Below are 65339 nucleotides of genomic sequence, written 5' to 3'. Positions count from 1 at the left end.
TTTTGCGTGGGTTTACGTGAAATAAAAAATGAGTTTTCTCAGCAACAGTTACCTGAAAAAATTAAACGTCTTAGTCGTCAAAAAAACCAAAAGCAATTAAAAATAAATATGCACGGTACCCTCTGATTATTTTAGTTGTATTACTTTATTTTATTAAGATATTTATCAAAATTTATTTTTATTGATGACATGGCCATATTAAATAGCTCAATACTAAGGGAGTCTTCGGCTCATTTCTACAGAATATCTTTTAACGATTTTAATAAGTAATCGATACGGTAAAATCCTACGGCAAAACCTATCGCCTTACCTTACCTTAGTCAGTGCGGAATGAGACCTTGTACCGAACGAACCTCTTTTTTTTCAATATAAGGCATGGGTGGAGGATTCCCCGTTGCGTATTTATTGGTAACAGAGCAAGGTCAACGACATATATCCAATTTGCTATACATACATACAGCAGCATTATTTAAAAAGAACGTTGTATCTAACACGTGAAATATATATAAAATGATACTCTATATTAACGCATACTTCGTCTCCGCCTTGAGACATAACGTGTGTTACGAATTGCACATGTCACATCCCTTACAAATAATGATATATGGATGGATATTGATAATATATACGAAATAGTTTGGGTTAAATAACCTAAACTATTTCGTCTAAATTATATTATTATATTTCCGGAATTAAAGAACGACTTTTTTCTATTCTATTCTATTCAATTGAACTATAATAACATTATGCAGTTACAACCGAACTATTTTAATAAATCCGGCGAAACTGTATGAGGTGATAGCCGCATAAATTAACGTAGTCTTCAATCTTGCAAAACTATTATTACCAATTCTGACATGGTTGACACAAAAGGATAAAAATACTTAATAAAAATTAAAAACACCTCCTCCAAAACATATCAATAAGTTAATAAGTTGAAGACATCGCTATTATGTTACATATAAAACAAAATTTTATTTTTAATATTTTTTATGCCCAGCCTTTGTCAGCAGCCCTGAGTTTGAGCACTGAGCAACTGAGCTGAACTGAGCAACTGCAAGAGATGATCGTTTAAAGGATAAGTATTTAATACAACAGTGTTATTTAAAATAAGCACTTAAGTACGTTAGTTTTTTTTTTAAGTAGGTACTTATCGTTATTTGCTTAAAATTACACAATTCGATTAAATACAGTAGACGTCATAGCAGCACAATAAATCGATAAAAAGCTACTATTAGTTCAGTTCTAAGACATGCCCTAAATACATTTAAGCAAATAAGCAGTTTTTAAAGTTACTAATTAAAAAAGAAAGAAATTAAAATTAATTTATAATTTTTAAGCAGTTAAGCCCAACTTTAGAGGCGGCACTTGTCCGCACATGCCTCTTGTCCAGAGCTAGTGTCCTTGGTGAACATTTACGTCATAGCCTTTGAATTTTTATTTTATTTATATAATTGAAAATTATCAAATATTTATTTGATTAGCCTAATATTACCGAGTCGTAATATTACTCGACGTCATACTGTACATTGCTCTTCTACTTGAAAGATGACACCAGTTCGATTCTTTATTTTTTTGAAATCTCTAATGATATATCTGTCGCGACTGTCTAAAGTTTTAAAATAAATTACTATATCCGGTTTCTGATAAATTCGCCACTGATTTGATCGAAATTAAGGTTCCGATGAGTCTGACATAATCGTCAAATATTAAGCGAACACAAACCTCTTTCGTGTGCGAATAAAAATAAATTTACAACTTAATAGAACTTGATACATAAACAGGTGTTGATTTTTATTTTAGTGACCGAAGTCCATTACTTTAAAGTCAACTTGAGCCTCCATATCATTAAATATATAATACACTTCCTTAGTTTTTTATTTTAACTATGAAAAATAAATATATTATTTTACATATGTAAAGGAGGTATCCTTACACACATGATGTAATTATCAAAGTGAAATTGGGTGTAAAGTCTGTTAATATCTTACTGTGAGAATAGAGCCTTGAAAACATTCAGAGCTAGTTCTTGGTATTCCAACGAACCCGTACTAACTATCGTACTCTACAAATTAGGCTAAAGCGAAAATAGATATGTATATCAAGCATAGCAAAATCGAATACTATCACTTTTACATGTAATATAATATTCTATATACCAGAGGTGGGGAGAAATCGGAGATAAGACCTACGGCTTTATGTTGCTGTAACACGTGCTAAAATTTTAACTCCAAAATGCTCTACGGCTGGAAATTTATTTGACAGAAAACGCATTATGGGTCCACCTGAGATTCAATTTCGGTACGGATTCAGCTAACCGTGATACGATAGCCACTAGACAAATTAAACATTATATTTGCATTGTATCAATTTAAAGTATATAAGAAATCATGTCAAAATGTAGATTCGGTATTGATAACATTATCATTAATTAATTTAAATTTACTAAAAACTCTATCTCCTAAAATCTGTACGTGGCGATAGGTCTGATACTGATTGTAATAAGTTTATAAGCACAATCTAATGTTCACGTTTGGTCGTGCGTGCCGTATCTTCAGTTTATTTCTTATTTTATCATATGATAACATAAGAAATTAATCATATATACCCACAAACCTTTTAAAATATTTAAAAAAATAAAACTAATTGTTCATTTACACGAAGGAAAATATCTTTGAGCCTATATTAATGGTTTGATTATAATACGCTTACCTAATTAAAGATGCATAAAATATATGCATAAACATACAATATGCATGGTATTTTTCTTTCGTGTTGAATTTGTATATTTGTATATTTCCCATAATTTCTTTTATGTGTTTAATTTGTATATTGAAATTTACTAAAATTATCTTTTAGTGGAGTGAGGATAAATAAAGGTCGTATTTTTTATATAAATTTGTAATATAATTTAAATTGCGTATTCTAGTGTATTTAGTACTATTTAAAAAGTTAGAGTAACTATTAAATATCTTTTGATATAATTATCTATTAAAAATCATAAAGTTTGACATTAAAACGAACGTGTTATTGCTTCCGTTTTATTAAATATACACTATAAAATTCAATTACATATAGTTTATAATAGAATAACCTTTTAATTTATAAAATAAATACCTAATTAAGTGTTTAATTACTACGTGTTCTCAATTTACGCTAACATTACATAAATATGGCTATAAATTATGACTTTTTTTTAATTTCATTGATGATAATAATGTTAAATGTTTAATTATAAAACAATACTTTTAAGTCGGTGTCAACTTTTTTGTTGGTAGGTACAGTCGTATCTCGAAAGTAATTTGAATTTCCTTTTTTTTTAATTTGCTTCCCGCGCTTTTCATTCATGGTTAATTATTATATCTCATACTCATATTTATATATATATTTATTTATTATTTTATTTATTTGAACACTTACTTGTTTAATAATGGATATTTGACCCGTTATTAAAGAAGTAAGCTTAATTATATTTATAAAATAAAAAAATAATCATTTGTCTCTGAGACTCATTTGCACTCATTTACACACTTACTTATTTACGTTCAGCTAGATGACACAATCTGAAAATTGTCTTCGATGCAATTCAACTGATCTTGTTGATTGATTCCTTGATTCCTAATTTGTTGTTTTTATGTTAAGTGGCCATTGTTAATTATTAGGCTCCGACGAAGAAAACACAACAGATTTTCATTTGTTTTTCGAATTCATTTAAATATGAATTAAATCTTTAACAATAAATATAATTATATTTTAATTCTATAAATTTATCGCAAAACAAAAAATCTGTTGTCGTAATGGATTGAGGACATATAGTCTAGCAATAAATAAAAATAAAATCTTTTTTAAAATAAACTTGCTACACTCAACAAATTAAATTGCTACTACGTAGTTATAGGTATTCTTTAGTCAGCAGGACTGAATAAGTGTTAAGGTTTTGGATCAATCTATTAAGTAGTTTAAATTATTCTTTACAAATCGAAATGTGTGTAATCAATTTCATTTTATTTATCTTTATTAATACACATGTATTATAAATATATTATAGTTATATAACATTGAAAGAAACCACAATGGTTTGACCTCAATGCACAGAGGTTTGAACTCAGTCTAATAATAAATTAAATGTGCTTATAAAGGCGTAGGTGTAGGTAGCAACAAACTAGGGTTATAATCATTTTTTTCTTTGAAGGGTGTTCAAACTTTAAATAAACGAGGTGAATTTAATTAAAGGTCTGCCCGAGGTACCTATGTTTATCGCCTATTTAAATAATACGAAACTTAAATAAAACTTCGTAAAATAAATAATGACATTAATAAACAAATTACGTAAAGAAAAATAAACATGGCTATTCTTCATAATATTGTTTTTCCATTTTCAGGTTACACTTAACTGGTATTGGTAATTACGTGTGATTACTTGTTTTTATTGGTATATAAGTAATCAATTAATTTGCGTCTTATTTTAACACGTTCTGTATAAACTAGCTCTTGTGTCTGGCTGTTTTTTAATAAATTTCGCAATCGGTGTACAACTAACAATCATGTGTTTTAGCGACATTTTACAAAATTTTATTCACAATAACAAAATATGCACTAATTTATATAATCTATTCCATTCCTTCCGCATGAAGGCGTTATAAAAAATTCTATATGTCTAAAAGTTCGTAAAGACAAACCTTCATAAAATGCTAGGATATATTAAATAAAAACATTTCGTTTCACACAAACCTTCATCTCCAAGAAATGGAATAAATACAAAGTAAAACAATAACTTAACGTCGTTGGCAATATATAACTTTAATAAATAAAATAAAAAACTTATTTAAGACTTTTAATATCAATCGAATTCATATTTTTTTGCCGTCCGGCATGAACAAACTAAAAAGTTAGTATGGTGTATTTCAAAAAGCAAAGCTTAATTAAAATATGTGAGATAAAATAACTTTATGGATGAAAATTATCTTTTAATTTGTATTTTGAGTTGTGCTAATCATTTTAATTATTATAAAAAACGTAGTTACTGGCAATTATGTATGTATGTTCTTGGAAAAATACTAAATTACTTCAAATTTCAAATAAAATAACATATTCCTAAATACATAGTTCAAAACAAAAGTAAACTTAAAAAAGAAAATAAAGTGAAATTAAAATATCATTCTTTTATTAAAAAGCACTGAATCGTTTAATTCCATCGAAAAGAAATTTACAAAAAAATGGCTTATACAAGAGTACATAGTATTTTTTTTTCTTGGACAGTCAGTGACATCTATACTTGAATAGGCATCATTAAAACATTTGCAAATAATTTAACTATTTGATAACAGATGGCGCAAAGTAAAGTTATAGTATTAAAATTAACTGATAGATGGCGATAGGTACACAACACGTGTGTCTAAAATTCCACTTGCAAAGAACTACTTCATTTTTCTTTAATAAAATCTCGATAACTATAATATGAATTAATTTATTCGTAATTTTATTGATTGTTATTAAAAATATTTTAAATATTACACACATACACCTGACTGTATTGTATGTAAAAGAGGGTAATATAAAATAACAGTTTAGTAATACCATTATAAAGACTAATTGTCAGTATTTTGTGGATTTTTTTTTTAATTTCATATTTTGGTTTTCTTCAGACAAGCCCACTCCAACATTAATTACATCGACACAGCGATCAGATATGATTGAACTCAAGTTTAAAGCTATATTAGATATATAGCTCCTTAAAGTCTTGAGTTTAGTCATGTACTTGATTTACAGACAAGGGGCTGCTTGCCGCTTGCTTGTAATATTGCGAAACCAACAAAGAAACAAACAAGATCAGTCTTATCATCTTCAATCAAGAAGTTCGATCTGCGACAAAAGTTAAGAGCTTATAACATGAAAATATTATATTCAGACAGGAAGGTTTTATTTTCATTGAATTATTTATGTCAGAATTATACAAAGTTATACTCAGTGATCTAGTAAAGTGAGTAAATGAAGTATGGATACAAATAGGTGTTTTGTTATAAAAAAAAACTTATCTCACTGTTATTACGTATTCAGCTTCCTGAATTAAATGCAGCTTACCTTAACCAGCTTCACTACGAGATTTTGGACGTCTGTCTACCTACTTTTTTCTTTTTGTCTTATACAAGTGCAATGGGGGGGACAGCCGATGGCTAAGTTAAGGTCTCTGCGGTCGTAATAAGAACGATACAATAATCCATGATTGAAGCTCCAGGAGTGCTAGACAATAAATAAACAATGCCAATATAAATTTATTAGAAAAATATAATTTAAAAGATAGAATTCCTTGATAATAAAAATATCGAAGGTCCCTTTTTTGATTAACTTAAATAAAACTTAACAAAATACGGATTTTTTTAAACTTATTAACCAATGAAAACGTTGAAAGTTTTCATTAACAGGTTTGGCTAAATGGTTGTTCGATGACGTTGTTTCCTAATTAAAATAATGGGAGGTATTGATCTAAAATTCTTTTCCATGCCGACTTTCGTCGCAAAAATAGTAACATTCATAATAATTTTATCAAACACCTTTTTGGGGTTAACACTCTTAGGCGATTGAAAAATGCGTTTTATATGTTATGAGGTCTTGATTACGTCAAAAGTAATGGATTGGACTTTGAATATATTAACAACAAGTTTCATCAAAGCCAAGTATGGGGCGATAAAAATACGGCCAAGAAAAAAAATTTAAGCAGCGCCATGAAATTGTGGAGCCTTTATTTTGAATATCGCTATTTCTTTAAACGATAAGATTTCTAAGGATTTGTTTAATCTCCCGCTGCTTGCCTTATCATGGAATCGTAAAGCATCGTGTCATTGCAGTCGTGGTCAAAATGAGAATGGAAAGTTTTTCGTACATTCTTTCTCTCTTTTCTCTCTTCGTGAGCCGTTAGGATTTACTAAGTTGAGAGTAAGGATGTTCCTTTGACAGCTGACGAACATATAATTGCAGTATTAGACTGTAAGACCGACCACTTCGAGTCACGAATGTTGAAAAGATAAGTCTCCCATTAGCGTGTGATTGTGTTTCAGATGCTACGTATATTTTTCATGTGTTCATGAAATACGTTACTTGGTGTGATGTTCTTTAACCTCGAAAAAAAAATCTGTGCGTTTTGTTTTTTTATATGACTTATTAATACTTTCAAGATATTCATTTAAATAATTGACATTTAAATTTATTTTTACCTACTCTTGGACTTATAAAAATATGCTTAAAAAATAATGTAATTGCTTACATAAGTAAACGATTTCTCGCATTTTTAAATAAAAAAATCCCTTTTTAATTCTCTTATAACTGCGGAAATGTTATTTACGAAAAGAAAGGAAGAAAATAACTACCTATTTAAAAATTAATATATGCATACCCTAATGACACGAATAACCATTATGCACTTGATTGCATTTATATTGCTTATTTAAAATAAATTACCTTTCATTATTATTGTAATGTAAAATATAAAGATTAAGCAAGCGTAATTACTTCGTATTAATATTAGAATTTGTCTGTGGCTACTGGCTACCCCTACTTAACTGGTGGTTGGTGTTGGTAGATGGCAATACTGAGTGGAAGTGGAGTGGTTGAGTTGGTGTATAGAAATGCATTTTTCGGAACCTTTAAAATTATATTTTAAGTAATTTTAGTGAAAAAATATTGTTATGTATAATAATGTTGTTAGAGATTTTCAAAATATTACGTATAAATAATAGATATTAAGTCATTGACGGCTATTTTTATAACCTAAATTAGTCATCTAGTAAAGATAAATGAAGAGGTGACAAACGTTGTCAGGAATTGCATTAGTATAAATATAATTTTCCATCAATAATGATACAACTAAGCATCTACTTTATTATTCTGTGATGATTAACGGCAGTGATATTATCAGAGATTTTTTTGGTAAGTGAAATTGAATCGGTATCCACTTGTTATAAGCTACAAAATTGTAGGTAACTAGAACACGCCCACAGTCATACATACACGAAGAAATATTCGATTTTCTAATGAATGTTTCAACTGTAATTATAATAAAAATAATATACTAAATAATTATAAACTAATTTCACAGCATAAGTGTAAAAAGAAAAAAAAGGTAGTAAAAAACGTCAATAGATTTAAATAATCTGCACAAAAACAGTAATTAACGTGGCTTAAAAAATTCTGATTTTAACATGAATCGAATATCCTTTCCAATAACAGGAAATCTTAGCTTATTGAATAAATCAATTTTTAAAGTGAATGAGAGAATGCTTAAGACAGCCTGGCCTATAGTTTTTATTTTAAATGAAATTGCCCATTTTATTGGAAGTCATAGGAAACCATATTTAATATTAGTGTTTAGCTATAACCAAATTTTAAAAGTAGCTTTTAGTTTAACTCTTAAATTAAATTACAATACTATTTTAACTATCTTGTAATCAGTAAATAAGTATTTCAAAACAACACTTATGCAATATTATTACATATTAAGTTGATATCAATAAATTAGGACACCAAATAAAAACAAATTTCCTTAAATCTGTAATCTCTTTGATAGATACTAACTTTAATAGTCTTTTTAATTAAATATAACCAATCTTTATCAGTGTTAAAGAGTTTTTAATAACTATACAAATTAGTTACTAATATAAATCATTTAAATAGTTACAATATTTAGCCGATTGTTCAAGATAAAATTAATTTATTTAAAGTAGTTTTTATTTTATTATTTCCAGTAACATTAAATATAAAATATTTTTTTCTGTTAATAATTTCATCTAGAACATTCACACTTGATGATTACTGCATTACTATCAGAAGAACTACTAATAGAAAATAAAAAATTGGTACAAATAATAAAACTCAAGTTATTGTGTCACTAATATAAGTAATAAAAGTCAAGATTACAATATAGGTAGATTTAGAAAATATTTAAATTATGATATCCATTATGTCATTATTAGTTATATCAACAAATTAAGTTCTAGAACCGATTTAGAAATTGATAATTTAAAGTGATGTAAATAAATTAATTGACTTATTATTAATTACTAGCGACCTGCCCCGGCCTCACACGGATTCTTTATATGTATTGTTATATTATGACTAAGTTTCATAAAGTCATTATAAATTGTAGCCTATGTGTTATTCTGATGTATATCCTATATTACTGTAAAATTTCACCAAAATCCGTCGAGCAGTTTTTTAATGAACAAGTAACAAAAATACATACTTCCATCCTCACAAACTTTTCCATTTAGATTATTAGTAGGATATTAGTAGGATAGAATTTGATTATATTCATGTTTAACTATGGTTTTATTATAGACCTATAGATAGAGTATCGCTTTACTACATTTTATTTAGCTCTTTTATAATTAAATTGTAGTAGAACTCTTTGAATATTTATGATTGTTTTAAGAATTTTATTGCATATAAGTTTTTAAAAATATCCAGCAAGCATTTCTTGCATCATTAATTGAGTAACTTAAAATATAGAAACATTGCAAGAAAAACTTATTTTTATTTTTAAATATAATTATTTTTATCAGTTCAGATTTTTTTACTAAATATACAATTGCTTATAACCCTGTATTATAATATTCAGAATAACAAAAAACCAAACAATTCGACAATATTTAAAAGTTACTTAAATATTTTTATTTTCATATTGTCTATATATATTTTTATATATAGTTTTTGGTTGAAATACCAAAACCAATTAGATCATAATTAAAAATAAAAATGAATAAGATATGATGTATGTAATCATAGCATGAGTCCTGAGAACATCTCAGTTGTATGTGCTGAATAATTAATGAATCGTTTTCTACTTTCATGAGCATACTTGTTACTGACTGTTGTCGATTGACTTTTCTTTCCTAAGAATTAGGTTTAATGTATTTTTTATTTGTTATCTATAATATAATTTTAAAAATATTTGTCATATACTATTTTAGGAATTAATTGTAATTTGACAAACTCCGTGGTCGAGTGCTGTGTAGATTACCATTAGTTTTCTATGTTGTCTTGGGTCTGGGTGTTTGTGGTACCGTCGTTACTTCTGATTGCCATAACACAAGTGCTTCAGCTACTTACATTGGGATCAGAGTAATGTATGTGATGTTGTAAAAAAAAAATGAATTAATATTACCATTTTCATTGCAGATATCCTACCAAAATTGTTCCAAACAACTGTTGCTGCTGTAATACCAAAACAGCTGGTAAGTTTGTTATAGTATACAGTAGTTCATTGCAGACATAAAAAGCATATGAGAAATAGCACATGATATATTTTATGCCATGCAAATATGTTACTTAACATTTAAATCTAAAACATGAATAATAAATTAAAAAAATCTTATTATTCACAATTAGAGTGGACTCATAACAGCACTTTTGAAACATAATTTTAAAGTGTTGAATTAAATGTAAATCTACCTCTGGTTGGGAAAGTATATTCTACCGAGCGAACCGGCATGACTCAATACTCCTTTACACTATTTTAATAATGGGGTATGTCACCAAAGTACAATTAAATTTATAGCTTAAAAATCAACAAATGTTAAGCCAGATATAATAAAATTATTAGTTCAATAATATTTCAACTAAAAATAGAGTAACAAGATGAAAGTAAAATAAAATAAAATTAAAAATTTTAAATGAACTTCAAAAATGTTGGAAGAGAGTAATTACTGAGTTCCTTTGCCTGTTCTTCTCGGTTCTTCGGTAGAATCTTCTTTCCCAGTGGTAGATTAATTTAATAAAATTATGTGAAATGAGAAATAATTAACACAATATTTTATCCTAGTTCAATATTATATTGTGTGTCTCAAAGCTGTGAAATGAACCACTAATTAATAATTTGTTACACTTATACACTAGGGACTCTGTATAATAAATATAAAATTACATCAGTAAAGTCCTCACAATTTCATTAAAAAGCAATTTTGTTTAATTACTACTTATTATTATACTATGCCCATGATCACCCATGAGATTACTTTATTTGCACTTAAATATATTATATTATTCTTTAAAGTCCTCTATACCAGGGTATATGTCATTAGTCTATATAGCAAATACTACATTAGTACAAGTGTTGGGCTGTAGTTGGTTTAGACTTAACTGGGAAAGTCAGTAAATCATTAACCAAATTGTAATAGTCAATACGATTTTTTTAACAATTTGTATTGACTTAACATTTATAATGTAATGTGTAGGGTAGTTTTTTATAATATCAACATAAGGATACAAAGATTCTTTTTTTGAAAAAAAAATCTGTGTTTTCATTGTTAACTCTTAGATGACTGCGATTTATTTATACTTTGATCGATCTATATTATTAGATTTTAAGTATTATATGATACCGGTTCCATTATTCATGGAAAAATACTCAAACAATCGGTTTTTTTTCTGCTTATGTACAATATGCGATAGTAAACATAATTACACTCACAAAAAACTATTCTTATATTAGCATGTGTTTATATTGATACACATTATAATGGCCTTCAATTCCATTTTATTATTTGTTTTTATTCAAATAGATTCTTTTCAGATTCTATTTTAAATCGTCATATAAGATATGTAACATAAAATATTATGATGAGATCTTAATGATTAGACAAATGACTAATGAAAATAATAGTAAAACTTAGTTATAAATTATTTGTATTAGAATTGATAAAAATAAAATCTCTGAAAGTAAGTAAGTGCATCGATATATGTACATATAAACTACGTTATGTGTTATAATAGCTGGTTGGGTTAAGAAAAATACACCAATAAGGGCTAAAAATAATAGAATATTTAAATAATTTCGGCTAAATAAATTGATTGGCTTTGGAGCCATGGAAGACATAAATGTTGTAGTTCTCAACGCAAACATTAGATCAATAATTAATTAGATGTCAGCGAAGTTAACCCTTTATTTACACGAAATTCGACCATTAGTCATATAAAAACAATTATGTAACAGTATAAGTCGAAATAATTTTATGCTCCCATTCTTGTAAAATGTTAAAATAATACAGAGGAATTTTAAATTTCGTATTTATATATATTATTAAGGACTCAACAAAATATAACAACGATTATATTTTAATTTCAAACATAAATAACATAACAATTTTTTGTTACACGGAAATATGACGTAGGAAGCCAGATACGTTAAAAACTTAAAATATATTCGTTCCCTTTCACTAAAATATATGAAAAAGTAAAAAAATATTATTGAAATTATGTACAAAATGTCTACGTATTACGTAGGAATGAAAAGGAACGTTTTTAGTTCCACGATCAAACTTACTAGATTTGGTCTGTGAAGTTTTACGATATCAATGTTTTTATTTAAATGTCGTAATGATTTGTGAGAAAATGTTTATTTTTATCTACTACATGGCATATATCTACGTACACATGTATGGATGTATGGTCGTATATTTGACAATAAATATTAGTAGTCGGCTGAAAACCGTTAGAAAAATTTATGAACGTAAACGTTATTTTACTGACATACTATATAAAATAACCAGGAATAAGATTATTAAATACAAATTCACATTATTGAGCATCAATTTCTTTCTTAAACAATTCAAATAATAAACAAACTCAATGAAATCTTTTAAGAAACATTAAAGAATCTTAATAAAATACTTAATTATTAGTATGGCGCCTCAAATCACAATAAAGGTTAGATGGTAATTTTCGTGTTTGGACGAATTTAATATTTCCATCCCTTTTTTGTATTGTCTTTTCCAGAATTTTAGCAGCGTACTTTCTCATATGAAGATTTGCTTCAAACTAAGAAGCAACTCACACGTTAGTTAAAATATTTATTTATTTATTTATAAGGACAACTTACAAAACATACACCATTTTTAAGTTTTAAAATAAAGGTAATTACATTTTTAGCTAAGTGTTGTTTCAATTAAAAGTTATCACGGCATGGAAAAGGACAATATTTTCTATTAACCTAATACAACTTTTTTTTTTCTACTTCTATTATACAAACAAAAAATACTACCAATAATGATACAATATAAAATGTAAATTACAAAAGACAATAACAAATTACCAACTTATTACTAAACAATTGAAAATTAAAAATAAATAAAATGAAACTTTTTTTTTTTTTTAGACAACAAAATATATTTTATAGCAAACATAACAAACAAACAACTGTAATACAGAATGTAAACGACACAATATAAACGTGATCGATGTTGAAGGACTGGAATGTGATCTTTATTTTATTATTTTCAACTTACAATTATTAATTTATTCTGGGCGATTTAAAACTAGCTATAACTTTGCTTTTAAATTTTGGCAGACTGTCTGAAAAAACGTCAATATCAATTTCTTGATTTTTTATGAGTAGGTTATACTGTCTAGGTAGCCTACTCATGATAGAATTCTGTCCTAAATTCGTTTTTGAGCGTGGAATCGAAAAAGGAATTTACTCGCACGAGGAAACCTTGACGGCGCATAAAAATTAATTTTTGTTACGAGGTTAGGACAGTCTAAATTTCCATTAACGATTTTGTGAAGCAAAATCTGGTCCAATAAATGTCTCCGATTGAGCAAGCTATTTAGTTTAAAGTATTTTAACCGACTATGATATGTCGGTAACTGTTTCACCTTATTACATTGATATGCAATGTGCCATAGGAAACGCTTTTGAACCCTTTCGATGCGTTTGATGTGGACTTCATAGTGTGGAGACCAGACCTGAGTACAATATTCTAGACCAGGAAGTAAGGAAGAATCCGATCCGAAACCGAACTAAGGAAGAATAAAGGCAAATCTTGGTCTGTGACTTCTTAAAATCTTTACTATTTCTTTATTTATTTAAAATGTTGTCCTTATTTTGAAATATTTAAATATATATTTTATTGATTAAATAATAAAGTACTTTTAAATCATTAGAATTCGAAATCAGATTCTTGGATGTTCTTTATCATGTTATTCAATACTATAATGTTTATACAATAATTGATATCATAAGAATAATAATCGATCGCTTTTAGGTTAGAAGATTTTTCTATAATAGATTTTAGCACGATTTTTGGTAATATTTCATTTCATTAAAAAGTTTGGTTGCGCAAGAAAACGTTCGAAAAACGATGTCTAGTGTTGATTTCGTTAGATATCTGTAGTGTAGCAGGAGTCACAGGATAGCTTAATAAATGTTTGTTACTTATAAGCACGTCGATATAACAATTGTTTGTCTGCTTGTCTTTTGAATGAAATTCGTTATGAAACATGACTCGTATTACCTCTAGGCAACGGACATTAAAATAGTATTGTTTGATTATACAAACTATGCCGTCTGAAATGTAATTAATTAGTATAGTAATTTAAGGCCAATGACTGTATTTCAAATAGTAAACAAAAATACAAAATAATATAATAGTATTAATTAAGTATTCACTACTAAAGAAAACGAATGTACTCTTAAACTTTGCATTAGACGTTTCAGCAACGAAACCTGTTAAAATAATCAAATATGCCAAATTCCAATAAGTCTGTCATGTCAATTGATTGACAAAATAGTGTCTGCAGTATTCTTGATAAAGAAAGAAATCTTAACTGGTGTAAATACGTCTTGTTTAATTATAGTTATTTCCACAGTATATAATACGTTATAGTCTGTATTCTGCAATCATGCAATTGATATCTATAATATATTTTCTTAACTCTTCTGCAAGTGCACACAAATTTAAGCTAGACTTAATATTCATTAATTATATCCATATTATTTGTTTCTCCTATATATTTGATTGGATGAAAATAGGCCTATACTTGTAAATTATGCTACCCTATTGTATTTGAGTAGTAACTCTTTTAGTAAAATATACATGTATTATAAAAATAATACATACCTTTTAACAGCACTACCTCATAAAACGTTCGAAAATTTTCAAATAATAAAATAATATTTAACGATGGGTTTGGTTTACAAAAAAACTCTTTTGAAATGAAACGATCGCGTTCAGTCCATTTCAAATGAAGACGTTGACATTGCTAATTTACAATATTAATTACACAATTTTAAATTATAATAATTGAATAATTTTCATATGTATTATACATTTCATATAATTATTAATAAAAAAAAACTTTTTTTACTGTACATAACTTAAAATATACACGTTATTAAATAGCAGTCCGAATAATAAGTGTATATGTATATGTTAGTATCATAAATCATGAAATCAATATCGAGGACAACCTAAACTTAAGCCATTCCAACTACACTAGAAAAATAGATCTTATCTAATACATAACATATATTAATAAATATGCAATAAATATATATTTTTAGTACACACGGTACATTATCAATGTCGGCGATTAATGAGGCATGTGTCTTGTCCTAGTTCAGTCTGTTCAATGTGTTACCTTATCAATTACCTATTGATTATACACTATTTTGCAGTACCCTTGAACTTAACAACTTGTATCAATGCAAACTGGACATTATTTAGACCAATTTACGTTGGTTCACATATAAAATAATTATTACAATGGTTTTACATATTAATGTGCACATTACAGGGTCAAAATATTTTGGAATAAGTGTTATCAAAATTATTCCAGAACACAAATTAATGATATAAACAAATGGATTTTGGATGAATAGTCATTATCGAAATCGAGATTCGAGACTAGTCTACTAGTCTATTTTTTTATTTTTTTTTAAATGGTAACGATAAATTCGATCAAGCCAAACAATGTCACGCATCTTAAAACAAACGAAATAAAAAAGAAAAATAATCAACCTTACAATTTATACCATGTTATTTACGTTCGGTTTTCCGTGTTTTAAATTAAAAAAAAAGACGTGAATTCAACTAAAACCCTTATATTAAGGAATGCGACAGCTACTAGAGTCGTTCAGTCGGCGTTCTTTATTTTGGTCAAGCAAAGTTACGCTGTGACGTCTATTAAGTGAAGCAAACGAGTGACTGGTGGCTGTGACTTGTTCGACGTAAACTAAGCGCGTCAGTTTAAGAGCTCGCTTCAGTCATTGCTGTTCGCACCGCCGCACTAGCGGCCACCACTCGCGTTTGCCCGCCGTCGAGCGTAACACGATACGCGAAAGTTGACACGCGTATTTTATTTTGTATTCTATCGTACACACGACCGTTTTGAAAGGACCCAATATCCTTTCGTACTGATTTATGTAAGTATTACTGACTGTACTTTAATATTTTAATACGATCATTATTTCCCCTGTATATTTATTGATTTAACACATACATACAAGAGTTAAATATTAAGAGCTGTCTAATCTGTTGCTAAATAACAAATGTATGCAATCAATCGCAATATATCTTTTTTTTTATTGATTCGATTTATTTTTTATTATCGATTCTGTTTTGTTTTTGATCTGTGCTGTATAATTATGTAAATATTTGTAAGGTTTAATAACTTTTAACGTATACATCATTAAATAATTAAAATGTTAAATAATAAATACATAGGGAATATAAGTATTGGATTTTATTAATAAATTTAAAGCTGTAATAATTAACGTTATAAAATGATTATTATACGAAATATCCAAAAAAATGATAACATTTAAAATTTAACACATTACAAAAATAGAATTTAATCATCGCACTCGTGCTTTATTACTTATTTTCTTAAATAAGCTTTGTTTAATTTATATGTTATTGTAAAAAATTAAATTACAGGTCAGTAAAGTGAATTACATATGTAGCTTATATATTAAATGCAGTATTGAAAACTTGTATTGATATGGCACATTAGGTCTCTAGCGATAGGTGAGAATTGTTCTATTTTTTTTTTCTCTAGAAATTTCGACGAAAATTAATAAAGATAAATAAGCATTGAATACCATAGTAATTAAATGATTAAATGTAGTACATAGCAATGTACATGCAAATCAATATGGAATAATCAACGTATTGGTATTGTTTCAAACATACATTAATACATTATCTTATTTTTTTGTTGTATCATTGATCTGACACGTTCGCTTCATTTAACTTTTTTTTTTCATTGATGAATAATTATTTAAATATCAAGATTTGAAATTGGAACAAAAAACCAATTTTTAGGCCTGCTTTTTTTATATAACTTACATTTATTTCAACAGGTGTTATCTGTAGCTTCCTATTTTTTACGAACGTTTTATTAAACGAAGGTTTTCCAAAGACCAAACGGACCGGTAATATGTAATGGATGTCGGTACTAGATCATTCTTTTTAATTGTTCCTTGTATATTATTATTAAATATGATATAACTGATAACATACATTTAATTAAATATATTTTTCATACGTAATGAATGAATATCATTCACGTGTATATAAAACTATGCTATCAATTTTCATCTTTTAATATATATGTATATATATATTTTCAAATGAAATTCTTAGTAAGTAAATACTCAGTTTATGAGAATAAAATGACGAATTCGTACACCTGTTATTAAATGTAATATTGATATCATATCAAGAGTGTTATTAAAATTGATAAAACTGATGTATTTATATTTATGTAAAAATTGTAGAATTAGTAGCGTTCAATTTCAAAGGACTGTGTTGTGTTACTGTTATCTTCCAAGACTCCTTATCTATTTTAACTTATTACTTTTCAATTGCTGTTTGTTAAAAAAAAACGTTAACAACCAATTTATCAACTACTAATCATTATTCCGATTTCAATAAGTGAATTTATCTTTCAATTTAGATTCATGAATGATCCCCGAATTTCTAACACTGAAAATACGTAATAGATAGATTCAGCGGCTATCGCTAACAAACAAAACTATTACTACTACTATTGTATGTATATCGTAGAAGCGTTAACCTTTTACGTTACATTTGATAAATGATGAATATCAAAACATAACTTATTGTTGTGTATGTGACTAACGGTTAATTCGGTTTTTTTTTTTTTTTTTTAATTTCTATTTAAATTTCCAATGTTGCAAAAATATCGTAACGTTCTTTCATAGTTTTTTGTTTGAAAGGCTCATGAATATTGTTTATTCATCAAATTACATAACAACAACGAAGGTTTCTTAATTGGTCATCATCGCTGTGTATCGATAGTATAATCGGTTGGGCAACCCCAACGTAACCAATGGCTCCAAACAATATGACAGTCTTCGTGCTACAATCGTATTTTATAATTTCGAATTTCGAATATCGATACAATAATAATGTTGCCCGTTAAAAATATTTCGCTATAATAAATTTATTCATTATAAGTAAAACAAATCATCGTTGCTATTTTCATTGTATGCTAATTAATGTATTACCCAGTAAAAGTTTTATGTATCTTTGCAAGTTTTAATTAAAATAAATTATTTAAAGTGTAAATAAAATATATTGTTAACAATGGTTTTTTGTATTTGTCTTTAATTACTAAATGTTATATTGTTCATTATATGTACGATGAAATCTTAAATTAAGATGTATATTTTATTACGAACAGAGTACTTATATAACAGTAAAAAATTTAATATTCAATTTTCGACATATAGGTTATATTAATGTTATAATTGCGTATCGGAAATAATACACTGATGATTAAATTTGCATAATTCTAGCCCGAGTTTGCCGGAGTCGACGTCTATTCATGCCTTTATACTGTACGGCCTCATTTAGTATGAGAGGCTTTTCTTTAGCATGAAGCAGTATGAAGTTTTTTAAAAAATCGCGTCGGCTACAATTTTCATTGTTTAAAATCCTGCATTCAATAAAACATTTCGAAGCGAATTTTTATAAAAGTATTCGTGACAAAATACAGCATTTAAAATTAGGTGTTAAAAATCGACCTTTACTGCTATGGTAACTATAAATAATTTTCCATGAAATACATACACGTTATATGATTTACATAATATAATAGTCAATACAACAAGTTAATAATTAGGGGGTAATTATTACTTGCGATTTATTGTTTAATATTTATGATGTTACATATTATATTTTTTAATTTAAATATTTATTTATACATGTAGGCAATATACAGTAATTCCAATATGACCAAGTATTTTTATAAATGATTTCGCTTCATTGAATACACACAACATGATGCTTCCGTAAATTCATTCCGCCATATTGATTAGTGACATTGGGGAATGTCTTTATGTAGGTATATATGGTAATAAATATATAAAAAATGTGTAGGCTTAAGGCCTTCTATATAATGATACTACATTAAAACCAGTTATCTTCAATTAAAGCTCCCAATTTCAGATCCTTACGTAAATAAGAAACAAGTTACACACACTCGCATATATTTATATTCAAATGTAAAAATACAAAATATGTTATATAATCTTAATATAAAGCAGAACATTTATTGGTTTAGTAGTTATTTTTTATTTATCCTACTACTATTATAAAGGCGAAAGTTTGTATGTATGGATGTATGGATGTTTGTTACTCTTTCACGTAAAAACTACTGTATGGATTTGAATGAAACTTTACCACAATATAGCTTATACATCAGAATAACACATAGGCTACAATTTTTGAGGTTTCTAATGTGAGGTCGTAAAAAAACACATTTTTTGCGCTTACATTGCAAACACTGACTGAATCCTACAAGATAGATCAAAACAATGTACTACAGTATTGTACAACTTAAAAAGGTCTACAAAAAAGTCCGTGATGGTATATGTTTATCTCTTAGGAATAACCCACAATAACCATTTTTTATCCTTACACAAAGTATTGTACGAGAAATAATGACTTATTTACGAAGCGATTTTAAGCGATTACTAGACTAGACGGGACGAACCTGAAGTCCACGCGAACGAAGTCGCGGGCAAAAGCTAGTATTCTGATAAACGAACTTAGTAAAGGTTGTCGCAAACATTGAATTGTAACTACATACTTTAATAATCCATAAAGTTTATTTATTCCGAAATATAACAAACAAAAAATTATCATTAAAATATATTGTATGAAATTTTGTAATATTTAAAGTTACGTGTATAAAAAATATTTTAATAAATTGATTGCATCAAAAATACAGATACTCTTATCGTAAGGTAAACATAAATTTTCCCTTTCATAAAAACATAATACTTAAATAAAATAAACATTTGCTATTTTTCCGAATTTGAAATTCATATTATTATATAGTCACTGATCTCATTTTCTGCCAAAACTAGAACCGATTGACAATATCACACCGAAGTCACGACAACAAACTTACAACTTACAAGATACAGTATTCATATTTGGTAAACTTAAATTCAATAATTAATTTTAAATATATATTGATTATGTTTCCAAATATTAATTAATTTAATGTTTTAGTTACTAGATAATAAAAGAAGATGTTTACGGAACACTTTATACAAATTATATTTTCCTTTTACGAAACAAGATATCGCAACTCCAGCCCGTGAATAAACATTACAAATTTGCACAATCATTTTAATTTTTCTTTCTAAAACTAAAAGTTGATGAAATAATTTTCAGGCGTAATATAAAATGTGATGCTCTGGTTAGTGTACACCTGCAGCAACATTGTAATTGTATTTCAAGGAATAAATAAGCAACTAATCGTATTTTGACGCACGTAACATATGTAACGCAATGTTTGAGAACGTTCTATGGGATGGACCTCGTAGTGGGGTGCGACACTGTGGCAGTAGGTCAGTGGTTCCGCAGGGCACAAGCGCGGGCAGCCGGTGCTGTGTGCGTGTGCTCTGGCGCAACGTCCTTACGTAAAGCATGCGAGCCACACCGCGTTTCTGCGCCCGCGCAAGCCGTACTCGACTACTGCGGTGAAAGTTGTGGCTTCAGGGGCGATTCAACGCGAAATACTGTCACCTGTTATTTGCTACTTCGGTTTTATAAAAATTGCGCGATTTCGGCGACCTCATTACGTAATCGAAGTAGTGTTTTATTTGATAATTATTAGCTGTAACTAATTAAACGTCTATCGACGTTCAAAACGCTTGACTAGTTCAATTCGATCGCCGGTGACGAATTTAAGCTGATGTCAAAGATACGAGATCAACTTAAAATAAGTAGGTGCTGATTTTATGTCAAGGACGCGTAACATTCGATTGTATAACAGTTTGGGTTATTCATACATGTATTCAATTCCAACGTAATTTTGTGTGTGTGTATCTTATATGTTAACAGTAAACGAATTTAACATTGTGTGTAAACGAACTCCTGCCTTGAATTTACGATGGATGAATTAGAATAAAAAAGTTGACGCTATTAACTATTTTGTCAATGAATTTAAAATTAGAATATGTAACTAGTTCGGTTATTTGTAAATCGTGAAAGATGAGTGTTTAGTCAGCTCGAGCGTCATTCCTAGAATGCAACAATGTGATACGCACGATTAATAGCTCTCGACTATTTCTATCAACAACGTCTTCTATTTCCTTGCGATTGTCGATGTTATGTTATACAATTCAAGGAACGTGACAATAGCACGAAAGTATTTAAAACGATATTAGACGCAAACGTGCTGAATTTGCTTACAAGTAAAATGTATCATTTGTTGAATCATCAATATAAATCATAATCGACTTATTAACATACAGATAATATGATATCTCTCATGTTTCCTAAAATCGGATAAACTTGGCAAATAGTCACGCCCCCCTTTCTCTTGATATCGCAATGTTTTGTGACGTAATTACCGGAAATTCTTTAAATCGCTCATTCCATATGCGATATTCATAACTTATCTAAATCGTTTGATTTTTAAGGACGGCGCTTAACCTCCTCCTAAACGTTTCTGTATATAACAACACAGTGTTGTCGATCTATATAAACAGTTGAGTATATATATTTAAATGCAATGTCCACATTCCGCACTGCAAATGTCTTTATTCGTGTACATTATGTTAGCAGTGAGAACATGTCTTACGTGAGAATGTAAGAATGATAATAATTCAGAAAGTAGGCTGATATCGATGATACAAGTAATCTTGTGTTAACTTACATAATCATCACCAACCATTACATTAATTCATTAATTCTAGACACGTAAACTTACGAATTCATACTATGTGATATTTTTTTAATATGTAATACTTTAAATATTGTAAATCTTTGATGATTAATAGTTGGTTTTATAGACATGTCAACAATAAAATAGATATTATTAAAAATAACAACATTCATTACCTACAAAATTACCTTAATAACGACATATTAAACCTATATATAGTAAATAAACATACTTTAGCTCATCTCGTTATATTAAGTTGTCAACTTGATTCAACTGATTGACTGTCATAGATACATGTATACGAGTATGTATTCGTTTTTATATTTTAATGTATTTTAAACATCTTGAATTATATTGACAAGTGATAGTTATGAAGAGAAGAGTGATGGTATTTATGGTCATTATGGTACATGATAGAATATAAAAGCGATCACTAATGAAAAACAAAGTAAATTCATTGAACGAGGTGCACGTGCCGAATTATCGCCACTCCATGGCAGCAACGAATAGCCATTTAGTCACGAACGCCTCGTCATGTGCCACACCACGCCTTTATGTTAACTGGCCTAATTAAAATACCATGTCACTTGTATTCTGTTTCACCGTATTAACATTGAAAAATTTTTGTTGTTCCAGATATAATTAGTCGATAGTGAAAACAATCCAAAGATGGAGAGTGTCTACAGTTGGTACACGGACCTCATGGACAACAGGGGCGGTGAGTTTTGTAACTTGACTAGAAATATTTAATGACGTGATCAGCTGTGATCGCGTGACTAAATTTCATATCGATAATAATTTATCGCATGGATAAAATAAAATGGATTTTAATACAGTAATACTTTACTTATTCTCTGAAAACATTTTTTTTTTCTTGTTGAATATATCATCAAATTAGTAAAACACTTATTTTATCGAACAATATAGTCGTACAGTAAAGGATATATACCACTAAATGTGTTGAATATTTAGCAGTCTCTTTGCGTCTAAAGAATCCACTCTTGTAGCGGCATAATCAAAGGGATTTGAAGGCTCTGTATAACGTGAGTCGAGGGTTCTTTGTTAAAATCACAGCTTTCTTGATAGTGAAAGACTGACAAGAATTTACCCAGGAAAAATAATAAATTAATTGTTTTTTTTAATATTTTATACCTAAAATGACCCGAATATATTTTAAGCAGCATAATAATAATTAAACCTATTTCTAATAATTCAATTCCTTATAATTACGCGACTAAATTAAATATTATATAAGCTATTGCTTATTTTAAACATTCAAATTAATTCACATACTTTTTGACAGTCAGTACTAATCAATGACACATCATTATTATCTGTGATAATAATTAACTACTTATAAAACCGAATCAATAATTCCACACCTATAATATTACATGCAAACTATCGTTATAAACGTAAACGGTCGATCACCTCTGCTGATACCCTACACTATATACAATACCTACACTAAATACTTAAGAAATCAAGGCTGTTTTTTTTTTATTTTCAGACCTTTAATGTGTGAGGTTAAAAACCGAGTTTTAAAGTCATAATTCAAATCGTGTATTGTATGATACAATAATTCAAATACTGTTTACGTCGCAGCATTAGAGGCAGTATAAAGCCGTGTCGTGTTTCCACAAAATCGTAATTAGCGAGAGTAAATGACCTCTTTTGTGCTCTTTTCAAATTAAAATAGTACATCAAAATTATGCCTCTATTTCTTGGTCTATAATCATCAAATAGTTAATCTATTTATCGACTGCGATTTTTTACCAATTTCGTTTACCAAGTACCTCACTGCCAAAAAGACGTTTTAAATATAGATTTTTCATAAACCATATCTAGAATCTACTTGTTTTTTTTATTCAATAAATTGCATACAAAACAATCACGTTCAATTAACTGACATATATAGAGTTTAGACTCTCATCTGTCATTGACTTCATAAAAGTTCAAGAATAGTGAACTCGGAAGTTAATTCTTTACTGGCATTGATACTATATCTCGATCTGGTAATGCAAATTTTAATTAATGTAACATATTTTTAAGATCCTTTATGGTCACGCATAAATTTATTAAATTATTCAACACAATTTACCTCGCTAGTGCAAATAACGTCGTATATGTATGTATGTTACTAATAATTAATTTGATTATTTAAGAGTTAGATTCCTTTGCACGAAAACCTAGTGAGAAAACGTTGAAAGTTATATACAAATAAAATATATTAATAATTTTACACTTACTAATAGAGTTTAGTAATATTAATAGATTTTTGTTTTTTTATTTTAAATATAATTTAGTACTAGTAACTTTGAATGAAATATTTAAAATATTTTTTGAAATAAAATTGGTAACATCGCCGTTGAAGTAGTTTGAGCCGGCAATAGACTTCGAGATCACCAGTTAGAGATTTGCTCAACGACGTTACGTAAAGTATTACAAAGTGATCCACTAGGGCATAACTCCGCCGCTATGCCATCTCCGGCTGTCGTTATGTCAGCGATTATTCGTAGCCTACGTTAATTTTCACCTTGCCCCTGAATTCTATTCACTGAATCGTACTTATAATAATCTGACTATACGCTGCGATTGATTTTATAGTTATGAATTATGATTAAATATTTCGTCAATTTTTGAATTAAAAATAACATAATTGTCAATATTTTGGTTCAATAATAGAGTCGATAAAAAACAATTCTGTAAATAATTTAGAAAAAAGCCAGTGATGTAATGTATACGTTTCACAGGAACTCGACATCGTATTCCGTAAACAACTCAACTCTTATGACGTATTTTGATACTTAAAATCTCGTTTACTATTGAAGTACGTCATGCTCATGAAAATGTTAATATTTATTTATAATTCAACAACGTGTCAAATGACATTGTACCTTATAGATTTTAACATTATGCTAAATGAAAAATTCCATATTACAATGCCAAAGAGTCGTAACTATAAAATATTATATATAGCGATAATGATTCATAAGCAAGTCAAAAGTCCAGCTTGTCAATTATATTTTATGCACTTTTATAGATGAAACCTTCACACAAGGCAAAAACTGTCCAAAGTTTCAACTCAATCGGATAGAGGATTCATGAATGCATTTTTATATACGATACGCAAATAAATTATATATACTTATTTTAATAAATAAAAAAATGTATCATGATTTAAATTTAAATCGAAAAAAATCAATGACAAACACAGTTATAGCAAGCAATATAAAAATATTTTCTAGATATGGTTTTCGAAATATTGCTAGGGTCACGCCTGTGCATTTATGACATTTAATATTATGGTTATACCAAAAGCACGGCATTGTACCCTTTTTTGTATAATGCTTGCAAATTAAAAATCCCCTTAAGGTGTCGCATATTTGTCATAAATGACGATAACCTCGCTTATCTCGTCTTAATATTCGTGAGTCGTGACCTATTCGTTGACTATACTTTGGTCATTTTTTTATTAAATAATTAGGTAGACCCCAGAGGTAGTCATATATATCGTGCACACCCTGAATTTATAGCCAGAAAATAGAATATAATACCAAAAATATGTAATAAGTCACGAAAACCAAAAGGTAGACGCTAAGTATTAGCATTATTTCCGTGACCACCAATGACCCTATTATCCTCATGTAGCAAATTCGTGTAACAGGTTTAAACTAGTACATATCTGAGTCAGAATTATAATTTCTAATTACAATGAAAAACGTTAAATTAATTTATGTTGTGTGGACAATTGTTGGCTTGTGTTTTTTTTACACAGGTATGAGTCTTTAATTTGTCACTGCTACTATAATATGTATTAAAATATGTCGCTAAATGATACAAATAAATGTTAAAGGTTAAAACAAACGTTCATTGATTAGCGATTTATTGACTAAAACAAATTGTTGTTATTTCGGAGATCATTTAAAAATTTGACGTCATCCAGATCGATTTAAATTTAATATAAGAATGTTATTTAAATATTATTATAATAAATTCAAAATTAATAAACTTCAGTCATATAAACAAAACATTTGAACGTAGAATTTTGTCGTTTCTTACATTTCGAATCACACTTACGCGACGGTTTTAAGTATCCTGGAGTAAAGTCCTTAACCGTTTAATTTTGAAGGCAAACCTTATACTAACGTGAAGAGGTGAAGAGGGTCGAGCATGCTTCTGTTTCTTGTCGCAATTTAAACCGGACAATACTTCATTGAAACCGGAAAATGCTGCTCGTACTCTTAACATGCTAACGATTTTATAAATAAAACTGCCTGATCAAGCCTATCGGCTCCCTCGTGCCTAGTGCTGTTATAATACGAGAACAGACGTCGCTATGATATCGAGTTTTTCATTTGTTTTTTTATTTCATACACATACAAATGAAATAATTTCAACTGTGTTTGTGTGTGTGCTTGAATATCTGTTACTCAATGACCGACCGGCTTTACAACTGACCATTATGCTTGCTAAAGTGTTATTTATACCAAATGAAGCTGGCGGGTGACAGCTACAGTATATAATGATTACATAATTTTGTTACAGATCCCCGTGTCAAGGATTGGCCGATGATGTCCTCACCCTGGCCGACCCTAGCTGCTTGTCTGTGCTACGCGGTGTGTGCGAGGAAGATTGGACCCACGCTTATGGCTAATAGGAAACCATTCGAACTAAGAAACGTACTCATAGTTTATAACCTGGCGCAAACTATATTCAGTGCCTGGATATTTTATGAGGTAACTTGCTTTTGTATTTTTTATCGAATAATCATTTACCTATAGCCCCGAATACAGTGATTGGTTTATTTTTGTCGGGTTTCCTAAATTTAATTGGTGACACAGTAACACCGCTCGATATATTTAAAAACTGACATAACATTGGGTTCGTTTGTAAAAAAAATGTAAACACAATATGATAAAGAAATATGGAATAGAAAATTTAGTATCTAAAAAATAACGGGTTACAACTATTATATAAAACAAATATTCCATAATAACTTAATTATCTTTTCAGTGATATTTTATAAAGATAAAACGATCGATACTCTACTATTGTTAAACCGTTGAACTATTACAGCGTAATGTTAAATCAGATATAACCCGTACTCCAAATTAGTTTATTCATATCAACATCGAATAATAATCATTCTACATTACATAAATAATACTAGAATGAATGAATATTCCTCAAATGCTATGGAAAAATACGACTGTGTTTTTATACGATTTTATATTTAATACGATCATGTGTTTATTCAAATCATGTAGCTATTTTTTTACAAGCTTAATCTTAATTTTAAAGGCAAGATGCGTGCGATACTCGACTTTTTATGTTTGGCCTCTTTTTGCTATAATGGTCTTATCTGATTAAACTAGTGTGTTTGGACGTAAATAATGGGATGATTTGGGTCATATAGGTAATTCAGTGGACGATATAATGTTACCATACAATACAACTTAAGGTAACATTTTGTGTTCTAAATTTAAAAGTAGTGTAGTCATTTATCTAGTTTCAATATATTCAGAGTTAATGTAAAATATCTACGATGTTCCTTAGTATGTCACTTGTACCTATAAACGAGGACCATATAATCGTTATTTATATGTATCCTCTTGATTATATAGTATAAGGCAAAGTCGCTTACCGCTGTCTGTCACTATGTATGCTAAGATCTTTAGATTACAGAACGGATTTTAATGCGGGTTTTTTTTAATAGATAGTCTGATTCAAATTTAAGGTTTATGTATAATACATGCACAATATAGTAGAGAAACACTGATGATAATTTTAGAGGACTCAAAAAAGTCAGTCAGAATTTCTGTAGTTTATTTTGTATCAGCATTGCACCCGTGTAAGCCGGCTAACACTATATAATATCTATTTAATATGTCAACAATACTTAGTGTTAAAATACACAATGACGATACTTATTTTACAAACCATTATTTTAGAGTAAACACTGGTTTTCATATTGCTACGTATTTTTTATTCTAATTTAATACGACAGTAATGTTATACGAGAATTTTCCAGTTTATACAAGATCTTACCGTGTTTAATATAATAAAAAAATATTTACATACAAAATGAAATAGGAAAATATCACGAGGTCACCTGAGTCAGGTTAAAACGCTACAACCCTAACGTTAATGCGGTTTGCACATTTCCTTATTATTGTAGGTACTGAGATTTTATTAATGCCGTTGGTTTTTCATAGTTGTTATTTGACAACACATATGCCTTTCTACAATATTATACGAATGCTTTAAGGATATCATTGCGTGTTGTAGAGATCTTTGACAAGTTTATAAATTGCAAAATATGCATAAAAATCGTATGCTAATAGTAATTAATATTTAAATGCTGAATCATTTGCATTTATGTAACAAAAGTCGTAATATCCATTCCCGTTCACTCACACTAAAATGATCTCATAAGGTTTTTTTTTTTCATTCAATTATTTTATGTTCACTTGATATTTATATAAAGAATGCCTCATTGCTAGTAAAGACTCAGATTCCAAGGTCCTAGGTTAAAACCCCCCAGGTCGGACTGAATAAAAGGTTATTGGGTTTTTCTATAGAAAATATAGCCCGGAAACCGGTAGATGGAAGTGTGTACATTCTTGTGCTTCTGAAAGTACGAATAACTGTTGGTCCTACGCATGAGATATATGGTTTGACCGGCTAGGCTGATATCAGTCAAACAATATTATCATAATCATACATGTACAAGTATTGGTGCGACTTGCGAACAATCCTAAATAATCGCAATATTTAGATAGACTTCTATCGAGAACCGATCGCTATAGCGGAAGTGAAGATAAATAAATTTTGAATTGACATGACATCATTTGTGGACATTTAAATATATTTTTATTATTGGTACGAGAAAAATTGTATTTGAAACGTCAACGTGGTTGTTTGTAGTCAAAGTAAAGTGGATAGTTTTGAGTATTAAATTAGTATAATATTAGCAATGTTACCAAATCACATGGAATACGTAAATGTACGATTTGTTTATTTTAATTTTGAAATTGGAACACATAGTATTATAGCAGGTACATGGCAGATCAACAAGTACTACGATAAATCAAATATTAAATAAGGCATATTTGCTAATCCTTTTCCGAGAATACTAGTTCATATTCAAACGATGTTTTCGAAAAATGTATGTGGTGTCATTTATGTATTCGTATACCTATTGTGGTAACATGTGACATCGTCTCCATACCCATTTATACATGTATGTATATTTCAATTCAACGCGTAATTAAGTTTTTATTAAATTCAATGCGCGAATGTTTTTTTTTTATGATATAACTGCATAAAATGCACGAATGTCGCCTCTCGTGCCGTTTAATTGGAAGCCGACATCGCACAGGGAACAAAGTGCATCCTACTTTATTGTTTTGTAACTTTTAAAACAAAATGTCAATTTATAAATAATTAACAACACGTTGGTAACGAAACCTTGGGTTTATGAAATATATTTAGGTATAGGTTTGGTCACATTGTTAATTTTAATTAATATTTATACATAGACTGCTAAATAATTAATAACAAGTTACTATAAACAAGTATGACAATATGTATTTGATGAAAATTGAGCGTGGTGACTTATATACCATGGGCATACATAGGGATAGACAGCTTAGGCTTTGCTAATCGGATATCAAAAAATTATCGTAATTATATGTACTCGTATAAGATTATTTTAATGGACGAGGTTTTAAAATTAACTAAGATTTGACTGATATGTTTTCTCATAAAAGACAGGTTAAATACTATTATAAGAATGAAATTGTTTACTTCATTTGATTATATCGAGATCGAAAAAACTTGGCAGTGGAAGGCACTTCGAGGCACAAATGATTCGAGCCTTGATTGGAAGAATAATCCAGATTGTTCCATAAATGATATTTTTTATCCGGGAAAATATATCCAGACTAGACGTAACACGACGATGAGTTCTGTTATAGATATTGGAAGAATTTAATAAAATAAAAAATATCCTTGAGAGATTTACATGATATCGCTTATTCATAAATTAGGTTATCTTCAAATATTGTATATTGATCCTAAAGTTACATTTATGATAAAGAATTTTTGATAAGAGCCGATGGTTTTCGAGTGATTCATAACACGGGTAATCGTAAACCTTCTTTATAAATATTGCTCTTAAATGAATATGCTACTTGGTATCGTAATAAATAGTACTTTATTTTATTTTTTGCGGATTTGTTTTTAACTTTGGAAGGTTATAATATGAAACAAATTAGTAATGAGTAATTAATTCTTAGTAATAAAAAAACGTTACTATAAAAACCCAGGCCAGGAAATAGCAAATGCGTTAAAGTATTGCAATTATGTAATTAATTTAAAGTAATCATATGACATGTAAAATTAATTGATCTAAATAAAATAAATGTGTATTTTGTTTGATAGTATTTGGCGAGTGGATGGTGGGGCCACTACGACTTCAGATGTCAACTTGTCGACTACTCCCGAAGCCCCAGAGCCATGAGGGTAAGTATAAGAATGATTTTAGTTTTAATTAATGTAGGTATAGAATATATTTAGAAATCATCATATGTGGACAACTAATAGGTACTACTTAAATATAAAAATGGATGTTGGTCTTTGTTATATGTGTTTGAGGGAAATAGACTTCGAAACCGTATTACGGATCACCATGGAAGTTATATGAATTTTGTAATGGAGATTTTTTTTTCTCCCATAAATTTTTGATATAATCTGCTACTAGCTTTCACTGAATCACAGCAACCGATCGTTATCACTTTTGAATACGCGGATGTTTTTTTGCTTTAAAGAGGTATTGCAACGTATATTTTATATTAGTTAGTTATACACTTTTATATTTGCAAGTTTAGCCGAAATTTGCTGGAGAGACAGTGAGAGATATGATCAATCACGAAACTTAAAAAACAATTAAATCTTATTAACACGCTAATAGAAATTCGAAACGCGTGGATTACTGTAACAGTGTGAATCGAATCATTACGTACGTCCACGCGTCCCGCATCGCAGCCCCGCTTGCTGTTAATTGCTTAAAAAACGCTGACGACAGCCATAAGTGTTACACTTTAGTAGAATTTCTAAATATTATACATATTATGGTCTTGTATAATTTTCAAATTCACTGTTCGAATCCGTCATGATTCTAAGAGATATCACCCACTTGTTAACATCCATTTTTGATTATTTTTATTCACAAGAAATTCTTTATGTAACTTTTAACGTATAAAATACGAAAGAGTTATTGTTTAAATTAACGATATTCTCAGACATTTTTTTTTAATGTGAGAAAAAAATATGTACGTGGTATTATGATGATATTTGTGTTACGTTACTTAAATTTTCCGGTAAAACCCATATTCGGCGCACCACTAATTATAATATTAAATTCTTTTTATGTAACACTAATACAGATAAAGTAATACGTAATTATATAGCTTCATATCTATCTGTTCCCTTTAATCCACTTTATCCCGCCTTTATCATCAACTATGATAATAATAAAGACTATTTAATATGCTATAAATAATAATACGATTTAGAAAGGAACGGTATAGATAATGTAAGAGTAACGTTACAAAGAATTAATGTGAATGAGCCTCATACGCTATTCTAAACTTGTAATAATTCTTCCTTATGACCGACTGATTGACACGCGGTCACGTAATGTCATACCGTTATAGTGAGTTAGCTCTTAACCAATTGTGACTATTAAAAACGTATGTATTTCATCGATTTATATGTCTTAGAACGGATTTATGTAGTAGAGAACAAATGGAATACCTTATGGTAAGAGATCAACTCCACGCGTATACACTAAACATTACAAACGCTTCTTGCACCATCATTGCCCTATCTGAAAGGTTCCCCTTTACTCAATCACCATAAATAAAAAAAACACTCATTAAAATGCAATTATGTATGTAAATACAAATCACACTGAGCTATATCTATTGTGTTTTATTTTTTGTTTTATTTCAGATTAATTATTTATTTTTTTTATTTTAGATTTCAACACCAAACAATTAGTGTTAATCCGCTAATCGTATTCGTGTAAAAAACGTAAAACTCATTCAATATTTCAATAACATTTTTTTGTCCTATGCAATACCTAGAAACCTAAGATATGTATCGTATATATTACAATTAAAAATAGGTTTAGTGCTGTTTATGTATTATAATCTTACTATTTATAATCGTTACATAATTACACCACTTAAGTATTACGACTAATATTCATTTCATATTTTTTTAACTGTCTTTATATCAATTCGCATGTATTTCTCACAAAACCTTGCAATCTTCGATTGAACTGCCATTAAGTGTTTGAAGTTATAAATAAAAATAATCTGTGACCAAAGCCCATTGTTCCGTATCAGATAAAAATGCATGAAATTAGCATTCGCTGGATGGTGTTGAAATAAATAAATACCTGTGATTTATATGGAATTATTAAGCAATTGCCGAGCGTATTGCCATATCCTCGGTTGTTGCCAAACAAAAAAAAGTCATTAATATTAAAATGTTTAAAAAAAAGTATGAACAATACAACACCTTTTTACATGAAAGATCACGACCTTATTGGTATCTTCACGCATACTAATTTGAAGTAAAAATAAATTAATTTGGTGCTAGGCCCTATTTGCTAACCCGTCTGGGTGGGTACCAACCATTTCATATGATGACGTATGTATCTTAATAGTAACACTTATTAGTATTGTCCGGTTTAAAGGATTAGCGAGCCAGTGTAAATACAGGCGGAAGGAAGACAATATCTTAGTTCCCAAAATTGCCAGTGCATAGACGATGCAGTGAATATTTTATATTTCTTACAGCGTGGTGACAACTTTCTGTTATTAACTGGTCCGCTTAGGTATGAAAAAAAAAACAAAAACGTCGTAAGGATAAATGAACGAATCGAATGATAATATCTCCAAATATTCGCATTCGATATTCGAATGTTACGTTTTTTTTTTTTTAATTTTACTTTCGATACATAGATGGCGAACACATGCTGGTGGTATTACTTCAGCAAGTTCACGGAGTTCTTCGACACGCTGTTCTTTGTGCTGCGCAAGAAGAACGAGCATGTGTCGACGCTTCACGTGATACACCACGGGATCATGCCCATGTCGGTGTGGTTCGGGCTCAAGTTTGCACCGGGTATGTTACATAACACTCAATCTCGCTACGGCGGCTTAACGAATCTGAATGATATTTGGCATAGGTTCATTCATCCTCCCCTAAACCCCTTTCACACTTCTGAAGAATTTCAGGCAGAAACTAATACAATTATAATGCTAAGTGTAAAATATATAAGACAATTTAAACTTGGAATAAAACAAAACCCTAGCCGTAATTGAGAAAAAAAAATAAAAACAATATACGACGTTTGAATGATTCATACGAGTTCCACCCTTTTTGAATAGATAATTGTGATTCATGTATATCTTATTTATAGATTTTTTTGTAAAGATAAAATTTTATCTAACCGATAACAATCGTGAATAAATCACTACTTATGTAAATTGTATGCATATGGAGCGTTAATTGTAAGTGAATACATCAATGAACAATCGGATATCCTTGATCCGTAACCTTAATTTTCTTAGACTGAGAACTCGTGTTTTTTTTTTTTTTTTTAAAGAAGAAATCTAAAAGGTCAAATTCGTTTAACACTTCTATTGTTAATGATATTAGCCCTAAATGTGACACGTCAACAAAAAAACACGATGCATATTAATGTTTACGTCAAGGCGTGTTTGATTTGAATGTTTGTTGTTACATCTCTTGGGATACTTCGATTAACGTCTGCGAATTTTACGATTTATATTACGTTCGATTAGCACGTCCTTATTGACCAATTTTTTTATCGTTTTTTTTTTAGAGGTTACGTTGTATGTTTGAAATAGCTATAACATTAACTAAATAGACCTTTGTACCGACAATTATGTCAATATTGTTTTATTTGTACGATTTTGTTAAGAGTAGCGTCAACAAAACGTTGATTTTTTTTTAAACAAAAAATAACATTTATAAATAACGATTGACGTTCTCACACATATTTGATAATGTACACGAGAAATAATTACTGTCAATGTTTCGTGTCATTGAAATTACAACTAAGTATATAATACGATATGTGTTGCTTAAATTAGTAATTATTTTGTTGTTTTTTAAAGTACCCTTTTTTTAATAATATTACGTTCGATACATACATTGCAAATGATACATTTTATCGCTCCAGCTTCAACTTTTTGCTCTGAACTAACTTGTATATTTCTTGCAATTACATAACCACAAAACTAAACCAACGTCTAGACGTATTGGACGTGTTAAATCTAGAACAAATTTAATCGTAACAAATAAAGTCGCCTATAATTTACATTCGAAATAAATTTGTAATTTTTTCTCTTTCTTATATATACTACTTTAAGAAAATTTAACAATAAATTACTATAATAGCAGCGATTAAAATGAATATATTTATTTCGTCCTGTCGTTGAGAAAAAAGGCTACAATGTCCAAAATTATAAATGTTCACACAAAGATTATCAAATAACAATAGTTGTAAGGTAATATTTTTACATGTTTAACTAATATAATAATTAGTGAATGACTTTTTTTTATATCATATAAATATTTATATGAAAATACTTATACAATTATTTATACATAAATTCTTAGTGAGATGTCTTTCGTGAAATTAGTAATCATTGTTTATGTTCTACTTCTCCTCAGGTGGTCACAGCACATTCTTCGCTCTGTTGAATACTTTCGTACACATCGTCATGTACTTCTACTACATGGTGTCTGCAATGGGTCCCAAGTACCAAAAGTACATCTGGTGGAAGAAGTACCTCACTGCCTTCCAGATGGTAAGTTATTGTACCTCTTTCTACGTAACTTTCTATTTGTCTTAATTATATTTGCCTACAAACTATAGCAATATTGATATTCACATATAAACTATATTTTTCGTGTAATTTGAAGCGGTAAGTTCAAAGCGTTGCAACAAAAAATGTATATCTCGTTTTCGGATATAATACGTAGTTCAAATTAAATAATATTCATTTTTATTACGTTGTTTTGAAAAATGTTTGAGAATAAATCATTTAGAACGTTAACTCTCGGTAAAACCAATTTTTTGCTCGCCTACGATATGGAATAGTAACAAAAATACGAGTAACAATTCTCAATAGGAATTGTTTAGGTATAATTCAGCGCCATGCTTAATTAACCGATTACTACTATGAAATTTTCAAGGGATTTTATACGAAATATCTTAAATTTCATATTCTTAACAATAAATGTCACTTTAACGACCAAAAGGCGTCACTCTCGAACATTATATACGATCACGCGCTAAAACAACTTGTAACTTACATCATTGTTGGATATTCATTAAATATATGACAATGACAAATAAAACAAATACAACAAGGAATGTGAATCTATAGTAAATACATAGCGGCTACTGTTGTCATTCATCGATACGTTTTTCGAACAAATTGTCTGTTACTCTTTAATTTAATCATCGTCATATCCTTCTGACTAAATTACAAGACTTTTAATTGCTTAAAGTTCTCATTAAATTAAAGAAGAGATTTTAAATGTCTCAATGCTTAGACAGGTATTCTTCCTTTGATAAGATTTGATGTTGAGATATAATTCCACAACGCTAGTCCAATGCGTGTTCGCTATTACACGTGTGGTAGTATTGCATTGGAATTCGACACATGCAGGTTTCATCACGACGTTTTATTTCACCGCCAAGCACGAGATGAATTGTAATCACGAAATGAACGTATGGAATTTCGTTTAATTCCTAGCCTTGAATCCGCAAACATTGTTTAAAATGCACTCGTAAGAACCACTGAACCATCTCGACTCAGAATTTTCATATATGTCCAAAAAACAAATCTAAAAAATGGATTGCGATAGACGTCACAGTCATATTGTCATACAAATTGAACGAGTCCTATTTGACGACTTGTTAAGGAAAACGCTGGTAATAAATAATTACAGAGGTCGGCCTTATGTGTATACGTTGCAAATACACTCTTCTTTGAAGTGCATTTTTACCTTTGATTTAAAGTATAATGCAGAGTCATGTATTAATATGTTCTTAGACTAGATATATCTATTTCCACAATATAATGCCCTTACGTTAGTTCTTATATGATATATGTATAAATCTACAATGAGTATAAGTAAATACTGCATGAAGTAAAAAAAAATATCAAATATTGACAGAAGAGCGAGTAAGGATATTTTGGTCAAATAAGTGTTATAGTGCGACTGAGTGCCTCTATTTGATCACTCAATCAAGTACTACCAAATAAAGTGCAAAAGAATTCAATGAACAATTCCAATGTATAAATAATCATAGCATATTTTTTTGTCTTTTTCGTTTGAATATTCGCCAACGCACTTCCAACACTAGTAACTTAGCTAAATCTTGTTTCTTGTGTATATTTGAACGAGTTTCTGCATGGAGAAAATGGCACTTCGTTTGAGAAATTAATAAAATACTTATTTAATCCAAACGAATTCGGGAAGCGCAACTAGTATTTATGTATTTGGATATATTGCTAGATCGTTATCGTCGTTTTTTGATCAAGCCTTGAAAATAATATAATCTTACAGATAAAAAGGTAAACCTCTAGAGCTGCAGTTTTTATGCTGCAATTATCTCATTATTTAAATTAACACATTGACTTTGACTAAAACACGTGTTAGATCGTTAAGAAAATATATAGGAAATATTTACTGGATGTTACTGAGAATTGAAAATAATGAACGATTGCGTCACTGAACAATGTTATGTGTATATTATTATATTTAATCAACAACACTTCCAGACTCCAATAAATCATCGAACGATTTGACTGCTTGTCAGTTTTTATACGAAGCGGCTATAATTCGACCTTTACCTTCGAGGGCAAACTATTATAACATAAAAGAAAATTAATAAATCACCCATCATTATGTATTTGTACTTGTAATAACCAGAATGTCATAAAGGAATAAGGAAATATCCATACAAATAATTAGACTGATGTCATATTATTATATAATTAATTCTGTTCTCATTTTAATTTTAGTAACTAATTTAACATTAAAATGCAGAAACAAATAAAATGCTTCATAATAAAAACGGATTTCGATATGCAGAATCGTTTAAAGTTTTGAGAAATCTGTGAGAGATAGCCCAGTGGTTAGAACGCGTGCATCTTAACCGATGATTGTTAGTTCAAAACCAGACACCGCTGCATTTACAAATGCTTAATTTGCATTTGTAATTCATCTCGTATCAGCGGCGTAGGAAAACAATTGCGTACGATTTCGTAGAAATTCTCCTACATGTGTATTCCAACAACCCGCATTGGAACAGCTTTGGTGGAATATGTTCCAATCGTTCCCCACAAAAGGGAGGGGAGGCTAAGGCCCAGTAGTGAGAAATTTAAAAAGGCTGTTTTTTTTATGGTATAGGTTGGTGGACGAGCATATGGGCCACCTGATGGTAAGTGGTCACCATCACCCATAGACAATGACGCTGTAAGAAATATTAACTGTTCCTTACATCGTCAATGTGCCATCAACCTTGGGAACTAAGATGATATGTCCCTTGTGCCTGCAGTTACACTGGCTCACTCACCCTTCAGACCGGAACACAACAATACTGAGTACTGTTGTTTGGCGGTAGAATAACTGATGAGTGGGTGGTACCTACCCAGACGGGCTCGCACAAAGCCCTACCACCAAGTGTTGTTGTTAATACTTCTGTGTGTGTAATATCTACACTAATATTATAAAGAGGAAAACTTTGTTTATTTGGTTGTAATGAATAGGCACCAAAACTACTGGACCGATTTTAAAAATTCTTACACCATTCGAAAGCTAAATTAATCCCGCATAGCATAGGCTAAATTTTATTTTGAAAAAAAATAGGGTTCCGTAAGATATTTTGGGTTTTTCGGACAAAAAAGGAAAAAATCTACCAAAAAAGTTGATTTTTTGCGTATGATGCCTAAACTATAAAAGATAGAACTGTAAAATGTTCTAACTCCGGTCCTTAGAGGGCATAATGGCATAATGGCCTCCGACCCTAAGAACCTCATTAGATTCGTGACTGATGTTGGTCTGGCTGAGGTATTGTGATCACGAATATCACAATAGATCCAAGCGCCGGTTGCAGTAATTCTTCAAATGTGACCGTGCCTCAGGAGTAGGGATATTAGAAGACGTTATCTACGCGGGCGAAGCCGCGGGCGACCGCTAGTTATGTAATAAATTGAATGTTTGTTTTCGTGTTCTCGTGCAGGTGCAATTCGTGCTGATCTTCAGTCACCAGCTTCAAGTCCTGTTCCGGCCGTCCTGCCAGTACCCGCGCGTCTTCGTCTACTGGATAGCGATGCACGGATTCCTGTTCCTGTTCCTATTCAGTGATTTCTACAAGGCGCGCTACAACAAGGCCGACAGGAAACCCAGGAGCAATAACAACGGTCTTTGCATGGTATGTGACACAATTGCTTTAGCTACTTACATTGGGATCAGACTAATGTATAGTACGACTTAGATCTGGCATCGGCAAAATTCGTAAAACCGATCGCATCCGAATTGAGTACGCTATCACAAATTATCAATATTTATTTTTCATGCGAATATGATCTTTGCACAAACGTAATAACTTGTAATATCGTATGACCTAATATATTCGTCAATTTGACGTGTGGATTTACATGCACTTGCTTTCTCTGACGCGTGAATCTATAGCGACGAATAGCGTCGAATGGTGCGATAGGAAGCTATTTCTATTGGTTGTGTAAATTGGCAGTAATCGGTTTTAATTTCATTCCATTGCATTTTCCGATGCTACATCTAATTTGTGTCGTACTATATATGTTGTCCAATATTTATCTATTTATTTAATATTTTTGTCAAATTTGATTTGCGATTGCATGAATTCCACCAAAATATAACTATAGTATCAAATCCATTTATTTATAGTTCTCCAGTAAAATATTTCACCATCTAAACATATATCGAAATATTGTTTATAGGCAACTAAATTATTTTTTAATGTACACAATATATTTGATATGAAACGTCATTGAATAAAATGCTCGTATAACTTCTAGAACTGTACCGTGTACCTGAAGGTCAACAATGATCTTTAAGTTAACAATTACGTATTTGTTAAATAATAACGGAAAATACACATGCCCTATATACAGTATAAACAACAATACTTTTTTATTTAGTAGTATAATATATATTTTAATTAATTGGTCGATTTTTTTATTTGACAATTGACTGGGTATCGATTTCTCATAATAATAGGTATCGGCTTTTTTAAATGCATTCACTGAAATATATTTCAAAATTCAAATAATTAATATACTATAATGTTCATTTATTCATACTGTAATGTAATTGAACAATTAAAATTGACGTTTCGGTAACGCTCATTATTTCATAATTAATTTAAAAATATAACATTAATATATTTCAAGGTTTCTATATTAGGTATCTACGCAAAAAAAACATTGTTAAGAAAAAGTTTTTTATTTTGTTATTGCTTTATACATAAATCTAATTTGTGATTAAAATTACTTTGTTTTTATATATACAAAATGTAACTTAAACAATTTAACCATAAATGTCGGTATTGTCGTAACGAAAAAAAAAAAGCACTAATGAATAAATGTCATTGCATAAATCGTAGGATTGTTGGTATTGCATTAACGGTGAAAGGAACACACGATGTGTAGTGATTACACACTGGCAATATGGCAACGACTTGCATCCGGGGGCCTGTTTAGGCCTCCGATTGCGAGGGACTGATAGACGTGTGTTTTCAGACGGTGCTGGAAGAGAGCAGTTCGTTGAATGGAAAGAACGGCTACAAGCATGAGGAGGGTTCGTCGGTGCCGAATTCATATGCGTCGTCAGCTGCCGACGCCTTCGTCCGACGGCGGCCGATCTCATAGTCTATCCTTAGTGTATCCACGGTGTAAATCAGGGTCTGCTTTTAAATCCAAACCTAACCCTAGAACTAGGAATCGGTTTTCATAGCGATCGAGGACGAATCGTAAAGCATCCCCCCCCCACTTCACCTGCGAATAGCTTTAATGAGAGTTAAGACAGTATGTAAAGTAAAAAGTAAAGTAAAGTAACAGCCTGTAAATTTCCCACTGCTGAGATAAGGCCTCATCTTCCATTAAGGAGAGGGTTTTGGAACATATTCCACAACGCTGTTCCTATGCGGGTTGTTCGAATGCACATGTGGCAGAATTTCGATGAAATTAGACACATGCAGGTTTCCTCACGATGTTTTCCTTCACCGCCGAGCCCGAGATGAATTATAAACACAATTAAGCACATATATATAGTGGTGCTTGCCTGGGTTTGAACCCGCAATCATCGGTTAAGATGCACGCGTTTTAACCACGAGGCCATCTCAGCTCAATATATCAAGACAGTATGGGTTGTCTGGATTCAGTCGCTCCGGACTCCCCGACGACGTTTCGATTTTAAGCTTGTAGTGCAGTCGGACTCCTTTGTGTCGACTGCGACGATCGCATTTAACTTTTATACGTCACCTTATTATTACTCGTTTTCTCTCAGAGGGAGCCGATTCACGTTTTCTTTCCGTATTAGACTTTGAATCGCAAGCACAACGTACCATTCGACCTTAAAAATTTAATCATCGAATGCCTTATATTGTTTTAAGTACAAAAACTATTTACTAGACTATGAATTGTTAAATAAAATGGTTATCTTGTATATGCTATATTGGTTTCGGATATAGTATTATTTTTTTTTTCCTTATTGTATAAATTAGTCAAAATATTTTTCGCAAAATATTTTGAATGTTATCTTGGCTGGTAGTGTGAATAAATTGTATATACGATGAGTGAATGGATCGAGTTCTTTTAGCCGTGCTGTGTACAGATGTATCGCGGGGGTTTGTGTAAATATAACTTTATGGTGAAGATTGAATCTTAAAGGATGTTACCATACAATTCTTCAAATCCAGTGTCATTTATTAATTGCAATTTTATATTTTATTATGTATTTCGTTATCAAGCATTTAATATATATGTACTCCTTTTTCATAAACTTTTTTGTCTATGTAATTTGATCAAAGATTTTTTTGAAATAGAAATGTATTGGAGATTTCACTAACGTATTTATTTGTATTCGCAAATTTGTTACTAGACAACCGTGCAGTGTTACAAACCGGTTGAGGTGCCAACAAGCGCTTTTTTAGGAAAAAATAAAAAAAATGTGAAATAGAAATATGTATAGATAATAGGCGTAGTTGAAAATGAAAATATATGAAATCACTTATAAATAATAATTAAGAGAATAAATAAAATAATCGGTAAGCATAGTTATTGGCATCTCGACCAGTTTTAAAATAATGAATGGCACTCAGACTTGGGCCGTTTTGTCATCGACGAGTATTTCTTAATATGTTAATTTTGTATCAAGTTTTGGTGTAATAATGCTTTATGTGTTGTGTGGACGACAATCGGTTGCTTTGGGCGAATCGGGCGGTCACCCGACATACGATGCTCAAATATTCGCTGCGAATTCACTATTTTGCAACCTTTATTTATTATTTTATTAAAGTATTTTACAAAATATGACAAAGAGTTTCATTACTACCTTCGTCGGTTTATACCGTCTATTTAATACTATACTGTCCAATTCACATGATCAGGTAATGAATTATGTTTTATGCAAATAATTTATTCAATAAAATAAATTAATTGAATTCAATAAAAGGAACTATAAATAAAAATAAAAACATCAAAAACATGTCTCTTTATCTGACCCTTCTAACTTCCAGCAAAAAAGAACAATTAATATGAAACATATTAAATAAATACTGAAGAAAATATATAAATGCAATTGTCAGTTTTATTATTATTTATCACTCAAATTTTGTAATTATTTACATATGTTATAAAAATAAGAACATAAAAGATCGGGAGTTTATTAACACATAATATGTATATTAAATTCATGTAGAGTATATTATATTCAATTGATTATTTCCATATAATTATAAAATTTCGCAATTTGTTTATGTAACGTGGTATAAATCATATAAAGACTTAAAATGAACAAGAAGGTATTGAGATTTAAAAATGGCATCTGTCTCAGGTTTATATTTTTCATTTATGACTAAAGATAAATAAAATTAATTTTAAGTAAAGTTTTCATTTTTTATCAAGTGTCAAATTTAAATATAGTACGACACAACTTAGATGTAGCATCGGCACAATTCGTAAAACCGATCACATCCGAATTAAATACGCTAACTCAATATATCAATATTTGTTTCTTATGTGAATATGATCTTTACACAAACGTAATGACTTGTAATATCATATGACCTAATATATTCGTAGATTTACATGCACTTGCTTTCTCGGGTTGAATTGATGCGGGAATCTATAGCGACGAATAGCGTTGAATGGCGCGATAGAGAGCTATTTCTATTGGTTGTATAAATCGGCAATAATCGGGTTTACGAATTTTGCCGATGCTACATCTAAGTTGTGTCGTACTATGCATAGTTTTTAAATTTAGCAGTAGGTACTACGACAAACAGGAAATGCACCGTAAGATGCAAATTTCTTACATATTCATAAACCAGGTGACATTTCTAAGTAACTCTCTATTCTGAGGTTAAATATAATATTGCAAATCATTGGCATATTGGGAAATACGTAAATGTGGTCGTTTGGCGCAGTCCTTGGTCGAGATGATTACACGTTAGAATTGTGTCACGCAACCTCGCCGTGCCTCATATAGCCTAGATCCTTATTCAATTAAATTATTTTCATTTATAAAGAACTTCCGACTGAAAAATAGTTATATAAAATACGTTTCGAATGATATGCACAACTTTAATACAAAGCAAGCGTTTGGGTTGCACTGCGTATTCTTCTAAAATTCGTAAAACCAATAATACGAGATAATGAGAAACAAGTAATTCGGTTGTTGGGAATTTATTTTAATAAATGAAAACCTCAATAACAAACAATTTAACAACCTAGTTAAAATTAATCGAGCACAATTGAATAGTTCAAAGAATGAGAGTTATTAATTGAAAAAAGTGCATTTCTTGAATTTTTAGTTGTCATCACACATACAATATGAATTATATTAGAAGTATAGAAAGAGCATTGTGCCCCAATTGCCTTTGGGTGGATTTAGAAAATGAGAATCCAATTTACTCCGAAAGAAACTACGATTACTATGTTGGTAATCATTTAAAGTATCCTAAGGTTACTAGTCCGATTTTTAAGATACAAAGTTGTCGCCCCAGTGTTTTTTTTACGAGATAACATCAACAATATCAACATTTTTTCAACATAATCAACAATATTTTGTTATTATGTTGAAAAAATGTTTATGATTATGACGTTTGATAATGCAATCAGGAATGTCAATAAGTAATAATTTCGCCAATGTCAACATGGCCGGCATATAATAATTAATGTTTGAAATAAACGTCACGATTGTCCTGTCACAATTTAATAATATACATAACTTTTTAAGATTACACATTTTTTTTTTAAATTAGAATGTCAACATTAATTAATCTTCAGATTGGAGCAGATGTTAAGGTGTCATGTGTCGCCAAATATTTGTGAAAATATAAGTGTGTTGAAATCATTAAATCCGTAGGTAGGTAATTAATCGAATCCACCTTGCTAACAAGACTGTCAAGGACTCAAGGTCAGGCGGGGTTGACCAATTAAAATATGTCATAATTCTTAGACTGACAATCTGACTTCATAATTTACACAGTAAAATCTCCAATGGATGTCAATTTCTTGCATACTGTATAGATCCAAGCTTAAACGTTATTAGATAAAGGAAAAAAATATGAGCCTTAAAAACTAAAACAAAACTTCAAAAAAGCATGAAATAATTTACATATACATACAATATACATAAAATAATACATTTATCGGAATCTGTGGATGCATTCCAAATCAATACCTTTATTTATTTTTAGTTTTGGTGCCAGGTGTGCATAGGTATGCATCGAGCAAGACAGATCCGCATGATACATATAACAGCAAGATGATAGGTAGGACTTATTGAAAGCTATCTAAAGCCTAAAAAAGGTTCAGATAAACAATTTGTTAAAATATAGGTAAGGTAAGTGGCAAAGCTGGAAGCATACAGTCAAATGAATAATCTTTAACACTAATTTTTGTTTTGTATTCTGTACTACTACTTTTGTGTTCTATATGATTGATTCATGCCTACATTATATAAGCGATAAAAGCAACTTATAGACTTTAATTATTAAATATAACAATATAGTTTTAAGTCTAATCAATAATTCATTTTAAGTTTTAATCTACACCACACAGCTTACAGTTTCTAGGTTATTTGTCGAACAATTTTTGGATGAAGAATCAAGGTTTAAGCAAATATTTTGTAAATATATACGCAATGAAACACTATAATCAGCATTCTACCAAATGTAATGGAATCTCGTTTCTCGTTTTCTTAATCGAAAGCCACAGGCTGAAAACTCGCCAAGAACGCTGGAGTTCATAGTGTTTTTAATTGTATATATATATTGTTTATCGTTAAATGTAAGGTAACCGCTTATGTTATAGCCAAAAGATAGGTCACTGAAAGTTGCCCATAGCAAAAACCTGTATCTTCAGTGAGTTGCTATATGTATGTAAGTATGCCTATTATTCGATAATTTCGTTCTTATTTAAGCAGTTTTATGGTAAATCTTACAGCACGTTTCCATACAATCATTATACTTGCTCTTGCTTTTTTTTTAATGTCTGCAAGAAATGCTTTTATGTACACACTAAAACCACACTTGTTAGAAATATAACAATAAAATTTTACAAACAAAAAAACCCTCATAAGTCAATTTGTATACATTTACATCGAAACACAACTCACTACAGACTACAGTTATATTACTAATATGACGATATGACGTTTATATCTTTATTTAATTGCAGATACAAAGAAAACAATATACAATTGTGATAAAAAACATGTACCATTGTATGGCTAGGACATCCCCATGTTACGAGTATATTATGATTCTGCTATTTGTATTTGTTAATTGACTACAAGTCTCATAAATATGACTACACTATGAAAAAGAGATTTTCCATTTCATAATATTATTCATATTTTTATTCAAGCGGGTAATACTTTCCATAATTTAGGAATTCCACAACGACGTCTCATTAAATAACATTTTCGGTTTCATATAATAAGTCCTTATCATATTATATAAGTAAAGTAACAGCCCGTAAATTTCCCACTGGGCTAAGGCTTCCACTCACATTCATGAGAGGGTTTGGAACATATTCCACCACGCTGTTCCAATGCGGGTAAGTGGAATGCACATGTGGCAGAATTTCGATGAAATTAAACATATGAAGGTTTCCTCGTTATGTTTTCCTTCACCGCCGAAATTGAGATGAATTATAAACACAAATTAAGCACATATATACAGTGGTGGTTGCCTGGGTTTAAACCCGAAATCATCGGTTAAGATGCACGCGTTATAACCACTGGGCCATCTCAGCTTATATAAACATTCCCATAATTTGCCAAATCGATACCATTTTTTCTCACTACTCCATTTATTAATGTAGTTAATATTCTTAAAGAGGCTTTTCTCTATGTAAGTAAAAAAAATCCCGATCAAAACAATAGTCTGTGCGATACAGCACGTTTAAACATTTAAAATCTTCAGCATTATTCTATTGTTATGCATATTTAAAATACAGTTGCATAACACATTATTTATGCTACATATATTTCTGTTTCTGATCCTTAACTATTAAATGAACAAAGGATTAATTAGACCGTATAGACACAGCCAACTTCAATGCTTCGTACGAGAATTTCTTTAGTAAGCTAAAATATACCTATACAAGCTAACTATAATTATGAACGGATGTTTTATAATTATTATTTTTTAATCTTGTATTTGTTTTTTTTTTTTGTATAATCTTGTAAAATTTGCGAGGATTAAGAAATTATGGATGTGGTATGTATATATATTTACTTAAACAGACTAGCTTCCTGCTTCGACTCTGTGTGGATCAAATTAAAGTATTCACATGATATTATGGTAATAAAGAGATAATTCTCTTTGGTTAATACCAATGAAACGTTAAGCAGTTTTAAAATTAACAATATTAATCGTTGGTTAAAATCATTACTATATAACTTATCCTTGCTATTATGTACAAGATTATATAGATATATAAAAAGTTTGGACTTGGTATTCGCAAATTACCTATTATCGCAACAATCCCCTATGATTCATAAGATAGTCGCTCAATTGTTATATACTATTATTACTATTTGTCTTTAGTCTTATATATTTTAATACTATATACCATTCGTATTTATTACTGTTATCCTATTCGGCACAGATACCACATAAATATATAGTAATGTTGATCAGGTAATTTTATTTGAGTTTTTTTTAAGATACTATTTCTTTAATCAAAGCAAATAAAATAACTGAATGGCGCTTCACAATATATATGAACTTGATATGTACTTGATAATGTAATGTATGATCGCAACAATATAAATGCATTTTCTAGAAATTGTGAATCCGAATCCATTCAAATGTTTTAATTGTAATATTAAAAAAAATATTTGAAAAACGTTTGTGTGATAAATGTTACTATAACATTAACGCCTTCATAAATTATAGCATGCCTGGGGCGTGAAACGATAGCCTTCAGGCCGTTTCAATAATCAATAATAATCTATTAAAAACACATTTGTGACAAAAAAACACGCTGAATATGTTTCGACGGTTCTTCTCGGGTCTGAGGTGTTCCTTTCCTATCGCTATGTGCTATATGCTTTGCTTCTTCTTCTTCTTCTTCTTGCTGCATAACAAAAATATTTCAAATGAAATGATATTAAGGTCTTCCCATGAGCAATTACTACTTTTTTCACTAGTTAGGTTAGGTTAGAGCCGTCTTTAACCTATCAGAGGCCCAGGGCATATTAGGAAAATGGGGTCCCAATGACTTTGACAGAAAACTGTTATGTTTGAATAGAATTTGCAAATAAATAATGCTTTATTGAAATACCAAGTAACTGATTTATTACCATCTTTGTAGGTTTTGGATGCAACGGAAAGGTCAAATTCTTTAATTTCAAAATATGCAGATCTTTAATTTGATCTAACGGGGCCCTATCGATCGTGAGGCCCTGGGCACTTGCCCAAAGTGCTCATTGGGAAAGAGGGTTCTGCTTAGACCAAAACACATCATGTGTCTCTTTTTCTGTATGGTCACCGTTTACACTACGTTACTTCCAAAGAAGCTCTATACCAAAAAAGTAGGATTTAAAGATCGTTTTTCAATGCAATTTTTTTTATTTATTTTCGAATTTCAGTCATCACTTTTTCACAAGTGTTTCCTATGAGATCATAATAAAATTTTTATATAATATACCTACTTAGCGAAAGTTTATATTTCCCTTATAGTTTACAAATTTACCGACAGATTTTATTAGACAATCTTATGATGAAGATGTGTTTAAAAAAACATAAGTTACGTAACATTAAATTTGAATAACTTTTGCCGTAAATTGTTATTTTCTAGTATTGATATTTTTCCTTATTAAACAAGATCTTAATAATAAAATTAAATAAAACTTACTTACATACTTACGTCATTTACAAGTTAATTTGTTTTTATACTTGTGACGTATACTATGTTTCTAGTATAACAGCAATATGCAAACCTTTATATGTACAATTAAAAAAATTTATGTAAACTTCTAAGATGCACTTATCCCAAGGTTGATTGTATTTATGTAACACTTCTACGATTTTAACATGAAACAAAATATTAATATAAGTATAAGAAGTTCGACGTCTGTGGAGAAAAAAACCTGTTTCAATACAATATTTAATCGTAGTAGTATCAAATTAAATAATTTATTCGTTTTTTTTACGAATTCACGCAAATATACTAATCCGCTTGACGCTGCAGTTTTAGTTTTTATAAAATATTTTATTATATTTACGTAAACAGATGGTCGTTCCGCTGCTTCATGGAACGCAGACAATCACGCCCCACTTTTAATTCTCATTGGTTTTTGTAAATACCATTAACCAATAGTAATACAGACTCACAATTATTATTATATATTATATTTAAATTGCACTTAAAATGTTACTAAGTACTTTTTGTCTTTTTCTTCTGCATACATCGTTAAAGCATTTAGCTACGTAACAAGGAATCTCGATCGGTGTTATTTTGGTCATATTTCACAAAATAAAAAAACAACTTTTAAAAAAAATTATTATCATTATGAGAAAAAGATAAATGTTTGGATCTCAAGGAAAACAACCTTTCCCCTTCAATCCTTACCAAACTAAGATCAAATTATATTTACTCTTATTTTAATTTCACATATATAAGGAACACGGACCATATTTCGAATGAGAATGGTAAACCTCATTATTTTGGAATAATAAGGCTTAAAAAAGTGTTGAGAACATAAATATCGTATATAATAAATATAATATATTCAATAAAAAGTATTAAGTGTACAAATATACGTAACGTCGTTCGTCACTGGATTTTGAGCAGTCAAACTGCTTGTATCATATAGCAAACTATGATAGCAACTAACTCTCATCACATAGCATAGATCATCTCAAAAATTACTTAGTATGTGATTAAAACCTATTAAAAAAGAGCAACTAGTACATTTAAAAAAAAACTAAAGTGTAATTATATAAAGAGTTATAGTTATAAATTTTATAAAAAATATTAAAAATATTATGTGAAAATGTTAAATAAATACGAATAAAATTACATTTAAAATCTGGTAACAATAAGTTTTAATTAAGTAAGATACCGTCAAATTAATAAATTTAATGCAATTCAAGTGAAAATTACCTGGTTACCGGTTCACTATAATTTTTCAAAATATTTATTCGTTTAAAAGTAGTACCTACTTTGTTTCTTTTTGGATCTGCTAAAGAAGCTGGTTATCCAGTTGACTAACTTTCCATGAAGCCAATAAAAAGGAAGCCTCAAAAGTAGCGCTTTGTGCCACTCTCGATCATAGGCCTTCACTGTCCAAGCTAGCTGCTAATGCCTCTCCCTTGGACTCAAGTGCTTCCGCCAATATGTGTCAGGTAAACTCCTTCAGGGAAACTAAAAACCTTAGAGAACAAGTAGGTGATGCTATATGCCTATAATTGAACGGGTAGGCTCCCTTTTTAGGGATCTGGCGCACTAAGGCAGTCCTCCGGGAGTTTGGGGCGATGGCTAATGCGTAGGATTGTCGAAAAGATGCGTTAAGACCGGTGCCGGAGCACATGTCCATAACAAGATTGGAAGGATGCCATCGGGAATATCCAAAGAGCTTTACGAACTGGACTTTACTAGAATTTAATCTCCGTTATATTAGTATCACACTGTTGGTGGTAACTTTCCTCGATGATCCAGTCCAGGTCCAGTTGGTATGCGATACGATTGACGTTAATGCTTACGTATTTTTTAAAGTCGTCCTTTCTCAATAAACACATTATTTTTATTCTTTTACGTCATTGGACTTGTTTATGGCTTAAAATATTTAAATCAAGCTCGTTTTCCATAACCGTAAAAATAAATTTGTCATATCATAAAATATGTGTGTGTGGAGAGTCAGATAAATGCTCCACCTAAATTTTAAGGCATCCCTTTAAAACATGATTTATGTAGCTCTTTGACGAAGATGACTGAATGACTGACGTCTTCATTTAAAATTGAGGCATTTAATTTTAAGGGAAAATTTTGTAAATATTTTGATCGAAACCTTTCAAAATCTGTCTTAAGGCGTCAGCATCCTGTGGTTCTCTGCAACACGCGTGACGTCATCTAGCAATCTGCTAAGGCTCGGAACTAGCTTATTAGCCGTGACTTAAACAAAAAAAGTTCGTAAGACTAAAATAATAAAGGTATGGCTATAGCAAGTTTTAAAAAACTGCATTTAATTGTATTGTTATACTGTTACTAATGGAAAATCCCGTCAGACACACCACTAATCAATAACAAAATTAAATATATATTCCATCGATCAATACAGCGATTACGTGACGGTCCAATTAAGAAAACTTAATTATTTTGGAGTAACAAATCGTTTAGTATTATCACAAACGCGGAATTCATTTTATTTTTACATTTTTATTATTCTTTATAACGATCGAACGTTTTATATTTAACCCGTGCTTGGGTAAAATATTAAACGTTCGAATTAGTGATATTGATATGGTTTGTATATTAATCCAATATCATACCATTGACCTTAACAAAAACTTGTGTGTAAGAATAAAATAAGTTGAAAAAATTTAACATACAGCTCATTTGATAAAACTTTAATGAAAAAGCGAAAACAATATTGTGACAATTGAATATAAGTTATTTAATATCTGTGTATTAGAAAAAATCTTAGGAGAAGGTTCTATTCATAATATATGTGTGCTCCTCTCAAGTACTGCTAGTGTCGTCACCAAACAAGCACTTAGCAAATGCAAATAGTACTCGGCTTATTTACAAATTATTTCTACGTCGCATATCGTCTTCCTTGAACCTTGATTTATTTAGCCTCAGCGTCATAATAAAATATACATTTTAATTATTAATCCCGTGTATTTTTTATCAAATAAAAAGATTTTAAAAATATGTGAAAATTTATTAAAATTATACTTAATACATTTTCATTTAAATACGTGTTGCTTGGTCTTTATTCGATTGTTTGATATGTATATATATATGTATAACCTTGCTTAAAATGAGCTACACAGAAAATAGGTGATAAAGAATTCCTTCAATCACTTCTTTACTGTTTTGTGTAACTTGCGTTGATGTGAAAATCGGTCGTGGCTCATTGATTAATTTTAAACCACGAATAATTAAACAGTTATCCAATAAATAACAATAACTTTTTGCCCAGAGGATCGGAATTGCGATTTAACGGGGAAAAGCTGCTAGCATTCTTGCCACCTTTCCAGGCGGTCAAGATTTATACCGTTACTAGTTTTAGTTCATATTTTTATATAATTAAGTATTTAATGTTAGTAATTCTTATGTTAATAAATTACAAATAGTTAACTTATTGATAAACAATAGTTACCAGAATGTATACATTTTTTAAAATTACTTATTATCATACTATAAAAAATTAAGACATTAATTACTTATACTTAAATTAGTTGTAAATAATAATAAGAATTATGAGAAACTTGTATAGTCTATAAAAAATCATTAAAATCTCCTGCAGAAAAAGTAGCATCTAAATCTTTTATATATTGTGTACTTATTAAGAAAAATAAAATTATAATTCAAAAGTAAAATGTCATGAAAAATATAATTTGAAGAAGTTTCTCTGCCTTTCAAAATAGGCCTTCTAGGAGAAAATCATTATAATTAATAAATGATACATACTTAATGTGCAAATGTTATTCGAATATCTAAACTTCTCTTGCTTCACGTGTAATGTCAGGTAAGTAAGATATATATATTCTTATGTCTTTTAGTATTTTAATGACTATGATTACTCTCATGAATATTTTTATTTCTTTTAACACCAAAAAAGCGGTTTGAAGCAATAACTTCAAAATATTCGACGAGGCCTTAGCCCAGCATGGATTTATTACAGATTGTATTGTATCATAAAAGTTTTCGCTTATATTCATACTTTTCCATGACAAAGATATTCATAACTACTTAGGTATATGTATTTAAATTTTGAACTGCAACAAATTAACTTTCATGAAAATTAAAAAAACGTATGTACTAATTTAAAAATATTTTCTTATATTGCTTAGTAATATTTAGTACTAAGAATCATATATTTTACATAAATTCATTGAAAAATAGAATGGCTATTTTTACATTTTATACATGCCATAAACGTAACAAGGCAAATCTATCACACATCACAACTTTGTCATCATTACATAAAACTGGTTTATGTTAATTCTGCTAATAATCATAAAACCTGTTCCTGTCGCAGTAATCACAATAAACTTCTGAATCTAATATTTAATTACGTCTGACGTTATACCCTTTGAGCATTAAAGACATTCCATATTCCACGCATAGCATTGCTTAATACATATCAGTAAGAGAGTAGACTAAATATATTCAAGTTAATAAAAACCTTGCACAATGGACTAGCCGAACAAAAGCATTCAAATAATTCTTGAATAAGTAATGCATTAGTTGTTAGGATTCTACTATACATAATATATTCAATAGTTCCAAGTTTGATACCCTTTAAATTATTATAAGTATTTTTTTATACCTACTAGAATTATTAATAACATGAAAGTACAATGTATCAACAATTATAAATAAATGCCATTAGGTATAATCAATTCAACTGTACAGGGCTAGATTGTTAGTCTGTTTGTTGAATAGTGAAACTCTTTTAATTTGCTTTGTCAAATATGCAAATAAGCTTTCTTTAGTATAATTTTCATGAACGTACGTATGTTAATATATTACAATAGTCTCTTTAATCATAAAATGATATAATATGCAAACACATGTGAATGTAACATAAGGAAACAGCACAGAACACAAAAGCCGACCACAAAATAGTAATTACACACATTTCGTCCCTGATACACATATATTTGTACGCATGACTTTCACTGCTTGCTTAATATTTTATAACATTTGCTATATTTTAAACGTTTTTGTAACATCATTTCAAATTCTATATTGTTTCACATTCATACATTTTTACCATACCAACCAAAGAGGAATAACACAGTGATATGGAGTAATAATTCGTGACTACTATTAGTATTTACAAATTTTGTTACAAAATGTAAATATTTTGATCGAGTCATTCGGTATAAAACAAATTTAAAATTTACTTAAAGTGTTTTTAGTCAAAGGGATAAGTGGTCCCCACTGACCACAAACATTGGCGGCGGAAAAAAAGACATTCCGTACTACATTACTTATGCAACCACAACCTTGGTAATAAAGGATTATGGGCATACCCCAGTGCCTGTAGCACATTTGTAAAGTGTTATTAATAATATCATAATCCCTTTGTTTATTTCATTATAATTTTGACGACTAGTTCTTTGGATAGTAGAATACAGTTGAATAATCGTAACCATGACTTTGGGCATTACTTGACATTCCAGCAGATGTTGAATACATAGTTTAAACACTTCATGTCGAAGTACTAACGGAGGCGACCTTTGAGCGCGTATACAAATAGTGCTTAGCAAATATTATTTTTCAAAGTGTACACGAATATTTATTAGCTTGTTAGATTTACATTTTCCTGTAAACGTATCCTGATTACGCAATTTAATAATTTCATTGTACATCACGATGAAAAAAATATTCCATCTAAATAAATCAAATAATCAATTTTAAATAACCTCTTCTAACGCCTAGTAACATGCAGTTGTATTAATATACATACACGTACTTAAAAAAACTGCTCTAAAAATAAAACTATGTTTAGTAAAACAAATGCCGAGCATAATATAACTTAATTGCTATTATTTTATAATTATCATACGTGTACAAGATTTTGTGTTTTCTTGATTTGAAGTTTTTCAGTCTACAGACATTTTTTTCTAAAGTTATGTTATGTCGTAACACAGTAATTATTGTAAACACTTACACACAATACGTTTTCTTGGTATCCGTCCTAAATGCTTAAAAATACAATTTTATTTATATTGACTGGAGAATCGACTGATTCGTAGATTATTGTTAAAATCTAGAAACCAATGGAATGATAGACTTGCTCGATTCCGTCCGATTCAGTAACAGCTTAACCGACTCGACCCTGAACCTCGAAAATCTGTACTGGAAATAATATTTCCCGATGTACGAATATACACATGTATGTCTAAACAGGAAATATACAGAGCAGTTCAACTTTTACATACTCGCTGTCACGAGCAGTTCCGCGACTGTTCCGGTTAAATCGAGACTGAATTTTCTTCCAAAAATAAAAAGACAAGTTTTGCACATTTATTACAATTTGAATTTTTAAAGTTAAAACTTACTGTAACGATCAATATTTTTCGAAATATTGACGAAAATATTTATGTAATCATGAAGAAATCTTTCTTTATTATTTTAATTTGACGGGCTAGATTACATTTATCAAACGTGTTTACATGAAGAGTAAATTTCTAAATTTCTTCTGCAGTAGAAATGTTTGTAACTTTAAGTTTTGGCTCCGCAGCTAGCGTCAACTAAACTACCACAGACAATGAGTATCTCATGTAGGACTAATAATAGTTGTTGGGTTTATCTGCTAAGAAATGCCCGCAAAGATATGGATGTATTCGTAAAGCACATTGTTAGTTATTCTTTACTTGGTGGTAGGGCTTTGTGCAAGCCCGTCTAGATAGGTACCACCCACATCAGTTATTCTACCGCCAAACAACAGTACTCAGTATTATTGTGTTCCAGTTTGAAGGGTGAGTGAGCCAGTGTTACTAAAGGCACAAGGGACAAAATATTTTAGTTCCCAAGATTAGTGGCGCGTTGACGATTCAAGGAATAATTAATATTTCTTACAGCGTCATTGTCTATGGGTAATGGTGACCACTTACCATCAGGTGGCCCATATACTCGTCCGCCAACCTATACCATAAAAAAATATTTAAGTATTAGGGAACCATCCTTGTTTAATTACAATATACAAAAATTATATCCTCTCCGCAAAAAATTGACTCTTAAAAAGATTGGCTACCCATGGCAAAATTAATCGCCAAATATTATACCTGCATGTTTGTTGTGTTTTATGAAATTATCGAAATGCGATATAACACTGATACATAGGTTTCGTTTTATTAACTTGAACACTGTTTAGTATAAAATGGAACATACCAGTGTATTTATGAATGGATCTTAGTATTTTAGTTAGTATCTATATTTACTAGATCTCATTAGGACCACTTAACATGTGAATTTGGAAGACAATGTCATTACCTACTTCGGACATTGACTCGAAATTGTATCTTATTTAGCAATTAATCGACAAGGCGGGGAAGGCCAGTGGCTGGCGTCACCTTGCAGAAACCAAGGCGATCTTCCACTTCGCGAATGGCATTCGCGTAAACCTCAACGCGGAAGTTTATCTACTTCATTTTAATCAATAGGAACAATTTCGTTACTTTAATGGAAATAATTAACACTAAGCAGATCAACAAAGGCTAAACTACTGTTCAGATTTGGTTTCCAAATATAAAATTATATGCAATACGCTGTGGGTTTGATAACGTTATAAAATATTATTAAGTTAGAAATTTTAAAGATTTATTGGTTTTATTGAAATTGTGACTGTCGTGTGTTTTAGGTTTCAAGGTAATGAAACGTGTAAATGATATCTTAATGCTACAGGTCAATTACCCCGGTAGCAATATTTAAAAATAAAATCTAGTAAGGTACTTACTGTTTCATCGTAAAGTTTAACAACATTTAATAAACCTTCGCTATTAGTGACGTAACTTGTGTCTCGGCTTGAAAAATAGTTGATTTTAATTTAATCCAGTACTTCCACTCTTTTAGTTAAAAATATTAAATATATATATTAAGCATTATTCCCATCATATAAAGTAGAGTTATCAAGTCTCAACCAACAATTCTATCGGGAACTTAAGTGCTCATGTGGCGTTATCAACCCACCAGCATTGGATTTAGGCAAATCATTAGATTTATGATTGGCATCAAGCACTAACCATTCTTAAGTTATTTAAATACTATGCTCACTAAAAAAATGGAATAAGGGCAAGCGACTGGGCGGCTGACCTTATAGGTGCTTCAGCTAATTTATAACAAAACCCCGATACTATTAAGATCCTGCGACCGAAGTGCAATTGGAACGCACAAATTACATTTCGATTCGATTGCGATCAGGTGTAATTTTTTCAATTGTTTCAGTCTCATATTCAAAAAATAACATGTGTAGTATAAATAGTGTAGTCACGTTTTCTCATAGGCCTAAATGTCACGTGTTTGGTGCTAAGTATATTATTTGAAAACAACAGTTTAATGTTAAATCGTACTTCAGAACAATATTATATAGGGGATCGTTTTGTTTGTGTGTTTTCATTCATTTTATATAATACTAATCCGATTAATATTATTGGTGCATTTTACTTTAGTTAAAAATACCAGTTCATTTAAACGCTCTATTAATATGTAGCATATTCTTTGAGATGTGGCTTAATAAGATGATCCAGTCGGCAGCTTTGAAATGAACACTGCCAAAACTGTTACAGATATAGACACAGCTAGATCATATGAGAAAAATGTTCTCTAAAATGTATACAGATAATTCATTAACATCATCGTACATCTATTATAGATAGGTCACAGTAACATTTTTAAATTCAAAAAGGCGTAAATGGTAACGACTGTATTTGCAATGTATATATGGGTATCATTAATTATGAAAATAAATGTCGTATTAATTTGCCTGATATGATAAATATTGCCCTTTATACATGAAATTGAAATGTTGGAACTATTACTAGTGTACGCATTCAAACAGTAAGGTTGAATACAATATAGCCATTTTTATAACGAAAAGTTAGAAATATTTTCAGATAAAATTATTATTATTACTCACTCAACCAAACAAAGCCGGAACGCGTAGCTAGTCAAAGTACACATACTCTTCGAGTGGATATGATAATCATCTAAAAAGACAAATGGTCGATATGATAATTATATAAAAAAAATATTATAGAACCACATTTTATGCCTAGTGATAATGATTATGCTAAATCAATTATCGATGATAAGTGCTAAATTCTATTCAAGGCCAATTGTTCACGAACAATTCATCAACACTTTAATTCATCTTACATTGTAATGCATTGAATGAGATCTAATATATTATGTAATGTCAAGGACATCATATCCTATTGTTTGTAATTACATTGATTCACTAATACTTTATACAGAAAGCAACGTTACAAACTACAAGGCATTCCTATTTAGAAGAGGATGAACTTTAATTGAGCAGAAGGTAATTGCTTAAAGAGCACGGCAATGAGTGTTAACTAACTGTGCTCTGCGAAAACTATCATTACTGCTTAAATAATATAATGGAAACGAGACAAAGTTTTTTTTTTATCACGATAATTCCAACAATTCCTGATATCTGTATTTAGTTATTTTAGTTAACAATTAACATGCTTAAAATACCAGTAAACAAATATATAGGAATGTAATCTTATAGTTGTTAATACTGTTCTTAGTCTCCAAACGATTTTTATTATTTTTTATTAAAAGACTAAATGGCGTCGTGGAATACGATAATAATCCAAATACATACATCTGTTATGTTAAGTCGTTTTGAATATTAAGCTGTAAAAACAGACAGACATGCAAAAATAATGGGTTCGATAAAATTAAAAAGAGTAAACTAGTACTCGTACTAGTACTAGTAAACTTATACATATCACAATCAGATTCTTTAATTTTATTTATTCGTGTTATAGATTAAAGTATGTTGATTTTTCCGTTGTGAAACAAATATTTCTTGACGTTAATCATGCCCTTGTTTTACATCCTGTAGTAAGTACTGTACTAGTAATGCTAGAGGCAGGTATTTCGATTTTTTATTTCCGTTATATAAGTTAATTTATTTTATTGTATCTATCTCTGTGTATAATCATAAATATGTTTTTTTTATAAAAAAATAGCCTAATTTTTTTTTCAATGAATACATAATAAACTTTTTATCATGATTATATTTCGAGTCATTTTATATATTCTAATAATTAAATAGAGAAAAAAATTTAGAATTCACTCATTTTATTCTAAATATAAGCAAACGCCAATCGATTATTTAAAACGAATAGAATTATGAAAACTTAGATTACATTGATTATGCATTAACACAACTGTTTCGATTTTATCATTACGTGATGTGTTTCATCGCCAATTCTTTGACTCCTTTCGTTCTCCATATCAAAATCAAACTTTTATATCTATAACATAGCAGAAGTTTTTAAACAACTAAAATAAATGTAATTTTGTATAAAAAATCCTTTCATATTTATGCGATAAAGAGTTCACGATTATAGATGATATTATCAATTGATTTTCGGTTATGCTTTAATTTTAATCGTTTTTTATTATTTTTTATAGGAATAATACATTTTTTGAGTATAAAAGATTGCATGCAATTGCATGGCGTGCTAACCTCAATCGTGAGAACTGTGTATCATTATATGTTAATTTCTCTTTTTTTCAATTCTTTTGCGCTTTGAATTATAAGATATTATACAAAATTTCACTCATACTTTGTCATAAAACTTAAATGCGAACAGTATATAATGTAAATAAATTGTATATCATTTACATTATACATAGTTACAATAAACTCAGAAATTAATTGACTTTCACACTTCTATAAGTATAATTTTTATATTGTTATTAATATTAATTGGGTTTTTTATAGTGTAAAATACCTAAAATAAAATTGGTAATTTAAGTTTTTCATTTCCGTTGTTAACTTACGAATATATATTACGTAACCTTGCTACGTCGTAGAACTGCACTACGACTTCGCAAAATATGTCACCATTGTCAAAGCCATAACGCCAGCTACATTCGCTTTGATTTTGATTGAGGTATCAGTAAAATATTAACAATGGTCAGTACTTAGGGGTGAAAAATATGATATACAAAACGGAACGAAAATGAGACATTCAATGGATGAGCGACATAATAATGGGATTAAGCGAAGTCGTTCAATTAAATTTGTGAATTATAAATTGGTAAGTGTTTACATCAAATAATTGAAGCACACGTATTCAAAGGCTGAATCGATCTTAAGATATAAATTGTATTTGATATTAAATAAAATAAAATTTATTTCTTACATTACATTGTTTTATTTAATAAAATCAAAATTTTTATAACAACTACAATAACGTAAAATATAGTTAATTGTAAAATTGGAAGAGTCAAAAACACGTGTTCGACTCCTCATATAACCTCTAAGCGAGGCGTGAGGATGTTACGGGCCGGTATGGCGAGGGCGATCATGCTTGCTGACTGTACTGGTCGTCTTCCCGTTTGGACTCTTCATCCACTTACCATTAGGTGGAGAGGAGTCATATGCCTACCCGCACAGTATAAAAAAATCACAATTTCATTTAACTATTGTTAAAAAAAACCATTATTAGGGATTTTGAATAAAGTTGTTTGACTTTTGACATTTTATTACTGCTAATAAAATTAAAACTATTCGATAATCACCTAAAGGTAAAACTTAAGTATAATGATAATTCTTGTAACACGTGTTGTTCATTTTTATTAGTTATAAAGTACTAAGATTAATATGCTGTCTTAACAATATATTTTAAATCTTAACATATCTTTACATCAAATCGGAAATTCCTTTTAAAGTAAAAGGTGACCATGACCACTGACTGGGAATACCAACGCTCTCGGGGAAACCTTTATGTATTGCGCTTAATTCATAAAGTTCATTAAAGTAACTCTTATTTTTCTTATAAACAACTTGTAATTCTCTTCTACAATAATACTACCCTGAATTTATTACTAAGATGTATGCATTTTAATAATTTCTGAGAATGCTCACCACACTACTATGATATAATCTTAAATTTTATTATATGCAACTTAAATATATTATTGTAGTATAAACTGTGTACATGTATAGTAACGTCAAAAATGTACAATTTGGGTGCTTTCCAAACGCTCCACAAGTTATAAGAGGTGAATGAAAAAATGTTCAAGATTTGTTAATTTGCATAACGTCTTTTATATTATTCCTATTAAGAAACGTCCTCGTCTACATAAGTTCTAATCAAAATTTATTTTTCACTTGGATCAGTAGTTTAATTTAATATCGTTCAAAGTTATTAAGTTATACTTAGCTGATGTAATTACTGACCTTTGATTTTAATGATAATAATACTTACACCAATATTGTTTCACATATTCATTCGGTTTGCTTAGTTAGTTTCAGTTACTTCTACAGCAAAATGTCGCATTGCATACGGCTTTGGGGTAAGGCAGATAATATAGATGCAATTTTTGTGTTGCAATAAAGGTTTATTAGTGCAATATACCTATGCTTACAATTTTGTTCCCCAAAATTACAATCCTTGAAATTTATTTGATAATATAATTTATATTTGTATTAATGTTAAAGATTTTCTCGAAACTACGATGTACGTTTACTACATAGCACTAGGAACAGTTACGACTGTTGCGTTTGGCCGGCAACGTATGAACGTACCTGCAAGCCCCCCGGGGTTGCAGATGGGAAGTGGTTAATCACTTACCATCAGGTGAGCTTCCTACTCGTTTGCAACCAATAAAAAAAAAACCGATTCCATAGGGCTAAAGATTATATTAGTTGAATAATTTGAACGATGGTAAAGTGAAATAATTAAGTTTTCGTAAGAAAAGGTAGTAATTTTACAACAAAGGACATTCAGAAGAACCGGTGAAGGAAACTTTGGTATACACGTAAATGAGCATTAAATAGTTAAACTACAACCTAACTAACGCGTATGTAACGAAAAAAATCTATAATAACGAAATAATGAATCTCATTTATATCCGTCAGTAATGTTTGGAAAAAACATTCACAATGAATAGAACTCAAGATCATTTATGATTTTTTATGTTTATTGTATGTATGTTATATTATATATCTATGTATAATGACCGGCCACAGCTATCGAAGAACCAAAAACCGTTGATACAACAAGGTTGTAGAGTTTAGAACGAGTTATTCTACCGCCAAATAACAGTACTCAGTATTCTTGTGTTCCGGTTTGAAGGGTGAGTGAGCCAGTGTAACTACGGGCACAAAGGACATAACATCTTAGTTCCCAAGGTTGGTGGCACATTGACGATGTAAGGAATAGTTATATATATATTTCTTACAGCGTCATTGTCTATGGGTGATGGTGACCACTTACCATCAGGTGGCCCATATGCTCGTCCGCCAACCTATACCATAAAAAAAAAGAACGAGAAAAAAAGAACGCCCTGTGCACGGTGGAGCGATGAGGTACGAAAGGTAGAAAAAAGACTGGTATAAAGTGGATGAGAAAGGCCGGAGATCAGGCTCCGTAATGCGCCGTAGGTTGTCCAGCAGAGGACCTATACAGGCTGAATATGATTATGATAATTATTGTATTGAAACTAATTATAATAAATTAATTATAGAATAGATTGATTTTTGGAGTTGTACCCTTTGGCCGACTTCAAAACAGAAGAAGGTAATCAATTCATTTTTTTTTATTATTTTACAACACATCTTTGTTGATCTATTAATTCATGACAATTAAAGTAGGCATTTGTTTTCTATAATTGACGCAGTCGCATGTAAGTTGCAATTAGATATATAATCACCTTGCCTCATTATATAATTATATCATAGAATTTTAATGAAGATTCAACGCTATCATTGTAAAGTATATTTTAACTTTAAAAAATATTAACATACATGTGATAAATATAAAGACGATTAAAAGCAGTGGAGATTATTCGTTGTTCGAATTGAATATTAATTTAATATCATAAATTAAAAAAGTAAAGTACAGATTATGGTCCTTTTGAGATGTTTTGTAAAATGGTATTCGGCTAAAACTTCAGATTCACGTGTTCTTACCACAGAGGTTTATAAATAATTATAGGAGGATTGATTGTTTTTTTTAATAATTAAATTAATTGTATTTAATTAACATAATTGAAATTTGTAGAGTTCCTTACAGTTTCATGGTTGTTCTTCTCGATAGAATCTATATTTCAAATCGGGGGTATTTTTTACTAGAAGACGATCCCAAACCATCTACTTAAATAAATATAAAAAAATGATAAAGAAAATTACACATAATTTTAATTATCTTTTAATAAATATAAAAATATATTAATAATAAAGAAAATTATACATAATTTTAATTATCTTTGGATATTATCTGTATTAATATTTTTCGTATGCTATATTAAGGCATCGAAAAACATCACCATAAAAGTTATTGAAATTTTCCTTGGAGCATGTATAACCGTGTTAATTTTTCTAACAAATACAAACGTACACGCATTTTGCACCTTAACACGAGCTGGGACATTAAACACGAAATATGTCACTTAAGAAGCTCTTAACCAAATAATACGATAACGATGACGCGGTGTACAAAATTATCTATGACTATAAAAGTAACGCAACACGTTAAATATTGTAAGATTACGTAGGTTGCTTACCTGAAGTAATAGGAACTCCAAAAGGTTTCTTTTTTTAAGGAATAGGATGGACATATGATATAAATTTAAACAGACGTGCAATTTTTCTCGCGGTTTTTACCACGGAACAAGATATATATATTCGAAAATAACATATCTGACAATGACATAGAGCATCGGCATTTAAACCTTCGAAAAAAAGAAACTTAAGGTTTATTCCAAATATCTTAACATCGATACATTATTTCACGCTGCACGTATATATATACATAAATATATGTAGAAAATTAGTCGTGACGATCGCAAGAGAACTGATGGAGTGGTTCGCTACGAGTGAGGACGGGCCCTGATGCTCCCATATACTTGTTACATGCATTGACACGCTGGCCGTCTCATATCAGATAAACAATGTTCAGAGAAGAAAAAAAGACGCTGTCTCTTATTCCAAATTATGTCTTTGGGGACGGGCTCAAGGTTGCCCGTGTCTTTTTTCACATTCTACTTTAACACATATTGGCGTTTTATATGAGCAGATCTTCGCTGGATGGTTGAAACACTTGCATCTTGGAGTAATAGTGCAGTACATGAAAGTATATACACGTCGCTTTATTATATCTGCTACTGGTTACAGGAGGGTAGGTTCATTTTATTGCCCAAATGATCAAACTTGCGATTTATAGGCGAAATAGTGCTAGGATTCTTACCATAATGCCACTCGGAATTGTGTCATTTTTTTTTAACTATTGAGTGTCAACAATGACTTACAACTTATTTTTTCTTTTATAAAATATTAGATTTTTATGTCTTTCAATATATCACTATAACAATACTCACTATTAATAAAAACAAAAGCCTAAAATTATTGTGTCTGCGGGAAAATTGAACCTCACATAGTAAGTTTTGATCAACAACAATTATGTCTAAAATTATAGGAGTAACTCTAAATAATTCTAAGCATAAAAGAAAAATCTAAAGAAACATGTATCACGTGGCTGTGATAAGCATGTTAATTGGTAGCTAAACGAAGCAGATAGGTATTTTATGATTTGTATATCTCCTATACAAGATACACGCTTAACATGTGTAACATACACATCAACAGTAATCTGTCAGAGTCAGTCAGGTCTCCTAATTAAAGTCAGACTAAACTACAGTAGATAAATACAAACATACAATTTATTTCATTGTAAGATAATACACGTTAAGTTACTGTAGACAACATTTTTCTAGCGGGTAAATAAAAATAAAACATAAAAACTAAAGAAAAATATATTTAATAATCAAAGTATTATATACTTATTAGTTATTACAAATAAATTTGAAAATTTCAAAAATAACAGTTCAAATATTTTTAAGGTTCTCATGACGGAACCATAAAAAGTAAATGGTTTTTTTTTTTAATTTATTACGAAAGCATTGCTTGCAGATCCTTGACAGAACAGCGTAGTTTTCTAAATTCTTTTTAGATTGAAAAATAAAAAGAAATATGTAAACACTTTGATAGGTTACGTTACGTACGTACATATATATTAATTTCTACGGTCAATAAAATGATTTGTCCTCACATGTGTGTACAATAGACCTAATGGAAGACATTGAAGGCGAGAAAACACGTGGATTTCTGTCAATGATCGGAATGGAATCTAGTATCGTATTAAATTATTTATTACACAGAACTAATCGTCGTTCATACTCCGTATTTATAATTGCATTATAATTATTCATAACGTAAGCGTCTTTTAATTTCCATTTACGTACATATATAAATTACTAATAAGATATTCATATAAATGAATAAGTAGTAAAGTAAAGTAAATTCACAGTCTCTAAACGTCCCACTGCTGGGCTAAAGCCTCACCCTTGATTAAGAAGGTTTGGAGCTAATTCTGCCAGGCTGCTCCAGTGCGGGTTAATGGATACCTACATATCTGGTTGAATGATATTAAAACTAGAACCAAATGGTTTTCCCGGAATGTTTTCCTTTACCGCCATCACAAGATGAATAAGAAACACAAATTAATGACATAAATATTCCGTTGGTTCAAACCCGAAATTACCGGTTAATATGTGTAGTATACTTTCTACTACTACTACTGGTCATATATTAAACACATGTCACATTAGTAAAATAAATACATATTTCTAATGCTCAGATATGTATGTGTGAATATCCTTTTAAAATAAATAGTTAACGCATATTGTAAAAAAAAATATAAAAATCTTCCAACGCTACACGGTAAACTTGTTTTATCAAATAAGACTGTATCCAAATGCACAAATAAATTTGATCATACAATTTTAATAACCTGCTACGATTATGATTACTCTTGATATTCAATTATAAAAAACATCGAATAACAGCTTTGTTCTTTTGGAAAATTACAACGTTGAATTATCATCTGATTTAAATACATACGAGTAGGTTTTACCATTCGTGCGTCACAATCAAGATTGTTAAGAAAAATCTTTCTCAGAAAATAAACAACACTAACCACAGTTTAAATGAATTAAAATTCACCATCGAGTGATTTATATCGATATATCGATGTAACAAACAAGAATTTATCGACGACTCGAACTGAATGGAATAATACCTACGTTACTTATACAATAATTTTTCAAAAAAAAATCATTAAGAGAACATCCACAATAATATTAGAAATCAAGGACGACTGGCATAACAAAAACAGAGTAAATTCAAAACATCACTACGTGTTACTTTAATAAGTTACGATCGTGAGGATATTTGAAGTTTAATTATAGAATTTTTATGAAACGTTATTATGAACAGGCTATGAACAAAGGATAATAGTTTAGGTGTGTATTGTACTCTAAACCCGTTTCTTATGCAGTTCTCATCAGCTTTGTACTAATGGAGAATAATACAAAACGTTAATAAAGTTTTTTTTTTTTTTTCAAACATTACTGTGTATCAGAATTGTTCACAGAATAAATAATAAGTTAAAATTTCACTTATTATTTAAAGTTGCTATGTGATTATTTTAATTTATACATTAATGTTGGTAAATT

General features: G+C 29.8%; 1 protein-coding gene across 2 annotated transcripts; it reads left to right on the top strand.

Annotated features, from left to right (window-relative positions):
* Window positions 1–7580: 7580 nt before the first annotated feature.
* LOC124530739 (elongation of very long chain fatty acids protein AAEL008004-like) lies at window positions 7581–41675 on the top strand. 2 transcript variants are annotated; one of them, XM_047105004.1, is made up of 9 exons: window positions 7581–7923; window positions 10171–10226; window positions 22615–22696; window positions 26527–26717; window positions 30427–30507; window positions 33018–33180; window positions 34759–34895; window positions 38345–38536; window positions 39885–41675. In XM_047105004.1, exons 3-9 carry the CDS (start codon window positions 22648–22650, stop codon window positions 40011–40013), a joined length of 942 nt encoding a protein of 313 aa, XP_046960960.1. In that variant the 5' UTR covers window positions 7581–7923; window positions 10171–10226; window positions 22615–22647; the 3' UTR covers window positions 40014–41675. The 2 variants fall into 2 exon arrangements, with proteins under 2 accessions (XP_046960960.1, XP_046960961.1); XM_047105005.1 differs by lacking the exons at window positions 7581–7923; window positions 10171–10226 and adding an exon at window positions 16017–16192.
* Window positions 41676–65339: the final 23664 nt, after the last annotated feature.

This window comes from Vanessa cardui, chromosome 6 (assembly GCF_905220365.1).
Source record: "Vanessa cardui chromosome 6, ilVanCard2.1, whole genome shotgun sequence".
Classification (NCBI taxonomy): Eukaryota; Metazoa; Arthropoda; class Insecta; order Lepidoptera; family Nymphalidae; genus Vanessa; species Vanessa cardui.
The sequence above is the reverse complement of the archived record's forward strand: the minus strand, read 5'-3'. Positions and strand labels throughout refer to the sequence as shown.

What these genes read in the sequence shown, in the direction of transcription:
- LOC124530739 (XM_047105004.1), top strand. Translation starts at nt 22,648, where the DNA reads ATGGAGAGTGTCTACAGTTGGTACACGGACCTCATGGACAACAGGGGC. An exon ending in GTGCCTGGATATTTTATGAG is followed by an intron (nt 26,718 to 30,426) that starts GTAACTTGCTTT and finishes TTTGTTTGATAG; the next exon opens with TATTTGGCGAGTGGATGGTG. An exon ending in ATAACAACGGTCTTTGCATG is followed by an intron (nt 38,537 to 39,884) that starts GTATGTGACACA and finishes GTGTGTTTTCAG; the next exon opens with ACGGTGCTGGAAGAGAGCAG.